This window comes from Schistocerca nitens, chromosome 6 (genome assembly GCF_023898315.1).
Source record: "Schistocerca nitens isolate TAMUIC-IGC-003100 chromosome 6, iqSchNite1.1, whole genome shotgun sequence".
NCBI lineage: Eukaryota > Metazoa > Arthropoda > Insecta > Orthoptera > Acrididae > Schistocerca > Schistocerca nitens.
The window spans coordinates 545,862,441-545,934,529 of record NC_064619.1 but is presented as its reverse complement, the minus strand read 5'-3'; positions in this window follow the sequence as shown (position 1 = coordinate 545,934,529).

Genomic DNA, 72,089 nt, shown 5'->3' with positions numbered 1-72,089 from the left:
CACAATAGCCATACATCAACAGGATATCGACCTTTTCCACATTTGGTAAACGGTCCATTTTAACAAGGGTAATGTATCAGGAAGCAAATACCTTCCGCACTGGCGGAATGTTACGCGATATCACGTACTTATACGGTTGTAACTATTACAGCGGCATCTATCAGAAAGCGAAAAAAAGTGGTCCAACCAAAACATTCATATTTCTGTACGTACTACACGAATATGTAATAAAAATGGGGGTTCCTATTTAAAAAAAACGCAGTTGATTTCCGTTTGACCTATGGCAACGCCATCTAGCGGGCCAACCATAGCGCCACCTGGTTTACCCTTCAAGCTAGACAAGTTCCGTTTTTTTGTAGTTTTTTTGTTTGATGATTATTTTATGAGATATTTGGCCCGGTCACGTTTAATGGACCACCCTGTATATACGGTTAGCGTCAAGTTGCTTGAATCTTATGGACAAAGGAATTACTGTTTACATAGATGTCATCATAATTCTAGCATTATCAAGTGTCATGGTATGTGGATTACTTCGCACCTTCGTACTCGATTACAGTGTCGTGCCACTTACACTCCTGGAAATTGAAATAAGAACACCGTGAATTCATTGTCCCAGGAAGGGGAAACTTTATTGACACATTCCTGGGGTCAGATACATCACATGATCACACTGACAGAACCACAGGCACATAGACACAGGCAACAGAGCATGCACAATGTCGGCACTAGTACAGTGTATATCCACCTTTCGCAGCAATGCAGGCTGCTATTCTCCCATGGAGACGATCGTAGAGATGCTGGATGTAGTCCTGTGGAACGGCTTGCCATGCCATTTCCACCTGGCGCCTCAGTTGGACCAGCGTTCGTGCTGGACGTGCAGACCGCGTGAGACGACGCTTCATCCAGTCGCAAACATGCTCAATGGGGGACAGATCCGGAGATCTTGCTGGCCAGGGTAGTTGACTTACACCTTCTAGAGCACGTTGGGTGGCACGGGATACATGCGGACGTGCATTGTCCTGTTGGAACAGCAAGTTCCCTTTCCGGTCTAGGAATGGTAGAACGATGGGTTCGATGACGGTTTGGATGTACCGTGCACTATTCAGTGTCCCCTCGACGATCACCAGTGGTGTACGGCCAGTGTAGGAGATCGCTCCCCACACCATGATGCCGGGTGTTGGCCCTGTGTGCCTCGGTCGTATGCAGTCCTGATTGTGGCGCTCACCTGCACGGCGCCAAACACGCATACGACCATCATTGGCACCAAGGCAGAAGCGACTCTCATCGCTGAAGACGACACGTCTCCATTCGTCCCTCCATTCACGCCTGTCGCGACACCACTGGAGGCGGGCTGCACGATGTTGGGGCGTGAGCGGAAGACGGCCTAACGGTGTGCGGGACCGTAGCCCAGCTTCATGGAGACGGCTGCGAATGGTCCTCGCCGATACCCCAGGAGCAACAGTGTCCCTAATTTGCTGGGAAGTGGCGGTGCGGTCCCCTACGGCACTGCGTAGGATCCTACGGTCTTGGCGTGCATCCGTGCGTCGCTGCGGTCCGGTCCCAGGTCGACGGGCACGTGCACCTTCCGCCGACCACTGGCGACAACATCGATGTACTGTGGAGACCTCACGCCCCACGTGTTGAGCAATTCGGCGGTACGTCCACCCGGCCTCCCGCATGCCCACTATACGCCCTCGCTCAAAGTCCGTCAACTGCACATACGGTTCACGTCCACGCTGTCGCGGCATGCTACCAGTGTTACAGACTGCGATGGAGCTCCGTATGCCACGGCAAACTGGGTGACACTGACGGCGGCGGTGCACAAATGCTGCGCAGCTAGCGCCATTCGACGGCCAACACCGCGGGTCCTGGTGTGTCCGCTGTGCCGTGCGTGTGATCATTGCTTGTACAGCCCTCTCGCAGTGTCCGGAGCAAGTATGGTGGGTCTGACACACCGGTGTCAATGTGTTCTTTTTTCCATTTCCAGGAGTGTATTTAAGTAGCATCCCTGTTCAGCGTAGTGTGCTACTCTGTAACTGAGGGTGGACAAACCTTGTGCTCGCCGTGAGCACGTTAAAGAGGGCTGTTCAGCACCGCAGTTACTGTCGCTGTTGTCTGTAGCCGACTACCTGCAGGGCGGCTACTTCAGCCGCTCGGTGTCAGCGGCGACTGCCCGGCGGCGCTGCAAACGTCAAACGCCTCGGCCACGCCCACTGCCGCTAAAGCCTTACAACTGAGCGCTATCGCCTCCGGCAGCACCGCGATCTCGACTGAAGTCTGTGGCGGTCTGGCGGCGTTCTCGCTGGCACAGTGGCTCACTGAGCAGCTGGCCTGCAATTTGCTCGTAGCCAAAGGGCACGCTGATGGGTTAGGGCGGTGTACCACTCACTTCAGTCATTATTCAGACCGCCCTACGCAAATCACCTGCACTTATGCTTTCGTGCGGATGTCTCTTTCACATTTCCAGTTAGCGAGTTCGTAATTTTTGGCTGAAATAAGTCAATGTATTGGCACTTCAAATTTGTGTCTCCGATAAATAGGGTTCCCCAGAACCACGAAATAGTCCTCGCGTTACAGATGAACGAAAACAATAAAACTAGAAACTTAACAATACATAAAAAAATAAATTTGTGTAATTGTGTACTCCTAAATTAGTTATAAAACGCTTTATATTCCTAGTATACAGCTATGGAAGTATATTTTGATAAATGAAGAATTAGGAATGGGAAAAGCAACCGGTTAAAACCGATACAGATGTTTTAGTTCTGAATAACCGATATTTTTCGATATTTCTTTGCGCTCTGTTATAGAATGTGTCTTTTATTTTTCCCTAATAATCGTGTAAAAAACTGAATTATCAATTAGCCGTAGCAGCAGTGCCAAAATTTTTCCTTTTTAAATAAATCTTTTTTTAAAAAAAGTACGAGCAATCGTCGTTCGTAAAATTTCCATTTGCTTTGAAATATTGCGTTATAGTTGAAAATGTGAAAAGTGATCAGTGCTATTTTAATAACAATGCCATAACATATATGGCATAAGAACTGGTACAGGGTTAGTGGTATTACCACCCGGCGTGGCCTGTTAGATGCTAAGCCTGTACAAATAGCGTGCAGGACTTACCTCCATCTCGTTGTCGTCGTCGATCATGTGTTATAGAGTGGCACTATCCCTAGTCTGGAAGTATTTTACGAATTGCGGTTTCAGTGAATACTCAATTGCTTTAAAAGATTAAAGTGTGAAGGAGCCACAACAAACTTGCGATATCGTAAGAGTACAAAACATAACAATCAATTCATAGTTTACGACAAACTATCTGGTCTGCTGCCTGTGTCTATATAATATGCACTTATCTACTTGTAGACGTTCAAAATAGACAAATTAACACAAAAATATAGTTCTGCAGCCTCACGTTTCACCAATTCACACTGACAATCGATAACGTACAAATAATGGTATCATACTCGATTACAACAGTTTTTTTGAGCAAAGTTACAACAAATTGCAATCCGTAACAGAATAGAGGCAATTTGTTGTTGTATTGAACCACTTACAGCTTTTCGAGAAAACAGGGAACGGTGGACGGACAGTTTCGTTTTATTTGCCTATTTCATTTAATATTTTGATTCTGTGTATCTTGAGGCTGAGGAAGAAGTATTTCAATCTTTCTTCGATTTTTGCGTCTAGTACATGAAGTAAGAGGAATAGAAAAACCAAAACTGGTTTCTAATTGGAAATTTGGAGGTTTCTGGTAAGTTCCTATGGGACCAAACTGCTGAGGTCATCGGTCCTTAGTCTTACACATTACTTAATGTAACTTGAGCTAACTTACGCTAAGGACAGCACACAAACCTATGCCCGAGGGAGGACTCGAACCTTCGACGATGGGAGCCGCGCGAACCGTGGCAAGGCTCATGAAACCTCGCTCCTGCCCTTCGCAACTGGGTTATAATAATCATGTCATTATCAGGAACATAGGTTACACCATAAACCTTTATTTTTAGCGGCTTTAACAGTGTGGTTATAATGACTTTGAAAAACCGGTTTTTCAGCGAGAATCGCCATCCCTACGAAGAACCACAACAGCTGTTAAATGAACCCCTCTTGAAACGAACAGCTATGCGGATTACAGATGCATCCTCTGGTATAAATAATCAGTTTAGATAAAACCGAGACTGGAGTTAAATGGACAAATCAAAAAAAAAATATCCGTCTGGGTCGGTTCCTTGCTCCGCGCGCTCAATGTGCCGCCGGATTACACAATCCTCAGTTTTCGATTTTTATTCTTCCACCAACATACCAAGAATGTTTTGCTACAGTGGAAGAATAAAAATCGAAATTCGAGGATTATGTAAAGTGTATCTTGCAAATATTGTGAACAGCCGTCTGATGATGAACTTGTCAGTTCGAAACCGGTTACGGCGCTATTTATCTAAATAAGTAGCAGTATTAATAGTGGCTAGTTGGTATCTTCTTCTTTGTAAGAATCATCCTACATGCCTTGCGTTATGTTGGAGAAGGAGAAGTCCGTTTGCAATTTCCTGAAGTCGTATATTGAATTTCCTAAGGGTAACACAACATTCTTTCGACTCGACCGTTGCACTGTGATAGACGAAATCAAACAGAATAGGTCTTAGAGACTAGAAGACTGTCGCCATGACTTTACCGGCTGAGGGTACGGCTTTGAACATTGTTTTCAGAGGAGACATGATGTGGCGCCATATCATGAACTGCCATTATGATTACGGTTCAACGTGAAGAATCCGTGTCCCATCGCCTGTGACGATCGTCTACAAAAAATTGGCGCGATCGGCGTAGAAACGCACTGTCGAATCCGCACAGATGGTTCCTCGTTGCTCTTTATGATCTTCTGATAGGCGGCGAGGAACCCAGCCTGCACATACCTTTGAGTACCGCAAGTGGTGGATGAGTGTGTTAGACTACCAACAAAGACGTCCAGTTCTGCAGCGAGGTATTTGATTGTGATCTTCCGATCACCTAGAATGAGAGTGTCCGCACGTTCCTATATTGCAGGAGTCACAGCTGTGTACGGCAGGCCAGCATTGAAGATAACAGAAAGCTTTGCACAACCTTGTTGCGATGATGACAGACACCTGTTCCAAAGATTCACGGCGCTGTTGTTCACTGACAGGTCTTCGTAGACGTCCTGCAAGCGCCTGTTAGTATCTGTGAAGCTCCAGCTTTCCACTAAAAGATGCTGAGTGACAGATCGCTGCTGGGAACGGATCTCCGTTACCGCAGCTATTTTCGAGCCTATGTGTAGCGCCTCGACCTCTCGGAACTTCATGAAACTATAGGGGCTCAGGCAGGAATATTCCACCAAATCTCAGAAACAAATTTCGCATTTTTTCCAACCAAAATTGTTCTAGAAAATAGTGTTGACTTACTTATTTTACACCACTTGTATAAAGTAATGAAGCCTACTTCTACAGGGTGTTTCAAAAATGACCGGTATATTTGAAACGGCAATAAAAACTAAACGAGCAGCGATAGAAATACACCGTTTGTTGCAATATGCTTGGGACAACAGTACATTTTCAGGCGGACAAACTTTCGAAATTACAGTAGTTACAATTTTCAACAACAGATGGCGCTGCAAGTGATGTGAAAGATATAGAAGACAATGCAGTCTGTCGGTGCGCCATTCTGTACGTCGTCTTTCTGCTGTAAGCGTGTGCTGTTCACAACGTGCAAGTGTGCTGTAGACAACATGGTTTATTCAGAATGAGATTTTCACTCTGCAGCGGAGTGTGCGCTGATATGAAACTTCCTGGCAGATTAAAACTGTGTGCCCGACCGAGACTCGAACTCGGGACCTTTGCCTTTCGCGGGCAAGTGCTCTACCAACTGAGCTACCGAAGCACGACTCACGTCCGGTACTCACAGCTTTACTTCTGCCAGTAAAAGGTCCCGAGTTCGAGTTTCGGTCGGGCACACAGTTTTAATCTGCCAGGAAGTTTCAACATGGTTTATTCCTTAGAACAGAGGATTTTTCTGGTGTTGGAATTCCACCGCCTAGAACACAGTGTTGTTGCAACAAGACGAAGTTTTCAACGGAGGTTTAATGTAACCAAAGGACCGAAAAGCGATACAATAAAGGATCTGTTTGAAAAATTTCAATGGACTGGGAACGTGACGGATGAACGTGCTGGAAAGGTAGGGCGACCGCGTACGGCAACCACAGAGGGCAACGCGCAGCTAGTGCAGCAGGTGATCCAACAGCGGCCTCGGGTTTCCGTTCGCCGTGTTGCAGCTGCGGTCCAAATGACGCCAACGTCCACGTATCGTCTCATGCGCCAGAGTTTACACCTCTATCCATACAAAATTCAAACGCGGCAACCCCTCAGCGCCGCTACCATTGCTGCACGAAAGACATTCGCTAACGATATAGTGCACAGGATTGATGACGGTGATATGCATGTGGGCAGCATTTGGTTTACTGACGAAGCTTATTTTTACCTGGACGGCTTCGTCAATAAACAGAACTGGCGCATATGGGGAACCGAAAAGCCCCATGTTGCAGTCCCATCGTCCCTGCATCCTCAAGAAGTACTGGTCTGGGCCGCCATTTCTTCCAAAGGAATCATTGGCCCGGTTTTCGGATCCGAAACGATTACTGCATCACGCTATCTGGACATTCTTCGTGAATTTGTGGCGGTACAAACTGCCTTAGACGACACTGCGAACACCTCGTGGTTTATGCAAGATGGTGCCCGGCCACATCGCACGGCCGACGTCTTTAATTTCCTGAATGAATATTTCGATGATCGTGTGATTGCTTTGGGCTATCCGAAACATACAGGAGGCGGCGTGGATTGGCCTCCCTATTCGCCAGACATGAACCCCTGTGACTTCTTTCTGTGGGGACACTTGAAAGACCAGGTGTACCGCCAAAATCCAGAAACAATTGAACAGCTGAAGCAGTACATCTCATCTGCATGTGAAGCCATTCCGCCAGACACGTTGTCAAAGGTTTCGGGTAATTTCATTCAGAGACTACGCCATATTATTGCTACGCATGGTGGATATGTGGAAAATATCGTACTATAGAGTTTCCCAGACCGCAGCGCCATCTGTTGTTGAAAATTGTAACTACTGTTATTTCGAAAGTTTGTCTGCCTGAAAATGTACTGTTGTCCCAAGCATATTGCAACAAACGGTGTATTTCTATCGCTGCTCGTTTAGTTTTTATTGCCGTTTCAAATATACCGGTCATTTTTGAGACACCCTGTATATACAGAATGGCGATAGCAGAAGTGAATGAAGCGATAGGGGTTCCCCACGTAGGAGTATTAGGGTCATTAATGTTCTCAATACGAAAAAAAATTACTTTACAAGTTCAGTAGCACTTACGGATCGTCGTTTACTATGCAGTTATCAGGAGGAAAATGTCTTCCATGGACGATCGCAAACAACTGCAAGAAGATTTGGAAAGAATTGGCATTTTGTTTATCAAACGGCAGCTCTCGTAAGACATCGATTAATGTCAGATGATGACCAACATGGGACGAAGCAGTGTTTGTTATTTCACTAGGGGTGAACGCCTGGAGCACGCCGCATCCTTTAAACATTCTGGGGTAATTCTACAATGCGGAATGAAATCGAATGAACGCCCAAAACCAGTAGTAGGAAAGGTCGTTGCTGGTGAACTGCATCAGTAACGGAAATTGCATGCAGTGTACTATCATTTATAATTATTTCAACGTTGGATTCCTTTATCAAGTGAGCATAACAGTAGGCATGGAACGAATATAGTGACATCCTGCTTCAGTCGGAACAGAGCCATCTAGCCAGTACGAACATGTAGGATATACTAGCGGAAATTAGATGGGAATCTTTGCAAGAAATGTGTGTGAAATTTAGAGAAATAATTTTTGAAGAACATGTGCAACACTTCTGCCGTCAACATCGTATTTCTCGCGCGGGGATCTTGACAGCGAGACGACAGAGATTAGGGATCATACAGAGGCAGTGCCGAAGTATCAGCGGAGAGAAGTGAATCTCATATAAGACTCAGAAGTGTGAAGATGGACGGATGTGGCTTGTCGGATTATTACCAGGAAATAAGTTCCGCTTTATAAGAAGAAGTTGTATTCTTAGTATTAAACATAGGACGGTGCAATATGTACAACAGAATTCGAAGTATTGATTTGCCGTCATTCTTGGCCAGGTCTCAGATGTACTTAGATGGACAGTCACAACTGCAGAATTAATTAGAGGAAAGTTAATTGTTTTTCAGGAGGCAGAAAGCTTTACTTGTGACTAAAAGCGGGGATGTTTAGGATCACAGAGACATTTTATTTAGAATGAGAAAGTAATAGTAATGTGGTGAGACGAGAAGAACGCAGAACATTATAGAAAATGATTGCATCGCTGTTGTAGAAATAGCATACCGCAGTTTTGAGAAGAAAAACTAATCCTGAAACTTGGCTCAGAGATGGATATCGAAAAGCGTGAGATTTTGAAGGAAAGAAAAAAAAGAAACAAATACCAAGACCTGCAAGAGAGAAGATTTTTGAAGATCCAAGACTGAAGACATTAGGACGAATAATCCGATGATACATCATCAAGAGAATGTTACATATATTTAGGTTTCTCCTGCAAGTACATCAAAATATTTTCCATTTAGTTTGGAAAGAAGAGAGGCAGCGAATTTTACCTGTTGTGTTGACTGTGTTATGAGTGGATACTGATAGCTATTGTTTGTGTGCTGAAGTGTGATCGACTTTAGAAAATTTGTTTAATAAATCTGTGAATTAGCATGCGTTATTTAAATAGTGTGTACTAGTTAAAGAGACGTCTTGTCATTGAGTCATATAGTTATACAGTCTCCAATTGTTAAGGTACAAAATTGTGTCTACGTACTTTAACCCAGCATAATCGAATGCCGCATTTGTTCGGGAACGGTTTTTAAAAATTTAGCCGCGCCGGAGTGGCACCGGAATTTTATTTTCCATTTTGATTACTAATTTTCTTTTTGAGAAAATGAAAACCTCAAAATTCTCTAGTGAGACATAATAAAAATCGATATCTCGCCTTGGTAAAGCTATCTTAACAGCTGCAACACGTGAACAACAGAGACTGTCCAACTGAGAAACAACGGCACCATCTGAGAGAAATGAAACTTCCAACGATTTATGCACCAAGCCAAGCTGTGTTTTGCATCGTATGGAGGCTACTCCACAACTACGACAAAGACGCTTATAAAATTCCAAGAACTTTTAATTTACATTTATTAAGAAAATAAATGAACACAGTTTTCATTGCATACAATTTTTATTGAGATCAGTATTATATAGCATTTAGCTGCATTCTTCCGGCATGACAGAAACTATGGAAGCGTTAGACCTGAAACGTAAAATAACATCGTAGTGTACAGCAAGGCCTTGTCACTACTGAAGGGATTATTTTCTGAATACGTTTACGTGTAGCACTGGAAAGTACCGAAGTACTTTTGTCAGCAAGGATTAGAGATAAAGCGTAACACGACATATACTGCAAAATTACTGTATATATTAACGGTTAACCAAAAATAGTTCAGCTGTATTATAAATCATTTATTGTGTTACGACAGGTTTCGTTCGATGAACATCTTGTCGAGTTGCGCTGAAGTCGCGATACAAAATATAGCCTGAAGGTGTTCAGCGAACGAAACCGGTCGGAGCACTATAAATGTGTAATAATACTCTGAGATGGTTTTCATTAAGCATTAACATTAGTGTCAGCTGCATTACTTAAAATAACCAAGATGATGTACATAAGAAAACGGTTACCTTACAGTTAATTTTTGAGTCACGAATTTAAAACACAAGTTATTCCATCAATTCTTAGCCGCCATTTTATGCTATGCAATTTAGTTCAACTTGAGGGGGGTAGGACACCAAACGGGCCTGCTTGGAGCAGGAGAGGCACCACAGGACATTTTAATTTCTACTGTCTATACTTTTACAAATCAATTCATGTAACTTTGTCAGCATGACCAGGAAGAATACAAGATTCACACTCATAGCAGTGGAAGTTAAAAAACATTAGAAAATCAATTTTTTTACCTGTAAAATTCCGTCTTTTTTCGCTTACTATTGGCTGCATTTGTTGCTAGAGGCACACTCTTCTTCATAAATAAGAGAGATTCTTCGATGAATTTTGCACATCATACATATCACACTTACAGGAGTATGAAACTGTAGAAGTTACTTAATTTATGGAAAAATTAATGATCTGATACATTTTAAACTTCAGGTTTAGAAGAAACTCAAATTTTGTAGTCAATTATCTCCATTTTTACCACAGTTCTTAATAGATTTGGAAAATTATAGAGTTTTGCATTAAGGAGTTTGTGTTTAATAGGCGTACCAAGTTTGAAAGTAAAAGGACATTTAGAATGTTACATGTATCTAAGTAAAGGAATTTGTGTTTTCCAGAAAATGGCTTGTATTTGTCATTCTTTTAGAGCTGTCCAGGACCATAAGCAGGTTGCTTTTCATTTTCTAAATCAGTTTCCTTAATTTTCGCAGTCCTATGATGCACTCTTCTTGATTTTATCACCTCCAAAAATGATTTATCTGCTTTCACTTTATGTTCACTCTCTGTCATATACAAGGCTTTTATGCAGTTCACTCCGGGATTTATTTCCATTTTCCCTAAAACATATTTCCTGCACTGTACACCATCATTAAAACATGAAACTGTATCATAAACACCAATAGTAAGTGCGTTTTGAGACGTAGGACTTAGGGAAAGCAGGAAACGGTGTGGGCGGGGCCTAATCAGTTACTGTTTATTGCACAGTAAACACGTACAGTTTATTTAAAGAAATAATTTTTTAAAAAACAATCACTTTAAAAACAATTGACTGTAACACAGGCTACACCGACGGCTGAAGATCTCATTAAGAAGGAATTCAGAATTATTTGTCGGCTGAAGGCCACAAGCAAATGGAGTAATGTAAACAAAATATTACTTTTATTGATAAAATCAGACAAAATAAAACAGAGAGTAATCCACAGACAGTGCTCCAAGGACTGACCTGAGAAAAAGTCCCTACAGCTGCGTAAGCGGTGAGACAAGCAGCCAAGAGTTATGCTCACTTACCAGGAAGGCAACTCAAACTAGGTACAACTTAAACGCCGACCAGCACACTCGCAAAATCCACCTAAGGTGCGATAACCAATACCACGACAGAAGAATATTTAAGTCGTCAAATGACAAGCATTTAATTACACAAATAGGCTCCGTCAAATCTTAATATGCAGGCAGGGTTAAGACCGAACTGCCTATTCAAAATCTGACTAGATGCACATGGAACAACAAAAGGCACTTCCACAAACAACTCAATGATAAAACAGTCTCTATACAGCAGCAAGACAAGTTGCACGTAGATATGAACGTTAAGAACACAGAAACATTTGAAAGACCAGATACACGTCGTCCACTGAGACGACCGACCATACGATCATCCATCTGTCGTTGCCTATCAAGTCAGGCAAGGGAAACGTCGCGGTATAAAACCGCCGACTGACAGTTTGATGGCATGAGGACACTTCGACGGATGGACACACACACACAAGTGAAAGTCGCGCTACTGGAATATAACGATCGATTGAACTTAAACTCGCTGAATCCTGACCTCTACCTGGTCGTGCAGTCTCGCGACCACATCCTTCCATCAGGCAGAGCATATATCGCCAGCTTCCTCGGCGAGAACTGGCGCTGTCGGACCTCACTACTGCTCCCGTCCCAACTCAACTCATCACACACCCCACCCGGGAAAGCACCTCACGTCCTTCCAAATAAAGTGCGGGTACTAGATATCGTCATCCACACAATTCCGAAGACAGCAAGAGCTGACAAGTGCGAGAATTATCGCACAATCAGCTTAACAGCTCATGCATCGAAGCTGCTTACAAGAATAATATACAGAAGAATGGAAAAGAAATTTGAGAATGCGCTAGGTGACGATCAGTTTGGCTTTAGGAAAAGTAAAGGGACGAGAGAGGCAATTTTGACGTTACGGCTAATAATGGAAGCAAAGCTAAAGAAAAATCAAGACCCTTTCATAGGATTTGTCGACCTGGAAAAAGCGTTCGACAATATAAAATGGTGCAAGCTGTTCGAGATTCTGAAAAAAGTAGGGGTAAGCTATAGGGAGAGAAGGGTCATATACAATATGTACAACAACCAAGAGGGAATAATAAGAGTGGACGATCAAGAACGAAGTGCTCGTATTAAGAAGGGTGTAAGACAAGGCTGTAGCCTTTCGCCCCTACTCTTCAATCTGTACATCCAGGAAGCAATGATGGAAATAAAAGAAAGGTTCAAGAGTGGAATTAAAATGCAAGGTGAAAGGATATCAATAATACGATTCGCTGATGACATTGCTATCCAGAGTGAAAGTGAAGAAGAATTAAATGATCTGCTGAACGGAATGAAGTCTAATGAGTACACAATATGGTTTGAGAGTAAATCGGAGAAAGACGAAGGTAATGAGAAGTAGTAGAAATGAGAACAGCGAGAAACTTAACATCAGGATTGATGGTCACGAAGTCAATGAAGTTAAGGAATTCTGCTACCTAGGCAGTAAAATAACCAATGACGGACGGAGCAAGGAGGACGTCAAAAGCAGACTCGCTATGGCAAAAAAGGCATTTCTGGCCACGAGAAGTCTACTAATATCAAATACCGGCCGTAATTTGAGGAAGAAATTTCTGAGGATGTACGTCTGGAGTACAGCATTGTATGGTAGTGAAACATGGACTGTGGGAAAACCGGAACAGAAGAGAATCGAAGCATTTGAGATGTGGTGCTATAGACGAATGTTGAAAATTAGGTGGACTGATAAGGTAAGGAATGAGGAGGTTCTATGCAGAATCGGAGAGGAAAGGAATATGTGGAAAACACTGATAAGGAGAAGGGACAGGATGATAGGACATCTGCTAATACATAAGGGAATGACTTCCATGGTACTAGAGGGAGCTGTAGAGGGCAAAAACTGTAGAGGAAGACAGAGATAGGAATACGTCAAGCAAATAATTGAGGACGTAGGTTGCAAGTGCTACTCTGAGATGAAGAGGTTAGCACTGGGAAGGAATTCGTGACGGGCCGCATCAAACCAGTCAGTAGACTGATGACCAAAAAAAAAAAAACTATATATCGATAAACACTGCTGCTGCCACTCGGGGACCGACAACGCTAGCAAACGTTGTGGCGCAGTGAACAGGCTAAGAAAACGAGAGGTGACTATCCCAATACACAACGCCAACCTGTCAATGGCACGAAGGCGAGCCCGAGAAAGGCTCACTTTTCTTCCCACAAAAATGGCTTTTGGCAATCTTTGCCATACACATTAGTAAAACTTTCGATCCACAGAAATCGAGTTCATGAAATAAAGCGCTTATCCGCTTGGCTGCGAGATCTTCAGCTAACAGCGACCACAAGATGAATGTCAGCATGCGTAAATGTCGAATCTTCTTTTTCTCTCCTCGTGTTCTGAACAGCGTCTCAAATCGGTGGGAGGAAGTTCGTTCGGTCCCCTAGTGTGCCTCTAGACTGGCTGCCAGCGGGCGGTTCGCTAGCTCAGGAATCTTTGTCACTCGCCGCAAGACTGATGCATGGCACTACATTGGCAAACAGAGACCACCGCTAAGGGACACTTGTTCAGTTAGCTAATAGTATACATCTGCCAGCTCCTCCTTAAAAGTCGGGGCACGCGGACAACACGGGGAGAAGACTCGACGCCGTTGAAAGACTGCCATCGCAGCTCCATCAAGATATCGACTCCGTACCTTGGCCGTAATCATAAGTATAGATTAAGTACGAAACACTAAACCAAGGCTTGTACTCAGGTGATCCATTAAAAACGGCTGGTGACAACTTGCGACTGTAAAAACAATGAGGTTTCTTATGACATACTCTCTGCTTCCAGTAGTCACGATTTCTTTTTTATATTTTACACGACGTGTTTAAGGAAATGATTCCCTATGCTATTTTTTATGATGTTTTCGAAGTGTTATGTTCTGCATTGTTCTGTTGTCTTTCATATATAAAGACAAGTGCAGTTTTTTATTGATGATCGATAAAAATAAACAGTTCTATAAATACAAACAAGAAAATAGTGATCCAATAAAATTACATTCTTCTAGAAACCGTTTTTCAAGTATCAAACAGGTATGATGTGTATATGCAGACTGCGAAGAATGAAAATTTATACTAAGTCTAGGATTCGCACTCGTGTTTTTTGATCATTAGGCAGATCCGCTCACTGCTAAGCGAGCCTCACACAGTGGCTTTGCACAACTGCATGAACTGCCCGACCAAGCCTCCCTCCGCGGTCCAAGTTCTCACTGACGCCACAGTCTAATTCGTATTCTCCATAAACAACATTGCAGAGGCTCTTCAACTGTTCTGTAATAGCACCTCGGCATCGAACTAACTGGAAGAACCAGCCTGAGACCCAGGGTTGAGTTGCTATAGACCTCTTTTCAAGTCACAAAGATCTATGATGTGTATATGCAGACTGAAGTGATGAATGACAGTTTGTGCGAAGGCCGGGATTCAAACGCAGATCCCTGTTCACTAGGCAGATGCACTAAACACTAGGCCACCCTGGCCCAGCGGCTTTCCATAACTGCACGGAAAGCTCCAGCAAAAATTCGGCGCTTCAGTCTGCGTACACACATCACAGATGTTAGAGACTTTAAAAAAGGTCTCTGGAACATACAGTTTCTTTTGATTATAGTAGATGTGCTTTGGTTTCAAGCAGGATCCCCCGTCTCGCTCGATGCTCAGGTGCTACTTCAGTACTGTTGGAGAGCCCCTGCAATGCTGTTGGAGATTAACCAAGATTTCTGTGGCGTGGGTGGACGTTTATATTGATGATGGAGGCATGCTATACAATTGTCCAAAGCCACTGTGCCTAGGTCGCGTAGTGGTTATCACTTCTACCTAGTAAGCAGGAGACCCGAGTGCGAAATCCAGCCTTGGTACAATTTTCATTTGTGGCTTCAGTCTGTCCTTGCACATCAAATAATGATCCGGATTATTGGGATAAAGATACTCTGTACTAAAGTGTATTTAATCTGCGTATTTTCATTTTCATTGTCTACTGTGTACAAAAATTGTGTGTGATTTTTCATATGTATGAGTTTTTCAACAAGAGGACCACAAGAAAACTGTAAGTACAATTTCTTTCCAAATTCCACAACTAACTCTCTATAGTAATCAGTCATTAATCACAATTTGTGTGTGCTTTTATATATTACGGTCGAGGCCACAGAACAATGCTGCACCTCACGCATAGAAAACATCACGAATAAGCATCATAGCACAGGAGAAACGTACTTGACAATAAGATTCATTTTCCGAAACGCACTGTGGAAACCATGAATTTAAAAACAAAATCGTGACCGGTCGCAGAAAATTTATTAGAAAAAGCATGTTCGGTAATTGCCTTTTCCGGTTTGCCTTCCTGTAATGTTGTAAAGAAACGTGTTTCAATTTTATCCATTTACAGCTGCAGAAGCGAAACTAAAAATACACTCCTGGAAATGGAAAAAAGAACACATTTCACCGGTGTGTCAGACCCACCATACTTGCTCCGGACACTGCGAGAGGCCTGTACAAGCAATGATCACACGCACGGCACAGCGGACACACCAGGAACCGCTGTGTTGGCCGTCGAATGGCGCTAGCTGCGCAGCATTTGTGCACCGCCGCCGTCAGTGTCAGCCAGTTTGCCGTGGCATACGGAGCTCCATCGCAGTCTTTAACACTGGTAGTATGCCGCGACAGCGTGGACTGAACCGTATGTGCAGTTGACGGACTTTGAGCGAGGGCGTATAGTGGGCATGCGGGAGGCCGGGTGGACGTACCGCCGAATTGCTCAACACGTGGGGCGTGAGGTCTCCACAGTACATCGATGTTGTCGCCAGTGGTCGGCGGAAGGTGCACGTGCCCGTCGACCTGGGACCGGACCGCAGCGACGCACGGATGCACGCCAAGACCGTAGGGTCCTACGCAGTGCCGTAGGGGACCGCACCGCCACTTCACAGCAAATTAGGGACACTGTTGCTCCTGGGGTATCGGCGAGGACCATTCGCAACCGTCTCCATGAAGCTGGGCTACGGTCCCGCACACCGTTAGGCCGTCTTCCGCTCACGCCCCAACATCTTGCAGCCCGCCTCCAGTGGTGTCGCGACAGGCGTGAATGGAGGGACGAATGGAGACGTGTCGTCTTCAGCGATGAGAGTCGCTTCTGCCTTGGTGCCAATGATGGTCGTATGCGTGTTTGGCGCCGTGCAGGTGAGCGCCACAATCAGGACTGCATACGACCGAGGCACACAGGGCCAACACCCGGCATCATGGTGTGGGGAGCGATCTCCTACACTGGCCGTACACCACTGGTGATCGTCGAGGGGACACTGAATAGTGCACGGTACATCCAAACCGTCATCGAACCCATCGTTCTACCATTCCTGGACCGGAAAGGGAACTTGCTGTTCCAACAGGACAATGCACGTCCGCATGTATCCCGTGCCACCCAACGTGCTCTAGAAGGTGTAAGTCAACTACCCTGGCCAGCAAGATCTCCGGATCTGTCCCCCATTGAGCATGTTTGGGACTGGATGAAGCGTCGTCTCACGCGGTCTGCACGTCCAGCACGAACGCTGGTCCAACTGAGGCGCCAGGTGGAAATGGCATGGCAAGCCGTTCCACAGGACTACATCCAGCATCTCTACGATCGTCTCCATGGGAGAATAGCGGCCTGCATTGCTGCGAAAGGTGGATGTACACTGTACTAGTGCCGACATTGTGCATGCTCTGTTGCCTGTGTCTATGTGCTTGTGGTTCTGTCAGTGTGATCATGTGATGTATCTGACCCCAGGAATGTGTCAATAAAGTTTCCCCTTCCTGGGACAATGAATTCACGGTGTTCTTATTTCAATTTCCAGGAGTGTATATTGATATCCTGTAAATTGTTTCGTTCCACACAAATTCAATAAAAACAGCTTAGTACGCTGCTCCACAGCCTACAGACTTTTTTAAAAAAGGAAGAAGAAATGAAAGAAAAACAGGCGATAAAACGGTGACTTAAACTGTAAAATTGCGGAAAATTGTGGAAAGTTAAAACAGAAAGCAAAGAGGTTGGCAATGTTTATAAAATACACAGGAATCAGACAAGTAACATAGTGGACACACAATGAAAAAAACATTGCGACAGTCTGGTTTCTGTTCGCAAGAGATTAAAAAATCACACCCATTGACAGTATGATGGCCGTTCGTAATACTTCCCAAAAGATACACAACACGGTACACTCACTGTAAAACACTCACTGTAAAACACTGCACGAAAATGTCGGTACAAAGATGACACTCCCTAGCCAAGGGCGCTGGCAATACTCTCTGGCAATACTCTCTGGGGGGCGTCGCTATTGGCCGCTGGAACCACGTATTCCACTATGGCGCCCTCACACTACATGCGGGCCAGTATGCGCGCGCCGCCACAGCTTACGGAGCGATGATGCAGAGACCTCTAGGGGTCATCGACGTCCATTACGTCTGGCAGGGATTCAAATTCCGCGGCGCATGGTACCAGACAGGGAGAGGCTGTGATGGTGTTACATCATTTCAGAGACGAGGGAGAGGGGTAAATGTTTCCATTTTAGGTAAATGAACCTGGTCCTGAAACGACGGAGTCGGAGGTTGTATGTGAATATCGTTCTGATAACGCTATCAGTGTAATAAGCTTTGTCTACCGTTACCGTTGTTGCTAAGATTGTAGGTAACGTACAAGGGTGGTATTATGGAGCAAAACCAGAAACAAGTCTTGTAAACATTGGCTCTCAAAATCAGACCTTAGGAGCTACGAGCACTTGTTCACCTTGGATACCCTTATACACTTCTCATCTAATGAACAATGTTCATAGCACTTTCGGCACGTGTTTACCAGATAATTTTTCGTTCTTTTGGTTCATACTATCACCTCTTAAGATGTAAAGCCAAGTGATTTCAGTAGAAGAGATGTGTTTCACAGTAGCGAAAATGAGTAAGTGCTGATAACTCTTTAAGAACTGCATTTTCGAGCTATCGCTTATGGAAGGTTTTTCCTCGTGGAGAAAAATTCGCGCACAATCTGCAGCTCTATCCCTCACATACTGGCAATACAAAAATGTCTGTCACAAAATTTTGTCCTGTGCATATTTCTGGCATCAATTAGCAGCAACTATTAGTCTTGCCACGTTCAGGTCAATTACAATCAGTTAGGGATTTACGTCACCAGTAGCAGTAACAACATGCTTTTCAAATGATTTATGTGGGACCATTGGGGGAATTTACGGGAACAGATTTGGAATCCAGTAGATTCAATTCGCGTTCGCGACATGTAAAGGGCTGCTTTAAAAGCTGAGCATTGCATACGATTGTAACTTCGATTCCTGTGTTTGTAACAGGTAACTGCAAATGTTTTGTAGAAGACCGAGTGCAATCGCTGTGTGACGATTAAGATGCCAGATACCGTAACAAGCAGACAACTTTTAGGAAATAAGACGAATATTCCAGAAACGAGAATTGAACGCCCGACATCCTGCATGGCAACCCAAAACACCAACCACTGCACCAACATCACAGCACTCCCCTATTTGGTGACGGAGTCAGTTATCGTATATGTAATATCAGTGTGCCATATTGCCTAACCTTAACGTCCTGTTACTGTCCGAAATGTGCACAGGATGAAATTTTGTGAGAGACATTATCGTATTCCCAGTATATGAGCAGTATATGAGGAATCGCGCTGCGAAATCTAAGTGCGAGATTTTTTTTTTTCACGCTCAATTATGTATATAGCCAGCCCGGTTGGCCGTGTGGTCTAACGCACGGCTTTCCGGGCGGGAAGGAGCGCCTGGTCGCCGGCACGAATCCGCCCGGCGGATTTGTGTCGAGGTCCGGTGAACCGGCCAGTCCGTTGAGGGTTTTTAGGCGGTTTTCCATCTGCCTCGGCGAATGCGGGCTGGTTCCCCTTATTCCGCCTCAGTTACACTATGTCGGCGATAGCTGCGCAAACAAGTTCTCCATGGACGCGTACACCACCATTACCACGCAAACATAGTAGGGGTTACACTCGTCTAGTGTGAGACGTTCCCTGGGGGGCGGGGGCTGGGAGGGAGGGGTCCCATCGGGGCCGAACCGCACCATAGCCCTGGGTTCGGTGTGGGGCGGCGGAGGGATGAAGTGGACTGCGGTAGTCGTTGTGGGGTTGTGGACCACTGCGGCTGCGGCGGGGATTGAGCCTCTCCGTCGTTTCTAGGTCTCCGGTTAACAAACAGTACACTACAATATGTATATATACACTGGTGTCGTTTAGGAAAATTGGTGAAAGAATTATAGAACTTTTCTCTGGTCAAATTCTCTCTACTGTACTGAAAATTATCTTGACAGAAAGGCATAAAACCAATGTTTCAGGTTATTTTATAATTCATATTGGCACTGTAATATAATAATATGACGATCTTTTAAGTCATTTCATTGTTATATAGTTACATAAAAAGTTGTTTTTTTCCACATGCCAGTGATCCATGTTCAAGGAATCCGTGGAATACAACTAATACTGTATATCTACAACAGTGAACTTCCGATACGCTGAACTTGTGACCAAGACAGCAACGCAAAGGCGCAGAACTTGCCCCATTACTGCTCCCAATTTTGTAAACTTGCTTGTTAGTTATTCGTTTTATAATCTTTTATACCTTATTTGGGTACATACCGGGTGATCAAAAAGTCAGTATAAGTTTGAAAACTTAATAAACCACGAAATAATGTAGGTAGAGAGGTAAAAACTTACACACATACTTGGAAAAAAAAAAAGTATTGCTACTCGCGTGAAAGATCCCTTGCGCGTGTCGTTTGGTGATGATCGTGTGCTCAACCGCCACTTTCGTCATGCTTGGCCTCACAGGTCCCCAGACCTCAGCCCGTGCGATTATTGGCTTTGGGGTTACCTGAAGTCGCAAGTGTATCGTGAGCGACCGACATCTCTAGGGATGCTGAAAGACAACATCCGACGCCAATGCCTCACCATAACTCCGGACATACTTTACAGTGCTGTTCACAACATTATTCCTCGACTACAGTTATTGTTGAGGAATGATGATGGACGTATTGAGTATTTCCTGTAAGGAACATCATCGTTGCTTTGTCTTACTTTGTTATGCTAATTATTGCTATTGTGATCAGATGAAGCGCCATCTGTCGGACATTTTTTGAACGTTTGTATTTTTTTGGTTCTAATAAAACCCCATGCCATTCCAAGCATGTGTGTCAATTTGTACCTCTCTATCTACATTATTCCGTGATTTATTCATTTTTCAAATTTATACTGACTTTTTGATCACCCGGTACATTAGTATACATATTGTGCTGTTGTGTGTTCCTGATTCGACCTAAGTAAATAAGCATGTAAACTGTGGGAAACTTTATGAGCCACAGGTAGTCTCTTGTCCATGACTAAAGAGAATAGCGAAGCGATATAGCGCAAGTTAAAACCAATGAGACATAAGCTAAATGCTTTGTAATCAGCGAAGGATACATTATGATTTTTTGTAACGTGAGTTGATACGTTGTGCAGACGGCTAAGCTCCCTTCCACACGAATTTAATAATGCCACAACAAAATCAAAAAATAAACCCATTTACAGTATGTATTATACAGCATGAACAATAGATCTGTCGTGCGTCACATTCAGAACGCTGTACGGTGTTCGCTATTTCCCCGCGCGCTATTTCCCCGCGAATGATGTTCCCAGAATGTCTTGGTGTCAGATTTCTGACGTATACGTGACAGAAATTGCCCCCGGCCCGCGGATCGTCTGTCACTGTTTCGGCGTGGCAGGTTGACAAATTATAAAAGGGTTGCGAATGCTGCGCGCCCGCGTAGGTCAGCGGCCGACAAAAGCCTGTCCGTCGAAACTAAGCTTGTCAGCGGGAGTGGGGCGGCCAGATGGACAGGCGCGGCTGGCGGCTTGCGGCTGCGGCCGCTTTGATATGCGCGCGCTGCGGCCGCCCCTGAGGTTTCCACTTTCACGGCTCGCACTCCACTGATTAGATCGCAGAGGACACAATGCCTGTGCTGTCATTGCCCATATTATTGATGTGGTTCGAGCTTTGCCATGTGAAATAAGCGCCTACTTCTATGAAAATAATACTTTTTTTTATACATCTACATCTACATCTACATCTATACTCCGCGAGCCACCTTACGGTGTGTGGCGGTGGGTACTTATTGTACCACTATCTGATCCCCCCTTCCCTGTTCCATTCACGAATTGTGCGTGGGAAGAACGACTGCTTGTAAGTCTCCGTATTTGCTCTAATTTCTCGGATCTTTTCGTTGTGATCATTACGCGAGATATATGTGGGCGGTAGTAATATGTTGCCCATCTCTTCCCGGAATGTGCTCTCTCGTAATTTCGATAATAAACCTCTCCGTATTGCGTAACGCCTTTCTTGAAGTGTCTGCCACTGGAGCTTGTTCAGCATCTCCGTAACGCTCTCGCGCTGACTAAATGTCCCCATGACGAATCGCGCTGCTTTTCGCTGGATCATGTCTATCTCTTCTATTAATCCAACCTGGTAAGGGTCCCATACTGATGAGCAATACTCAAGAATCGGACGAACAAGCGTTTTGTAAGCTACTTCTTTCGTCGATGAGTCACATTTTCTTAGAATTCTTCCTATGAATCTCAACCTGGCGCCTGCTTTTCCCACTATTTGTTTTATGTGATCATTCCACTTCAGATCGCTCCGGATAGTAACTCCTAAGTATTTTACGGTCGTTACCGCTTCCAATGATTTACCACCTATGGCATAATCGTACTGGAATGGATTTCTGCCCCTATGTATGCGCATTATATTACATTTATCTACATTTAGGGAAAGCTGCCAGCTGTCGCACCATTCATTAATCCTCTGCAGGTCTTCCTGGAGTACGTACGAGTCTTCTGATGTTGCTACTTTCTTGTAGACAACCGTGTCATCTGCAAATAGCCTCACGGAGCTACCGATGTTGTCAACTAAGTCATTTATGTATATTGTAAACAATAAAGGTCCTATCACGCTTCCTTGCGGTACTCCCGAAATTACCTCTACATCTGCAGATTTTGAACCGTTAAGAATGACATGTTGTGTTCTTTCTTCTAGGAAATCCTGAATCCAATCACAAACCTGGTCCGATATTCCGTAAGCACGTATTTTTTTCACTAAACGTAAGTGCGGAACCGTATCAAATGCCTTCCTGAAGTCCAGGAATACGGCATCAATCTGCTCGCCAGTGTCTACGGCACTGTGAATTTCTTGGGCAAATAGGGCGAGCTGGGTTTCACATGATCTCTGTTTGCGGAATCCATGTTGGTTATGATGAAGGAGATTTGTATTATCTAAGAACGTCATAATACGAGAACACAAAACATGTTCCATTATTCTACAACAGATTGACGTAAGTGAAATAGGCCTATAATTATTCGCATCTGATTTATGACCCTTCTTGAAAATGGGAACGACCTGTGCTTTCTTCCAGTCGCTAGGTACTTTACGTTCTTCCAGAGATCTACGATAAATTGCTGATAGAAAGGGGGCAAGTTCTTTAGCATAATCACTGTAGAATCTTAAGGGTATCTCGTCTGGTCCGGATGCTTTTCCGCTACTAAGTGATAGCAGTTGTTTTTCAATTCCGATATCGTTTATTTCAATATTTTCCATTTTGGCGTCCGTGCGACGGCTGAAGTCAGGGACCGTGTTACGATTTTCCGCAGTGAAACAGTTTCGGAACACTGAATTCAGTATTTCTGCCTTTCTTCGGTCGTCCTCTGTTTCGGTGCCATCGTGGTCAACGAGTGACTGAATAGGGGATTTAGATCCGCTTACCGATTTTACATATGACCAAAACTTTTTAGGGTTCTTGTTTAGATTGTTTGCCAATGTTTTATGTTCGAATTGTCAATTTGTTCCATTAATGGCGTATTTCATAGTTTGCTCTGCTAGAAATACACTCGCCAAAAATTACTGCCGAATTAGTCATCCAACGTACATTTCAAATGTAGTAACCAACGCGTTGTACCACATGCCAGTTCATAACAATGAAATCGTTTGTTTTCATAGTATTCAGTTTTGTTTACGTCCTGCCTGCCGCTGTGGCCGAGCAGTTCTAAGCGTTTCAGTCCGGGACCGCGTGACTGCTACGGTCGCAGGTTCGAATCCTACCTCGGGCATGGATGTGTCTGATATCCTTAGGTTGGTTAGGCTTAAGTTGTTCTAAGTTCTAGGGCACAGATGACCTCAGATGTTAAGTCCCATAGTGTCGAGAGCCATTTGAACCATTTTTTTAAACTTCCTGACAGATTAAAACTGTGTGCCGGACCGAGACTCGAACTCGGGACTTGGCCTTTCGCGGGCAAGTGCTCTACCAATTGAGCTTCCCGAGCACGACTCACGCCCCGTCCTGACAGCTTTACTTCTGCCAGTACCTCATCTCTTACCTTCCAAACTTTAGACAAGCTCTCCTGCGAGAACTAGCACTCCTGAAAGAAAGGATATTGCGGAGACATGGCTTAGCCACAGCCTGGGGGATGTTTCCAGAATGAAAGTACGAGTCTCGGTCCGGCACACAGTTTTAATGTGCCAGGAAGTTTCATATCAGCGCACACTCCACTGCAGGGTGAAAATCTCATTCAGTTTTTCTTTGATTTTTTTTTTGTTTGTTTACCTCGTCCAGTCAAATATATTGAGTCCCGGCACAAGATCCTCAAATTCTACTGCCGGTTCAGTTCACCTACCGTTTGTTTTGTTTCTGTTATTTTCATTAGGTAGGTATTTCATCTGTTCGTAGCTTCGTGTGGATCCGAAACTTTTGTTTCGTTATCTTCACTGATTCATAGTATCAGAAACTTCTACCAAAAATTACTAAATATTACATAGAAACAAACTGAAAAGACGTAGGTAGAGAAAAATGCGGAATCCGAGTGAGGTGGCGCAGTAGTCAAAACAATAGACTCGCATTCGGGAAGACGACGGTTCCACACCGCGTCCGGCAATCCTAATATAGATTTTCCGAGAAGTTCGTAAATCGCTTCAGGCAAATTCCGAGATGGTTCTCTTTCAAGGGCAAGGCCAACTTCCTTCCTCATTCTTCCCTAATTCAACGGGACCGATGGCATCGTTGTTTGGTCCCCGCCCCCCAAATCAACCAACCTACCAACCAAAATTTCAGAAAGCTTACAATGTAAAAGGTGAAGCATTTACACAAATTCATTTTTTATAGATTATTGTATTTGCTGTGTCTGCGTATTGATTGGATGCTATTTCATTGTACACCACTATTTAGTGCTCTAATACACGGTGTTCCAGTAATACAGGGGTAAACGACAGGGACGAACAGGGTGCAATGACGTAAGCAAATTTATCCCAAAAAACATAGGCTCAGAAGCCAGTAGGTTCCCCAATACGATGTATTACAACTGACTACATAACACCTTAAACAGAGTCCCAGAGGTTCCGAACTTGTTGATATGCGCTGGCGCACAAGCGCATTACCAAAAATGTTCCACCTGGCCACGATCCATGTGAAGGCAGGCTTCAGCACGTCTGCTCACCGATGGCTGTACACGACAAACCTCGCTGACATGTTCCGAATATATTGATAGCCATCCACAATGCGATCCCGCAGTTAATCGAAGCTATCAACAGGGCTGGAATACACGAAATCTTTTGAATATATCCACACAAAAATTCGTATTGTTTCTAGTCGGGAGAACTGGGAGGTCACGATATTGAAGACCCACGGAAGAGACACTTATTGTCGAAACTTTCTGCTACGTATTGCCGAACAGCCACACAAAGACGTGCCTGTGCACCATCGTCCATCTACCACACACGCATCCTCTTACCTTAAGGATCATCATTCAAATAGTCGATTTAACAGGGTTCTAACATTGGCATGACCGGACTTTTACGAACGTCGTAACGGATAAACCACTGATTGCCGATCGCATGTATTTTAGGATTATTTGCGTCTTTCATTGTCCTCATTTCGCCCCTTTCGTTGGTACTTACACTGAGCTGACGTAAGTCAAGGGAAACCTCCTAATATTGTGTCTGACCTCCTTTTACCCGGCGTAGTGCAGTAACTTGATGTGACACGGATTCCACAAACTGTTGGAAGTCCCCTGCAGAAATATCGAGCCATGCTGCCTCTATAGCAGTACGTGATTGAGAAAGTGATGCCGGTGCAAGAGTTTGTGCACGAACTGACCTCTCGATTATGTCTGATGTCGGACGATCATGGTGACCAAATCTTTCGCTCGAATTGTCAAGAATGTTCTTCAAACCAGTCACGAACAGCTGAGGCCTTGTGACATGGCGTATTGTCATCCATAAAAATACCATTTTGTTTGTGAATATGAACTCCATGAATGGCTGCAAATGGTCTCAAAGTAAGCGAACATAAGCATTCCCAGTGAATGACCGGTTAAGTTGGGCCAGAGGACCCGTCCATTCCATTTAAACACAGCCCACACCATTGTGCTGTCACCATCAGCTTTCAGAGTGTCTTGTTGACAGGCCCATGACTACGTGGTGGTTAGGGCAAACTCGCACCCTACCATCAGATCTTACCTACTGAAATCGAGACTCACCTGACCAGGCCACAGTTTTCCAGTAGCCTAGTGTCCAACCAGTATGGTCACGGTCCCAGAACAGACGCTGCAGTTGATTTCGTGCTGTTAGCAAAGACACTTGCGTCGGTCTGCTTCCATGGCCCGTTAACGCCAAATTTCACCTCACTGTCCTAACGGATACGTTCCTCTTACGTCTCACATTGATTTCTGCGGTTATTTCACGCAGTGCTGCTTGTCTGTTATAACTGACAACTGCAAGCTAACGCAGCTGCTCTTGGTTGTGAAGTGAAGCTCATAGGCCACTGCGTTGCCCGTGGTGTGAGATATTACCCAAAATTTGTTACTTTCTCATGAACCACAAAAAAAAAAAAATGGTTCAAATGGCTCTGAGCACTATGGGACTCAACTGCTGTGGTCATAAGTCCCCTAGAACTTAGAACTACTTAAACCTAACTAACCTAAGGACAGCACACAACACCCAGCCATCACGAGGCAGAGAAAATCCCTGACCCCGCCGGGAATCGAACCCGGGAACCCGGGCGTGGGAAGCGAGAACGCTACCGCACGACCACGAGATGCGGGCCCACAAAAAAATTTCACTTGTTAAAAGTTCGAAAGTTCCTCAAGTCACCACGTGTGTCATGTGCAACATTCTGTCCAGTCATCTGGTGGAGTGTCAGTGTATGTATCACTAGTATGACACTGCACTGTGCTTTCCTTGAAGGCTTAATAGTTCTTGTGCGTCTTAGTGTGTTTAGTTATCAACCATAGTCCACTCCACAAGTGAAACTATTCAAACTCTCTCACTTTGTGTGTTATTGCGTTCCCCTTTTTTTCATATTCGTATATGGTCCTTCTGCCGGCAGTGGTTTGAAATGAAAAATGCTTCGGCCTTGTTTCGGTGTAATAGGATCACCAGTTATTATTATCATTTTGACCTACTTGATGTTAAGCAGGAGATTTATTAGGATTTGCTGTGGGTTGAGCTTTAGGTGCTGCTGACAGTACAGGAGCATTTCCAGTTTGTGTGGAGTCCACAGCAAGAAAAATCATGGTCGATAAACACAAGAAAAACCACAAGCCTCGATCGCACATAATTAATTGCATTACTGAGTGTAAGAGCTTTGTAATAACCAGTGCTCAATAGATGGTCAGTAGATGAAGTCGTCAAGTGGCACCATTAACGTTGCTTTAAAACTCTTTAATAAGGACATGAGTGGTTGTGAAATGCATACTGTAGCAGTTTGTCACGAACAGCATAGAGTAATAAATTGTGTTTACACGTGAAGTGGAGACAAACAGATCCGTTAATAAAATAGTTCAAATGGCTCTGAGGACTATGGGACTTAACATCTATGGTCATCAGTCCCCTAGAACTTAGAACTACTTAAACCTAACCAACCTAAGGACATAACACAACACCCAGTCATCACGACGCAGAGAAAATCCCTGACCCCGCCGGGAATCGAACCCGGGAACCCGCGCGCGGATAGCGAGAACGCTACCGCACGACCACGAGCTGCGGACGATCCGTTAATATTCTGGACTTAACCGTCAGCATTTCTTGTGATAAATATTCCTTTGCTTAGAAAAAATAAAAGTACTGATACCATTATCAACAACATGTCTGTCCATTCAAGCCTATATAAGAAACCATTTTCCACTTCTGATTTTAACCGGTTAATTGAAACTGCGCTTTCTAATTTATTTTTACCAATACCATGATATCAGCAACATTTAGAATAACTCAGTAAATAAAAAATAGAAGAAAGTATTTCTAACGCTGATGACAGCAGTGCCAATAAATTTGTCTACCCTGTTATGGGAAAAATATTGACTAAATCGCTTCAGTTTTTTAATAGAATAACGACGTGACGTTTCCAACCCCAGATAATCTGGGCTTAATCTTGAGAAGCAGTGTTGAAAAAAGGAATGTCTACTGTCCAGACATTGACGTGTGTTGCATGGGGCAGACTAGTAGATGATTAAAGGCAGATTTGGCGAGCATGTTGGTGTAGAGCGGGGGAGTGCTGCTGCGAAGACAAAGTTCGTCGTCTGTCTGATTTCAAGTGGCCACGGTGTTCCCACGATGTCCTTACACATAAAGGTATGTCATTCATTTGAGAAGGATAGTTGTATGGATTTGCTAAAGGCTGTTGAGATTTTTCGTCATTGAGCGTCTCTTAGTGGGACGCTGCTCATTTAGGAGGAGACTACATCTTTGTTTTTGAGGGGCATTTGAATATCTGTGGCGGTCGACCAAAAGCGGTGAATGCCTGAGACTTACGGATTTTATTTTTTTAATAGAGGTGGAGCCCCTCCACGCCCACACCGGCATGATGGCCAACACAAAAGGTCTACTGCCATCTCTGCATAAGGGTTAGTATTCACTAAAGTGAGGTGTCGCAGGATGTGGGTACTGCGATGTTTGCGTACGTCTGGTTAGGATTAACCATTAATACGCGCTCATCTGGAGATAGATTGGTCGAAATCTGACGAAGGGTAGCGGTTTGAAGGGCAGAGGAAAAAAAGTGCCAAGGCAAGAGCCAAGGGAAAAAAACCTCTGCGAAAGTTAGGTCGGGCGGCAAGAGCAGTAGCGGTTGTCTTGCTGCCTGCGATAGGTTGTACAAGGATAGGCTTTGTTAGTAGTGGGTATCATGCATGTCGATACCTTGATGTCGTGCGTTTGTGCTGCTCGGCGGCTGGCGCTGGTACAGAGTCCTCGTTCAGCGTCCTGCAACCTGCAACAGTTAGTTTTGTTATCGGTCTTGTGTCCGATGGTCGTATACCGGAGGCACAGTGTGAGGGAGTGTTGGGAGATTGTTCGTGCGTCTGTGGGCGAGCTTGTCGGTGTCCCTGCTGTGGCCTGTTGGTCGGCTCTAATAGCAGCTGGTAGTTGCCAGTCAGTGTTGCTGATATGCAGGGGCTTACCGACGTTTGTCGCTGTTTGCGTATGTTAGTTTACCATAGGTGGTTATGCCCTAGCAAGCAGTGTCTTTGGCCGCTTGTGTTTCCACCTGTGGTTGTGATCGTAGTTTCCCAGAGTGAGGATGAACGGATTGTTCGAGTGTCTCGAGTTCCTGTATAGTCGTGTGGCGTGTTTCTTGAATACTTCCTTGAGGGTATCAAGGCGGTATTCACGGTGAAGATCCACGGTGCGTGTGTAGCGTGGAGCATTGCTAATGATTCGTAGCACCTTGTTCTGTATGATCTGCAGGCGGCGCAGTCGTGTGGGAGCTGCATATCCCCAGACGGGAGCTGCGTACGTCATCAGAGGTCTAATCAGTGTCGTGTATAAGGACCTCGACACCCTCCTATTCAGTGTGCTTTCCCTGTTGAGCATTGGGTAGAGGTGTTTGAGCCTCGCGTGCGCTCTGTTGGCAACGTATTCAATGTGGTCCCCCCATGTAAGTTTCCGGTCCAGCCAGACACCAAGGTATCTGACTTTCTCTCGGAAACGTATTGGGCGTGTATGTAGTGTTATCGGTCTACAGTGTTGGTGTTTGCGCAGTAGTTTCGGTCTGCGTGTGAACAGAACTGCTTCGCACTTGTCGACGTTTACTTTAATACGCCATCGCTCCAGCCAAGGCTCAGCTGTTCTGAGTGCTGTCTGTATTCGTGAGTTGATGTTCGACGGTTTCCAGTCTTGCGCGAGGATGGCTGTGTCATCCGCGTAGACGGCTAACGTCGTGTTTCGTGTCGCTGGGAAGTCATTAATGTACAGGTTAAACAAGATGGGCCCTAGGATGCTTCCTTGGGGTACTCCAGCTTGGATACCGTGTTGTGTTGATTGTTTATCCTGCACGTTAGTGTTGAAACATCTGTTCGTGAGATATGAGTGTATGAGACGTACGAGTCCGTCCGGGAAACCAGCTTCGCTTAGTTTGCGTATGAGTCCGTTGTGCCAGAGACGATCGAAAGCCTTTTCGATGTCTAGGAACACGGCCCCTGTGGCTTTGTTCATGTTGTAGCCGTGTGTTATATGTTCGACTACGCGGAGGAGTTGTTGTGTTGACGAGTGGTGATTCCTAAAGCCGAATTGCTCCGGTCTTAGGGTGTCGTTGGCGATGCAATGCCTAGTGATACGTTTTAGTATTACCTTCTCAACAATCTTGCTGAGCGAGCACAGCAGACTGATGGGTCGGTAATTTTGTGGGAGGGAGTGGTCTTTCCCTGGCTTCCTGAACATCAGGACCTTGGCCGCCTTCCAAAAGTCAGGGAAGTGTTGATGTGTCAGGATGGCATTCGTTAAGTGTGCGAGGTACTCTACGGCTTTATCCGTGAACTCCTGGAGGACACGGTTTTGAATGCCATCAGGCCCAGGGGCTTTTCTAGCGGTGGTGTGCTTGATAGCCCATGTAACTTCATTTGTGCTAGTACGTCTTATTTCGTTGCGCGAGGGCTGGGCTACAAGTCGTGTAACCTCCTGGTCCGTTTCAAGTGTGAATGCTGGGTCTGAAGGAACCAGATTCGGCATGAAAGACGCTGCAAGTGTTGAGGCCATAAGCTCTGACTTCTCCGTCGCGGAGTAGGCTGGGCCGTCTGGTCCTTGTAACGTGGGAATGTAATGTTTCTCCCTGGTGAAGTGTCTGGCCAGCTGCCACACGCCAGGACGTGTGGTATCCAGCCCAGCGAGTTTCTGTCCCCATTGTTCGTTTCTGAATGTTTGAATTTTATTTCGTATTATGCCCTGGAGTCTGTTGACGTGCAGTTTATAGAACGGGCGCCTGGTACGCTGCCAGTATCTCCTGAGGCGGTTCCTCATTGAGATAAGGCCCAGGATTTCCTGGGGCAGGGCCGTCGAGTGTTGTCTTGGTGTTGTAAATGGAATTGTGTTGGTCCCTGCGTTATTGTTGTCTGTTCTCGATGTAGATGGTGTTGGCAGCAGCGCTCGGCCGTTGCCTCGTGAGTTTGTGGGCTCACTTGTCTGCGTATTTGGCTGCTGTTTGCGCCTTGGGCCGACCTGCTGCCACGGCCCGTCTTCATCTGTATTTGTTGTGTCCTCTGTCGGCTCTGGCTCCGGTTCCGTCGGTGCCTGGGCCGCCAGAGGTGAAGTAGGGGGCATATCCTTCTGTTGTTCAGCAGGTGCCTGTGTGTGTGGTGTGGGTGTTTCTGTTTGTGTGTTTACACTGCCCATCAGCTCTGCGATCAGCTCCTGCTGTTCCGCGATCTGTCTGTCCTTCAAGGCTACCTGCTCTTGGAAGGTTTCGTATGATCCACGCATTTATAGCTATCCATCTACCACATTATTTATTAGCTGGAGTGCTCTACGAGCTTCTGTAACTGAATTTGCATGCATTGAAGCGTTTTACAAAGTATTTGACTATCATTGATATCTATTAGTACCATATCAACATTTACCCTTGTAATCGTTCGATGTGAGAGCCCCTTATCCCATAAAACCATCTGAGTTTCTCAGAAAGTAGTTGGCACTATGCTCACTACTCAGCTCTTGTGGAATTTTGTTCCATTATTTATTAAACGGGAAAGAATGTAGTTTAATTGAAAACCTATTTGTACCTTATGTTTGTTTAGTACTGGTAGCGATGCATAATTATGAAAATAATAGTAACTAAATGGGTGACTAATTCACATAAGAACTAGTAGGTGCACACAGTGATGCATCTAAGACTACAGTTTCATTATAATCCTCTTTTAACTACTGTTGTAAAATTTTGTAGAGACCAATGGATATAATATAATGTTTCTAGGTACTTTTATAGACGATGTACTTCTCTGCTACAATATGAATAGCAGTTGTGTTCATATCAAGAGCCACCTACACGAAGTCTTTCGTTGAGTTGCGAGCCAGGAATACACCGCTTCTTTCACTGCTTCGTCCGAGGCAAATCGACGGCCCCTTACTGCCTGTTTGAGTGGACCAAACACGTGACAGTCAGAAGGGGCAAGATCGGACTACATGGAGGATGATCAAGTACATCAAAATTTGAGTTTCTGGAGCGTTTCAGCAGTGTGGGCAGCAGTATCCGGACGGGAATTGTCCTGCAGAAACATAACACCTTTTGACAGCAATCCTCGGCGTTCGTTTCAAATTGCAGGCCTTAGCCTCGCAGTAAGCATCTCACTGTAACGTACACTGTTAATTGTTGTGCCCCTTTCCCTATAATGCTCCAGTACTGGACCCTGTGCGCCCCAAAAAACCGTAAGCATCAGTTTTCCTGCCGACGGTTGGGTCTTGAACTTTTTCTTGCATGGCGAATTTGGATGTTTCTATTTCATACTCTGCCGTCTACTCTCCGGCTCGTAATGATGCATCCATGTTTCGTCACCACTAATGATCCTAAGAAGCTGTCCCCTTCGTTACCGTAGCGATTCAAATGTTTTTTTTTGCAATGTCCAAGCGCGTTTCTTTATGCTACTGCGTGAGTTGTTTTGGGACTCATGTTGCACAAACTGTTGTGGATGATTTCGTAGGCAGAACCGTGACTAATTTGCAGACGATGTGCCACTTCATCAATAGTTAATCGTCTGTCTAAGAGAATCGTTTCACGTGAACGCTGAATGGTTTCTTCATTTGTGGCGGTAAACGCTCGTCCGGCTCCTTCATCGTGTGTAACACTTGTGCGATCATTTTGGAGTTTTTCACTGCATTCGTGGACACTCTGTTGTGGCAAAAATACCGTTCTCGTACTGTACTGAAAGGCTTCGATGAATTTCGGCCCCTGATACGCCTTCCGAATACAAAAAAAAAAAAAACGTATCAATGAACGTTGCTCTTCCTTGGTGCAAGTAGACAGCGGAGCAGCCACGATTAACAGCACGGCAGCGATAACGAAACTAACCCACAGCTTAAAAATAGTGAAGAACAAAGCATGCGTCATCAAAGCAAAACGACAGTACTACAAAAATATAGAAAAATATAACTAAATTGTTAATAATAATTGAGTTACCCTCGTATAATAGTTCATTTTCCCTAAAACTGACTGCAATTCTGGGATATTGCGAGGAACTGGCAAGTCTCTTATGACTAATAAATGCGACTGCAGAGCATGTACACCTTGACTGTTTGTGACTTGACCAAGGTACTGCCACTCAGGTTTTAAATGGTTCAAATGGCTCTGAGCACTATGGGAATTAACATTTGAGGTCATCAGTACCATAGAGCTTAGAACAACTTAAACCTAACTAACCTAAGGACATCACACACATCCATGCCCATGGCAAGATTCGAACCTGCGACCGTAGCGGTTGCGCGGTTCCGGACTGAAGCGCCTAGAACCGCTCGGCCACACAGGCCTGCCAGGTTTTAGAAAATCACACTTGACCAGTCTACATTTTAGTCCTGCATCAGGTAACACACGAAACAAAGCAAGTAGATTTGCAAGATGTTCTTCATTTGTACGACCTGCAACGAAAATGTCGACCAAATAGTTTGAACAGCTTGGCACTTGTGCAATCAGCTGTTCCAAGTACCGTTGAAAAATGGCGGGTGCGGAAGCATTGCCAAAAGACAAATGCAAATATTTAAACAAGCCCCAGTGAGTGTTCATTACACACATTTGAGATTCTTAATCGAGTGGTTTTTGAAGATACGCATCGCGCACAGCAGTTTTTGAAAAATAGCGTCCAGCGCCTAATTTGTCAATGAGACCCCCTGGGCGTGACAATGGATAAGTATCAGTGACAGTTTGTTGGTTGACTGTTTACTTAAAGTCAACATAGAGGCGAATGCGACCTGAAGGTTTGGGGAGTAAAACCAGTGGACCTGCCCATTGACTAGCTGATATGGGTGCAATAAATTGATTATCGTGCAATTCTTTCCGTTCAGCAGCGACTTTGTCCCGTAATGCTATGGCAACAGTTCTGAACCCGCAAAATTTCAGCTGAGCATTATCTTCCACCGTAAAAAGTGCAACAAAATTGTTAGCTTTTCCTAAACTTTCAGAAAAGACTTCCGGGAATTCTTTTAGCAAGCTATCTACACTGTCTTTTTCATTGAATGCGGACACAGACAACACATTGTCCTGAATGTTAAAACCAAACAAGTCAAAAGAATCATGACCAAATATGTTCTCACACTCTTAAAGTCACTGTTAGCGTACGCGAGCGATACGTGGAAGGCAAAGTACATATTCCCAGAATGGGAATGTCTTGCCCATTATAAGCCGTCAGTTGCGAGCTAGTTTTAGACAAGCGTGGGGAGACTAACAGTTCATATGTGTGACGAGCAATGTGACAGAGGCATCCATATCCAACTGAAATTTCACACGTTTCCCACAAATAAGTAAATAAAGAAAAAGTTTGTTGGACTAACGTGTCACTGACGAAACTGCGCGCTTGCTACTTTCAGACTTCAAACACACGGCATTAATGACATGAGTCTTGTTACGAGATTTTTTTTAGTGGCCCGAATTCTTATGTTTGTTCCATTGCAAACATATGGACCGCCAATGTTCTTTCCTACCACAAGCGTTACTTTGAGCTTGTCAGGAGGGGCAGTCTTCGCTTTGGGCCGTGAATAACACGTAGGGAAAGACTTTGTTCTGTTCGCCTGTGGAGCTGCCTGTTCAGGGATCTGCTTACACGCCGTGGAAAGCTGTTTACTCGTTTTGGCTAGCGCAAGCCGCTGGTGCAGAATGGGGCGATAGCAAGCAATGGACTCCACCCCGCAAATAGCTGACTGCTCTGATGTATGAGCCGACAAGGCACCGGAATCATAGTGATCTAGTATTAGCACTACCTGCTCAAATCATGGATTCGACTGTTTCAAAATTTGTTCCCTTACTTTGAAATCAGGTACATTGTACACGATCGCATTACGCAACGTTGTAAGAGGTCCATGACTAAGGAATTTATAGCTAGCGCACTGGAGCAGATGTAATTTCGATGGATTGCTGACGCGCTGCCTGCGACATGTAAGCTATAATACAGGGTGTTACAAAAAAGGTACGCCAAACTTTCAGGAAACATTCCTCACACACAAAGAAAGAAAATATGTTACGTGAACATGTGTCCGGAAGCGCTTACTTACCATGTTAGAGCTCATTTTATTACTTCTCTTCAAATCACATTAATCACAGAATGTACTAGCGTGACTTCAAACACTTTGTCACAGGAAATGTTGAAAATGTCCTCCGTTAGCGAGGATACATGCATCCACCCTCCGTCGCATTGAATCCCTGATGCGGTGATGCAGCCCTGGAGAATGGCGTATTGTATCACAGCCGTCCACAATACGAGCACGATTAGTCTGTACATTTGGTACCGGGGTTGCGTAGACAAGAGCTTTCAAATGTCCCCATAATTGAAAGTCAAGAGGGTTGAGGTCAGGTGAGCTTGGAGGCCATGGAATTGGTCCGACTCTACCAATCCATCGGCCACCGAATCTGTTGTTGAGAAGCGTACGAACACTTCGACTGAAATGTGCAGGAACTCCATCGTGCATGAAGCTCATGTTGTGTCGTATGTGTAAAGGCACATGTTCAAGACTTTTTTTTTTTTTTGTCATCAGTCTACTGACTGGTTTGATGCGGCCCGCCACGAATTCCTTTCCTGTGCTAACCTCTTCATCTCAGAGTAGCACTTGCAACCTACGTCCTCAATTATTTGCTTGACGTATTCCAATCTCTGTCTTCCTCTACAGTTTTTGTCCTCTACAGCTCCCTCTAGTACCATGGAAGTCATTCCCTTATGTCTTAGCACATGCCCTACCATCCTGTCCCTTCTCCTTATCAGTGTTTTCCACATATTCCTTTCCTCTCCGATTCTGCATAAAACCTCCTCATTCCTTACCTTATCAGTCCACCTAATTTTCAACATTCGTCTATAGCACCAAATCTCAAATGCTTCGTTTCTCTTCTGTTCCGGTTTTCCCAGAGTCCATGTTTCACTATCACACAATGCTGTACTCCAGACGTACATCCTCAGAAATTTCTTCCTCAAATTAAGGCCGGTATTTGACATTAGTAGACTTCTCTTGGCCAGAAACGCCTTTTTGCCATAGCGAGTCTGCTTTTGATGTCCTCCTTGCTCCGTCCGTCATTGGTTATTTTACTACCTAGGTAGCAGAATTCCTTAACTTCATTGACTTCGTGACCATCAATCCTGATGTTAAGTTTCTCGCTGTTCTCATTTCTACTACTTCTCATTACCTTCGTCTTTCTCCGTTTTACTCTCAAACCATACTGTGTACTCATTAGACTGTTCATTCCGTTCAGCAGATCATTTAATTCTTCTTCAATTTCACTCAGGATAGCAATGTCATCAGCGAATCGTATCATTGATATCCTTTCACCTTGTATTTTAATTCCACTCCTGAACCTTTCTTTTATTTCCATCATTGCTTCCTCGATATACAGATTGAAGAGTAGAGGTGAAAGGCTACAGCCTTGTCTTACACCCTTCTTAATACGAGCACTTCGTTCTTGATCGTCCACTCTTATTATTCCCTCTTGGTTGTTGTACATACTCTATATGAACCGTCTCTCCCTATAGCTTAACCCTACTTTTTTCAGAATCTCGAACAGCTTGCACCATTTTATATTGTCGAACGCTTTTTCCAGGTCGACAAATCATATGAAAGTGTCTTGATTTTTCTTAAGCCTTGCTTCCATTATTAGCCGTAACGTCAGAATTGCCTCTCTCGTCCCTTTACTTTTCCTAAAGCCAAACTGATCGTCACCTAGCGCATTCTCAATTTTCTTCTGTATATTATTCTTGTAAGCAGCTTCGATGCATGAGCTGTTAAGCTGATTGTGCGATAATTCTCGCACTTGTCAGCTCTTGAAGTCTACGGAATTGTGTGGATGATGCTTTTCCGAAAGTCAGATGGTATGTCGCCAGACTCATATATTCTGCACACCAACGTGAATTGTCGTTTTGTTGCCACTTCCCCCAATGATTTTAGAAATTCTGATGGAATGTTATCTGCCCCTTCTGCCTTATTTGACCGCAAGTCCTCCAAAGCCCTTTTAAATTCCGATTCCAATACTGGATCCCCTATCTCTTCTAAATCGACTCCTGTTTCTTCTTCTATCACATCAGATAAATCTTCACCCTCATAGAGGCTTTCAATGTATTCTTTCCACCTATCTGCTCTTTCCTCTGCATTTAACAGTGTAATTCCCGTTCAACATTACCTGCCTTCAATTGGGCCAACTGGCGGTGAATCGAGGAAGTACAGTACATACTGACCAAACCAAAAAAGAGCTCTAACATGGAAATTAAGCGTTTCCGGACACATGTCCACATAACATCTTTTCTTTATTTGTGTGTGAGGAATGTTTCCTGAAAGTTTGGCCGTACCTTTTTGTAACACCCTGTAGAATCGCAGACCAGGGAGCAGTGCCGTCAGCAGTAGTAGTGGTAGCTCCGGCAGTAGAAGTAAGCAGTTGCTAGCAGTCTGGAGTATCGAGTAGGCCGGGTCGGTCGTTGGGAGCGATGGCGATGCCTGATCGGTGTAGTATAAGGTAAAAGCAGCCGCGCACATATGTAGTTCGTTACAACTAAATATGTACAATTGTTATATCATGTCCCATGTAAATGTTTTTAAAAACTCTTTTAATAATAATATTTGTTATAAAAATTTACTTTTGACAATCATTCATCTGAATTTAAAGAATTTACTAATTTCTCCAATCCATGGTCATCCTGACTATCGTAGAGAAAAATCAGTTGTTTCTTTTTATACATGACAAATCTAACGGCCAGCATTGCAGTGGGCTGTGCCAGAAAAATTTCTTATAGGAGCAGATATATACGCGTTATCTGGCGGCTTCATTGAGGTAAGAATTTTCAATTTATTCAGAATGATCTTTCAGGGCCAGGACCAGTGTAACCTCCCAACAGAAAAAAAAATATGTATAACATTCACATTTAGTGTAACCTCGCAACATAAAAAAGTAATTATATAACATTCACATTTAGTGTAACCACCCAACAGAAAAATAAGTATAACATTCCGTAACCTCGCAATAGTTTATTATTCCGTAACCTCGCAATAATAACGTGACTAATGACCCAATACGAGATGTGGCTAGAAAAAAACCGGACTAGTACTGGTGAAACAATAAAACGAATGCAATAAGGCTGAAAGTCGCGTGGCCTGTGACGTGACTCTCGCTTCGCCTACTGCTCGAGTTTCATCTGCCTCCTGCACTCAGTCTGCCCGTGGCGTCTGTTTTAAGTAGTTGACGTTTTGTCTGTGCGTCGGAAAATGTTGACTGTACAGAAAGAACAGCATGTTAACATCAAATTTTGTTTCAAACTAGGAAAATCTGCAAGTGAAACGTTTGTAATGTTACAACAAGTGTACGGCGATGATTGTTTATCGCGAACACAAGTGTTTGAGTGGTTTAAACGATTTAAAGATGGCCGCGAAGACACCAGTGATGACACTCGCACTGGCAGACCATTGTCAGCAAAAACTGATGCAAACATTGAAAAAATCGGTAAACTTGTTCGACAAGATCGCCGTTTAACAATCAGAGCAGTGTCTGAGTTAACAGGAGTTGACAAGGAAAGTGTTAGGCAGATTCTTCATGAAAGAACTAGATTTGAGACTGTTGAAGCAGTAAAAGAAAAAGTGACGGAAGTAATGTATGGACTTACCGAAAATGATCTGCAGCATTGCTATGAACAGTGGAAAATTCGTATGGAGCGGTGTAGAGACCTAGGAGGAGAGTACATTGAAGGAGATAACATGAAATTGTAAATAATTGTAAATAAATGTTTTTTCCAGCATCAGTCCGGTTTTTTTCTAGCCGCACCTCGTAAAATGTGACTCATATATAACATTTCAATAATTAACTGACTGTGAATCTAAACTGGTAAATTTGGACGTCAGCAGTACAGCATCCTGGCCTTGAAAGATCATTCTGAATAATTGCCAATTCTTATCTCAATGAAGCCGCCGGATAACGCGTATATATCTGCTCCTATAAGACATTTTTCTGGCACCGCCCAGTGCAATGCTGGCCGTTAAATTTGTCATGTATAAGAAAAAACAACTGATTTTTCTTTACGGCAATTAGGATGACCATGGAGTGGAGAAAGGGACAATGGAAAATGAATCAGTGCGTGAAAAATAGAGAACAGAAGAAAGTGGTGAGGATACGGGATTGGAAACTGAAGGAGAGTGAATGTGCTGAGCAGTACAGAGAATTAATCACACAAAAATTTGCAAAAGAAGTTTTCTGCGATGTAGAAAAAGAATGGATTTTATTCAAAGACACTTTAGTCGAAGCAGCATAAAAAGTATGTGGCAGAACATCTGGAAAGGCAAAAATAAGACAGACAAGTTGGTGGGATGATACCACAATCCAAGCAGTTAGAAGAAAAAATGGAGCAAGGAGAAAGTGGTGGAAAACTAAAAATGACGAAGACCATAAAATATATATATAGAGGTGCAAAGAAATAGTGGAAACGGCAAAGAAAAAGGCATGGGAAGAGTTTACAAAAAAACTTGAAGAAGATGTGAAGAGCATTAAGAAAATGTTCTAGAAACATGACAAACTGCCTATTGGCTTCTGTCTCGGGTTCTTCGGCCGACGTTCATCTAATGATTTTTCTGACGTTTCGCCAGTACGAGTTGCTGGTATCGTCAAAGCTTCACCCTCCATTGCCGGTGGTGAACTGGAGCCGAGCTCGCGGCCGCAGACTATATGTACCTGGCGCGCCAACATCCGAGGGCTTCTCCGCGGTCATTTCCGGTGCGGTTCTCCTCTTGCTACCTACGACGGTCGTTCGCTGCAGTACGGGAAGCCAGGATCCGTTTACCTTAAGGCTTTCCTCTTTCTTGTTCAAACTGTTCGCGTGTTTTTGTATTTCTACAGCTTCTCTAAACAAGCGCGTGTGATAGCGCTTCTCTACAGCCAGAACTTCCGTGTCGGCGAATTTTATTACGTGGTCGGTCTCATTCAGTGCGTGCTCTGCCACGGCCGATTTCTCCACCTGCCCCAACCTGCAATGTCGCTTATGCTCTTTGATCCTGGTGTTAATTGATCGTCCAGTCATTCCGACATAAACTTTTCCGCATGTGCATGGTATACGGTATATTCCCGACATTTCAAGTGGGTCCCTTTTCTCCTTCGCCGATCTAAGACACTCTTTGATCTTCCTTGTCGGTTTGAAAATCGTCTTTACGCCATGTTTGTGCAATATACCGTATACTTATTAAATAACTGACTTTCATGATGTTTCGTTGTGTTGTACTTTTCCATTCAATGCCTGTTATAATTTTGAGCGTGAACCGTGCGTGTGTTTTCAGCTAGGTGGAAATGCATGAATACAGGGGACAATGATCTGAATTTAATATCGTCTTGCCACTGCTATACTCAACAAAGAGTTTAACTCGATTGGTCCTGCCGAGGTTATCCGCTACATACATTGAAATTTCTGTTATAAGGCCATCACAGTACAGTACGGAACCATGGATCTACGGAAACTGAATTGGATAACTGAAAAAAACTGGTAACTATTCTCAAAAATCATTAATTTTCTAACTACACTAGGTGTTCATTTTTAAATTATTCATGTATAAAAATAACAGTGTTGCCGACCTTCATGCTTGTCTATAAGAAACTATAGATGTTGAGATAATTTTGAAAATCGATTTCTCATAACTGAATCTTTCGAATATTCTTTGTCTTCATCCGCTTTTCATTAAAGGGTTTCAAAGGAATTTTAAGTGTGAATGAGTGAGTCAATCAGTTCAATATTTGAAGGCGCAGGAAATATGTAGACAATTGGTTGATAAGAGTTTCTCAGATAATATTTCAAAAAAACCTGTTGGCGCTGATGTTATAAGTTTCACGAAGGTGCGTGTCGACACAACGATAATGAGTGGGAATTTAAAATAAATGTTTTGAGAAATGACTCTACCTTGTATGTTTTACATCTGTTTCATGTTTTTATCCCAGCGCTGGTTATGAAATCAGGGTTATGGACAGGGCTCCACAATTAGTGCGTTCCGGCGTTTAATTTTCTCCCGTTTTCATATCTCCGCAAGACGGTGTTATACGTTGAAGGGTGAAAGCTAAATTAAGTTTTTGTACTATATTTTCATTTCAGCCCCGCTGAATCAGCATAACATTACACAAGCGAAAGCAGAAAATTATGTAGCAAATAAAGTTTAAACTTACCTCAGGATTTTTTAAAACTATATCGCGAAATGTCTCTGTAGAAATGTACTAAAAGCCCTCATGGCAAATCTCTCAAATTACAGGCGAAAGTGTTTCACGTGCGAGATTATCAGTGAAGGTAAACATTACAGAGCACTGCTGTGATGTTACAACGCAGTTGTCACATCAAAACTGTGCAGTATTGTACTGTGGTACTGTACAACAACTTTAGATTAATTCAACTTCTGTGAGTTTATCAGTGTTAGTAAACACATTTGTTAGCGTCTCTGGGCAGCGTTCTTTGTCGACTATATTCTCTTCCCAACTCCATTCGCTTCCAGTAAAGAATGTGGGCAGCGTGATGTAAGGCCAGTAACTAGTTCCTTGTGGAGCACGTGTTGGTCTCACCGCGGACTTCTAGTAATCAGCCACAGACAATTGATATCATGAAAGTGTACGGGCCTGAAGATGGCGTTGACGCAACATGGAAACTAGTAGCCAAATAAATATGGAATCTATAGGACAACTGGAGGAATTTCATTTTTAATAAAAAGAAACTTCTGCTATCGCTTCAAAGGACATAACATTACCTGTGACAACTTTGTCACCACGAACTAGGACAAATGGTGATAAAGATAAATATCACATTGATTGAAACCGTGCGAGAAAACAAGCCTTCCATACCACTGAAACTATTCCAGACGAGGGAGATTCCTAATTACAAATCAACATTTGCTTTCACAAAGGACACAACGCTTGTATCACACATGTCGTAGCAACACAAGTGTGTTATTGTGCAAAGCACTCTGCAACACGATGTAAGATTCATTGATTGCACCAACAGAAAACCTCAATTTATTTTAGACTACAACACTACGAAAGGAGCTATGTACACGCAGGACAAAATGGTGATGGATTGTACAGTAAAGAGGAGGACAAACAGATGGCCTATTGTTGTGTTCTCAGATACGATACATCTGCATATAACTCTTATGTACTACACATGGCAACTTACATCAGTGGAAAGCAAACGCCCCACAGCGAACAGGTGTGTTGGGGACATTTCACAAATGGAGATCCTCTAAGTGAAGCTGTAGAGGGAATATCGTTTAAATCTGCACCCTCCACTTTGGAAGAAAATGATCCTAGGAGAAGAACAGAATCAGATATCGTCTACATGGAGAAATTGATCAAACGAGTTCAGTGAAATTTGTTTAGAGTAAAAAATTCAAAAGGTACAAACATCTTACATACACATTAGCATCTTACGTACACATGTACAAACTGTTAGTAACAATTAAACATCGTATAGTAAAATCTACACACAGAAAATTATATATTCTGTTGTATTGCTATACTGCTCTATTAAGAAGTTCGAATCGTTAATACATTACACTATATAAATTATAGCTTTATTTACGATTTCAATAGGCAAATGTGTGTATACTTTCACTAAACAGAAAAATAACAATGTGTTTTTTTTGACTAGAACGTCTTAAGTATGTGCTCAAAATAAACACTACAGTGGGGTTAAAGTTGTTGGTCGACGAGTTCGTCACGAATTATAAGCCTATTCCATTTACGCTGATCAGCTAGAACATAATGACCACCTACATAATAGCCGGTGTGTCCACCTTTGACACGCAAATGATTGGCGAGGCGTCGTGGAATGGAAGCAATAAGGACCTGGTAGGTCACTGGATGGAGCTGGCACCAAGTCTGCACACACTAGTCATTTAATTTCGTTAAATTCCGGAATGGGCACGATGAGCTCTGACGTCACGTTCAAGTAAATCCCAGATGTTTTACATGGTCTGCAGATCTGGTGAGTTTGGGGGCCAGCACTTCAATTGGAACTAGCCATTGTGTTCCTTGAACCACTCATACACTCCTGGCATTGTGAAAGGCCGCATTACCTTGTTGAAAAATGCCAGTGTCGTTGTGAAACATTCTCCCAGACAGTTATGGTGCGTTGCAGGAGCTCCACTGGACTCATTGATGCCCACGTGAACGTTCCGCAGAGCATAATGGAGCCGCCGCCAGCTTGTCTCCGTCCCGCAGTGCTAGTATCAAGACGCTGTTGCCCTGAAAAACGGCGAATTCTCGCCCTTCCGTCGGCATGATAAAGAACGCTCTGACATTGTGCAAACGTCCAGTGCCGACTGTAACGTGTCCATTTCAGTCGTAGTTGCCGATGTCGTGGCGTTAACATTGGATATGCAAGGTCGTTACTGCAGAGGCCCATCGTTAGGACTGTTCAGACACACTTGTAATCTGCCCAGCATTAAAGTCTGATGTTAGTTTCGCCACAGTTGGCTGCCTATCCTGTTTTGTCAGTCGGCCCAGTCTCCGACATCTGTAATGAGACGTGGCCCCCCAATACCATGATGTCTGAACGTGGTTTCACCCTGGTTTCGTCACGTGCTGAAGACACTAATCGCAGCACCACTTTAAAACCAGAGAAGTCGTGCGGTTTCCGAAATGCTCGTGCCGAACTCAGGCCACCACATCCTGCCCTTGGTCAAACTCAGGTCGCGCGCCTTCCCCGTTGTATACACGCACAGTAAGTTCAATGATACTACGTGCAGCGTGAATGTGTCTGAGTGGCAGTCATTCCTTCGTTCCTCGTCAGGTGACGCTGCTGTTACCTGGGAATATATCGATAGCAGGTCGGTGGAGATAATGTGATTGATCAGTGTTCAAAAGATACACTACATATTGCGAAGTATGGGGGTGTCTACCGTTCGCCTTTGTGACTGCTTCAGCTCTGTTGGTGTTTCAGTGGTGGTCGGGAAATGGCAGTGCATTCTTCAATAAAAGCCAAAACTAGAGAAGGAATTGTTGTAGGACACACGGATTGGAGCGAAGTTGACGTTTTAATTCATAGCAAAGGTTTTTCATTTGCTTCATTGGGTTTCAGGAACGTTTTTGTCCACAAACCGTTGCGTCACATATGCTGCTTTAGGATATGGTACATTGTCACGCAGATATAATCACTGACTTCGAACTGATCTTCTATTGCATGCAGGTCCGCAGCTCGTGGTCTCGCGGTCGCGTTCTCGCTTTCCGAGCCCGGGGTCCCGGGTTCGACTCCCGGTGGGGTCAGGGATTTTCACCTGCCCCGAGGTGACTGGGTGTTTTTTGTTGTCGTCATCATTTCATCATCATTCATGAAAGTGGCGAGATTGGAATGAGCAAAGGTTAGGAATTTGTACGGGCGCTGATAACCGTTCAGTTGAGCGCTCCACAAACTAAACATTATCATCATCATCTATTGCTTGCGGTACACAATGCCATAAAAGTTGCTCATAAATTTCCGCATTTAGCAATAAGGAGACCACACCCTAACGACGAAAAACACTCAGTCGCCAGTCCCTTTTATCGTGTTACGATTGGTCTTATTCGTTGAACGTCTTAAGTTGCCAGCTGTACAAAAAAAAAAAAAAAAAAAAATGGCAAGCCGGCCGGGGTGGCCGAGTGGTTCTAGGCGCTACAGTTTGGAACCGCGCGACCGCTACGGTCACAGGTTCGAATCCTGCCTCGGGCGTGGATGTCTTTAGGTTAATTAGGTTTAAGTAGTTCTAAGTTATAGGGGACTGATGACCTTAGAAGTTAAGTCCCGTAGTGCTCAGAGCCTTTTGAACCATTTTTTGAAATTAGGCAAAAGCGATAGCCTTGTACTAAATCCTCACGGAGTTGTGCTTAAGTACTGACATAAAGGGTTTAGTTGTTGTAGGTAATGTCAAAGACCATATCCAAAAACACTGACTTTAAACATTCTGTATAGTTAGCCGACAGGCATGTTGCGCACAGTTACGTGCTCACACAGCGCTGGTACAGGACTGAGGTAAAAATGTAAACACTATATGGTATCCCTCGAGAGCGATAGTGACTATGCGGGCAGAAATGTTACATGCAGTGTCGGAATCTAAAGTACAAAACTGATACTAAAGAGTGTAGAACTAATCCAAACCCTTTAAAAGCCAAACCGAACAAAAGTTAACAACATAATAACGTATAATAATAGGAAACAGTTAACAGTGCATACACCTAAATAAATCGTCATTTGACAGCTATGACAGTAAGTGAACAATTATAAAGCACTCTTGCAAAATAATTATGTGAAACACACCAGGAGCCACAATTAGGACCTCGAATATCGATCATAAGTCATTAAAAACGTAGTTGAAAGGAGGCACTGTCTCTGGGAAGGTAAGAAGGTAAAGCACCATAAAATGGTTCAAATGGCTCTGAGCACTATGGGACTTAACTTCTGAGGTCTGACCACTATGCGACTTAACCTCTGAGGTCATCAGTCGCCTAGAACTTAGAACTACTTAATCCTAACTAGCCTAAGGACATCACACACATCCATGCCCGAGGCAGGATTCGAACCTGCGACTGTAGCGGTCGCTCGGTTCCAGACTGTAGCGCCTAGAAAGGCACGGCCACTCCGGCCGGCTGCTTTTTTAGTTATTATCTTTTTATAAACGTAGCAATAATGGTATTTCGATTGATGTTACAAAGCCACCGTCAACCTATGAAAATTTACCATAGGATGGACATGCATTTATTTAACTTTCTGTTGGTGTATGAATATGTCACAAGTCCGGTTTGGGGCTCTTCTCTGCCCAGGGACTGGGTGTTTGTGTTGTTCTCATCATTTCATCATCATCCTCATCGTTCGTGACAGTGGCTAGATTGCATTGGGAAAAAATATTGGACAAGGAAAAAATTGGCTCTTCGTACGAGCGCTGATGACCGCGAAGTTGAGTTCCCCTCAAACCAAACATCATCATCAAGTCACAACTAGTGTCCTACTGAACAAACTATTTGAGAAGTTACATTATGATTGTCGCAGATCTATAACGTGATAAATGTGAATCTCTAAATAAAAGTCCTGTTGAATTGGCGACGATAATCAAGCCAAGCCAAATGGCGTCCGACAATTGGACAGCATCTGGACGGTTTGGTCGCTGTAATCGACGGACTATTGGCATCTTTCGTGTATCGATAGTCTTCCTCTGCGACGTTCTCTTCTCTGTAGATTGCCGTCTCGCTCAGTTTGTTGAATTCGACGACTGCGTGAGAGGCTGAAATGTCTACATGGTGAAGGGGAACGACCGTGGCGCTTTGGGAACAACACTAACCCTGACTAGGCGAATGGGCATGTAGTGGATGAGGCACAACTCCTTCGTTTATATTGAACCATGCTGCTACGCGGTTTGGGTGTAAGTGCTACGGTCGCAGGTTCGAATCCTGCCTCGGGCATGGATGTGTGTGATGTCCTTAGATTAGTTAGGTTTAAGTAGTTCTAAGTTCTAGGGGACTGATGGCCACAGATGTTAAGTCCCATAGTGCTCAGAGCCATTTCAACCATTTTTTTGTAAGTGCTAGTGACGACACCTCAGCTACACTACGTCGGCGATTAGTGAGCAAACATAATCTTCAAATCTTCACGTACGTGTACACCACCATTATTCTACCACGCAAACATAGGGTTACACTCGCCTGGTGTGAGGCGTTCACTGGAGGTGGGGGGGGGGGGGGGGGGGGTCCACCGGGAGCCGAACCTCATAATGAGCCTGAAAGAGTGGTTCGGTGTGGGGCAGCAGAGGAGTCGTGGACCACTACGGCTGCGGCGGGGACGGAGCCTTTCCGTCGTTTCTAGACCCCCCGGTTAACATACTGTACAATACATGTACAATACAATACAATGTGTGTGTGTGTGGGGGGGGGGGGGGTGGGTGTGAGGGAGAGAGAGAGAGAGAGGTAAGAGAGAGAGAGGGGACAGCCCGTTCCACCACTCCAATCATTTAAAGTAATTTTTTATCGTTCTATTAAAATTACAAATGAATGAATGTTCGAAGGAACGTTACGTCTACGTTTGAACAACACTGAAAGTGCATTATCGTATTTACCTGCCGACACAACTTTCATTAAAGTGCATTATCCATATAAGAGAGCAAGCGTAGACACAAGGTTGACGATATGTGGAAGTGGGACTGTGGCCGTGAAAGGGGCACAGATAGCCTGCTAGCAGCACCGTGCATTCTGTCACCTTGGGACCATTTTTGGGAATAATTATGTGCAAGACTTGATGAAGTATAGTTCATTTTTATGATAGGGTAAAAGTAGCGGTGAAAAGTAGGGATAGCTTTGATTTTTGTTTAATTTTTTTAAAATTGTACTCAGATAAACATGTACATGATTCATTTTTAGTCATCAGTCTTCTGACTGCTTTGGTGAGGCCCGCCTCAAATTCCCCTCCTGCTCTAGCCTTTCCATCCCAGAGTAGCACTTTCAACCTACTCCATCTGTAACTCTTCCGATGTCTTAACATGTGTCCTATCATCTTGTCCTTCTTCTTGTCAATTTTTTTTTCCATGTACTCTTATCATCGCCGATTCTGTGGAGATCCTTCTCATTCCTTACCTTATGAATCATCTAATTTCCACATTCATCTGTAACAATACATCTTAAATGCTTCTGGCCTCTTCTGTTCCAGTTTTCCCATAGACCATGTTTTACTATAGTACAACGCTGCGCTCCATCGCATCTTCCTCAACTTAAGACCTATGTCTTGGGCAGGAATGCCCCTTTTGTCTTTGCTTGTCTGCATTTTATGGCCTTCCTCCGTCCGTCATGGGTTATTTTACTGTCTAGGTATCATAATTCTTTAACTTGGTCTACTCCGCGATCACCAACTGTGATGATTCTTCGACGTACAGATTGAACAGCGTGGGTGAGAGACTGCTTCCCTGTCTTGTACCCCTTTTAACCCGTCCACCTCATTCTTGGTGTTCCACTGTCATTGTTCCCTTCTAGTTCCTCTACATATTGTACATTATACGTCTTTCCCCGTAGCTTACCCATATTTCTCTCAGAATTTCATGTACTATTTTACACTGTCGCATGCTTTTCCCAGTTTGACAGGTCTTATGAACGGGCCTTGATCATTCTTCAGACTTCCTTCGATCACCAACCACAACACTGGAGGAGCATTTCCGATGTCTTTACCTTTCCTAAAGCCGAAGTGATCGTCATGTAACACATCCTTGGTTTCTTTTCCATTCTTCTGTATGTTATTCTTGTCAGCAACTTAAATGATGAGCTGTTAAACTGATTGTGCGATAATGCTTGCAGTTGTCAGTTCTTGGAGTCTTCGGAACTGACTGGATGATATTTTACTGAAAGTCAGCTGGTATATCGCCAGACTCATACCTTCTACATACCAACGCGAACAATTGTTCTGTGGCCTCTTCCCCCAACCATTTTAGAAATTCTGATGGAATGTTATCTATCCCTTCTGCCTTATTCCATCGTAGATCTTCCAAAGCTCCTTTAAATTCCGATTCTAATTCTGAATTCTCTTCCTCTTCTACATCGACTGCGGTCTCCTATTCTGTCACGTCTTCTGACAAGTCTTTTCCCCCATAGATGCCTATATGTACTCTTTTCACATAATTGCTCTTGCCTCTCCATTTAACAGTGGAATTCCCATTGCACTTTTAATGTTACCACCCTTGCTTCTAATTTCAATAAAAGTCGATTTGACCTTTCTGCAGTCAGTCTTTCGACAATCGCTTCTTTTTCGATTTCTTCAAATTTTTCATATAGCCATTTCGCCTTACACTTCACAGCAACTCTCTGCCCTACTTTCGTGTTCATAACGAATACTACTGCCGTTATACCACTTTCTGCTGCTGTTGAAAGTACCATATACTCGCCTGGTACTCGTATGACGAGAAATCCTTTTCTACTTTCCCTTTCACTTCACTTCACTGAGGCTCGCTGTATAGAGACTGAGACTTACTATTTCTCTTTGCCGATTTTCTAGCTTCCCTACGTCCAAACTTCTGACATTCCACTCCTGACTTTGGTTATTGAATTTTTCGCATGATCACCTCGTCCTCGTCAGTTCCCTCCCGGAAATGCGGATGGGGGAGTAGTCCGAAATATTTTCCGAATGGAGAGATCAGATCGTCATGACTCTTTTCATTTAAAGGGCACATGTCCTATGGATACAGGTTATGTCTCTTATGTAGTGGTATTCATTACCATTTGCATCTTCATGCCGTCGATTAGTTCTCATTCTTCTGCCTTTTAGGGACAGTTTCCCACCCCAAGGGCAAGAGAGTGCCTTGAAACTCTGTCCGCTCCTCAGTTGACAGACTGACATCTTATGTTGGAAGTCTTCAGCGGTCATTGCTGATTACTTCTTATTCCGTTTGTAAGCACTGGTGGAGTTCGAACCCGGGAAAGAAGGCAGCAGCACACGATAACCAGGATGACTGGGTTCGAGTCCCGGCCCAGAAAAAATGTTTTACTGTCATCAGTCTGTTATACAGCTGATGGTTGTTCTTATTCGCAGCTGTGAATAAATTTCATCTATTACATAACGGCTGTAGTCATCGCTGTGCCTGTTCCTTCGGACATGTAGACGGTTATTTTGATCGTGAAAGATACTACAAAAATACGTCTAAAGTATGTTATTGCTTAACCGTAACTGACTGTCAATTCTTGAGCATTCTCACCGTTAGTGGAGTGAAACTTATCATAGAAAAAGGCAAAACGTAAATATTTCTCGCTTCATGAGCCACACACGAAAAAACCTCGCTGCATTGACATTGTTTCTAGTACGTTGTTCATGGAAAACATCTGATTAATGTTGCTAAAACCGATCGGATATCAATTTGGACGTGAGACAAGCTCTTTAAAGTATGTCTTGAAATACAGGTCTGGGCAACCGATTGTGAACCAATGCATGAATTTTAATAGCATTCGCCTACTCTTCTAATACTCTGCCCTGCTTTGACGACACTTCACTTTGAAGTCGTACAATGGAATTCTTTACCTGTCGGAAAAATGAAACATCACTCGGTTGACGAAGAGAGGTATTTTTCGGTGGCATCACATTCTCGATGCAGGTCGGGTGAGTATTGCCGCTGCGCTGTTCCTTTTCTCCATTTACCTGTGAACTTTTTGCAGCAGATCGCCGGTAGGAAAGTAGAGCAGAAACCTACCGTACTGCAACTCGCACCAGGCTGCATACAACGTATCTAAGAATCGGGAGAATGTCTTAATTCTGAATGAAAGGTGAAAATACTGGCAAAACTTCGGTACATTCTGATGTAGAGAATTATACGTTCATTGCAAAGCCCGTGCTAATCCTAACACAGCCATGCACAAACCCTTTCATTCACGTTAGCAAGTTTATGGTAACGTATTGCCCGAAATCTGAACAGTTACTAAGCACGAATTATTCTTAAATGAAAATGTTCGCCATGCTATTCAGTTTATCAATGTGTAATGCACTCAGGTTTTTACTCAGCGATCTCCTCAACATGCCACGCGGAATTACTGTCTTTTCCCATATACAAAATTACTTAAAAATCCCTACTTTCTAAAAATCACACCGTTTTAATATGTCTTCACCTTCAAACACTTTTGGAACATGTAGCACAACTAAAACCAGCAAGCTATAACTCCCTTCAGAACTCATACTACACACGCACGACCGTACCATTGAAAGGCTGTGCTCCGACTCTTAGACTGCTATAAGCATTCTGTATCCGCAAGAGAAAAGACGCGCGAAGAACACTCCGTTCTGATTGGCCACTTCTCTTTAAGACCAATAGAAAAACATGATTCTCCGCCGGCCACGGTGGCCGAGCGGTTCTAGGCACTTCAGTCTGGAACTGCGCGACTGCTACGGGCGCAGGTTCGAATCCTGCCTCGGGCATGGATGTTTGTGATGTCCTTACGTTAGTTAGGTTTAAGTAGTTCTAAGTTCTAGGTGACTGATGACCTCACATGTTAAGTCCCATAGTGCTCAGAACCATTTGTACCATGATTCTCCTGCAAATCTTCTAGAAATAAAAAGAACAACTCACAAAACCTTTTTCGTGTCCCGTTTCTTGAATGTCTCTGTGCACTACTGGACTATGGAGGATGAAAATTAGAACTACTGAATCCACAGAACCCACTTCAGACCGTCTGTCACTGTGCATGCACGAGTCATTCTCCCGATACAAAGGCTCTAGACAGGAGCGATATAAGGCGCCACGCCTCAGTATTATCACCTACGAAATTCCTATCGGAGAGTGTCACGTTTCACACTAATAGCGAATATCAATACCATACGTATACACGTACAATAAGCCAAAACTTATGACCACTGCCCATCGCTACGCTGGATGTCGCATGGTGGCATTTAAGGCACGTGACGTGCTAACAAAAGTGCGTAAGCTGAGCAGACACGGACGGGGAATGCCTTGGCGAACTTACGGGCAGCAAGTGGAGAAATCCATTGAGGTAAGTAACTCTGACAAAGGGTGGAATATTATGATGCAAAACTTTTGAACGAATATCTCGAAAACGGCGAAGCTGGTCTAATGTAGAAGGACAGTAAAACTACCTCTAGTCTCTAAATAGTTGAACGTCCACGACTTCACAGAACATGGTGTTCGGTGGCTACTCCACTCTGAGATGTCGTATAGATCGTGATCTGTGTCATCAATGCCGAAAGAACATACTTCTGGTGCACGCACAAGCGTTTCGGAGCACACCTTCCATCGTATATTGTTGAAATGGAGCTTCGCAGCAGATCGCCCATACATGTTCACAAATTGACCCAAGGACATCGTAAGTTACGATTTAAATGGTATGGGACCATAGAAATTCGACTGTCGATCAGTGGAAACGTGTCGGCTTCTCGCATGAGTCATTTTTGCTACACTAAGTCATCGAGATGAATGGCAGCTGAAAATGTGCAGCGCGCTACGGACGCACGCTGTTGCGAGCAGTGTTATGCTATGGGAGACATTCTTCTGCGCTTTCATGACACCTGTGGTAGTAATCGAAGACACGCTAACAGCGACGAACCGCATGCATCCCTTCATGCGTTTCCTCGACCGCAATGACATCTTTCAGCGGTACAATTGTCCGTGTCTCGAAGCCACAACCGTGCTACAGTAGTCTAAGGGGCATTCTAGTGAACTCACTTTGATGTCTCAGTAATCAAATTCGCCTGATGTAAATCCTATGCAATGCACCTGTGTTGCTATCGGGCGCCATCACCGCCTACTCAAACCAACGGCCCGTTATTTACGCGAATTACATGACCTCTGCGTAGACATCTGACGCCACCTACTTCCACAAAGTTAACAACAAACTGTTGGATCACAGATACGCAGAATCCGTGATGTATTTCTTTCCACAGATGTGCAAACAAGCTATTAAAATGGTGGTCATAACATTTTGGCTCCTAAGTGTATATGCGTAGTAGATAATTGATGATACCTGCCGATGTTTTAATTAAAAGAAAAGGAAAATAAAGGTATTCCATTATTTTGAATGTTATCACGTACACAGAAGGAAATGTCTAAGGAAACAAAGAGCCGCAAACACAAATCGAATGCGGAGCAACAGTTTGGCAATCTAATGCCTTTGCCACTCAACCGCTGATCTTGTGCTGCTAGAGATACTGAATGAGGGGGACCCCAGGTGCAGGAATAAAACACAAAAAGATTACTAACTTGAACGTTATTAACTTCGAGTCACATAGCACATTAATAAATAATATTTGTTTTCAGATGATACCACAATGTGTAGCACAGAAAATACGATTTTGCGGCATCAACATTGACATAGATTTTTTTCAAAAATTAAATGAGTGTCTAGCAAAAAGCCGAAACACGTCCCTTTCTTTTCAGTAAAGAATGTCCTTCCAAAGCTTGATCAGAAGTGGTGAACCACGTGTCTGACCCTTGCTTTGACAGATCAGCAACACAGCACCTGTCTAGAAGAGCTGCAAAATGCATTGCAGTTGACGGTGGATTTTTTGAACATCTTTTGCGAGGAAATGTACACAATTAAACAAATCATTAAGTCACCATTGTGTTCATTAGTTTCTCGGAAACTGTTAATAACATGACATAGGTTCATATGACATCTTCTGCTCAGAATCACTAACACTATAACCACTAATACTATCACCACTCAAGGTAAGTACCTTTCCTCTGGACTCACCTTGTATAGCGCACTGTGGGTATCCTGCGCTTGCGTCAAGTTTATATTGATAGGGTGACCAGAATACCCGGTGCCAGCGCCCTCACTGGTGAATTGCGGGACTTAGCAGTCCTCAGCGTTGCTGCTTCCCGCTGTCATCGGCATGCTCTGTCGTCTTCGATTAGAACAAATCGTGGAGATGAGTTTCCCACGCCTTATCCAACTGGTAGCCGTTGTCTCGATACTCGTTAGTGATTATGATAGGCACAGTGACATCCGAAGGCCAGATAATTTGGAATAATCATCAGACAACGGAATCTTGACGGTCGGTGTGAATAATGTTCGTATTTTTGAGGCAGAGCACGGTAGAATGAAGTTAGTGTTAAATGAGCCAATGGTAGTCATCGATGGGGGTGACCTTGCGGCCAAAGTGAATCTTGAATACGCCTAGGCTCCATTAACACCAAGTTACAGTAAAGCGTATCTGGTGTGCCGTGTCAATGGCCACCAAAATGTGATTTTTAAATCAAACCTAAGGATTCCTGAAATAAGGTCGCTGGAGGCAATCTACTGTCCCCAGGTTTTTCATAAGAATACTCAATGAAGCGAGAGTTTGTCACCAGCTGTTGTTTTCAATCTATTTCTATTGTGTGTTTTTTAGTGTTCTGCTGTTACCTTGACTCGGCGTGTTCGTTACGGAGGCTAAATCATCCTTTCACCCAGGAAGCCAATTCTGATGGTCTTACTACTGTGGGGAAAGAATGTTTATTCAGTACACGCACACATGTACAGCATCCATCCTTTTCTCGGACACAGGTACTATACTCAATGGGAGCGATAGAGAGACAGGTGCATTCTTTGCTGTCATCTTAACATTCAGATGTTCAACACTCTAGACCGTTTCACGCTACCACAAGGACCTCTGGCGCGCTCAAAATATTGATTATCAGTGACAATTGGCTTTATTAAGTTTGATTACCGTTGGTGGTCGAGTCAATAAATGCTCTTCATTGTACCTTGCAACACACATTTAGCCATTTAGATAACTTGGAACATTAGACCTTAAACACACCTGAGGATGTACCAAGTTTTGTATCCCGTTTGAAAGGCGGCGCCCGGGTCTGCTCCTGAGATCTGAAAAATAGGCCGAATGAAGGAAGCGAGTAGGAGCAGGTGAGGTAAAGCACTTCGGTATTGCGAGTAAAGTTAAAGCACCTTTATAGGTGTATAGAAACAGAAAATTTAACTTTTGGTACAGATGAGCACATAGGTGCGAAGCCGTTCATGTATCAAAGCTAACATTTACCAGAAGGTACAAAGGCAAAGTTTATAGTGGCTAGCCCCCCTACAAGTAGAAGCTAAGTTGCTAGGCTGGCTGTTCTTTATCGACTGGGGCGAAAGTAGAGCGGAGCTCGTTGAGCTCCACAGTGTCTGCTAGAGGGCGCTGTGGTCGGCGTAGTTCGTCCGCCCTCGTAGTGCCAACCTATGAGCGCACCTACGCTGTAGCATCGGAACTATCGATACCTCACCAAGTTGTAGGCAATCGGTTGTACTAGTGTCTGAGCGACGACACTAAATTAGCTAAGGCGGCAAATTAGACATTCAAACAGTTTTACGAGTATTTCAATACATCAATATGTTTTATTTGTATGAGGGAAGCTTCCTAGATGTGTTTTGTTGTTTATATTTTTGATGATTTTGGTACTGTAGTAAATTTTTAGAGGTAGTTTTGGAAAAGTTTTGGAAAATAGTTTAAGCAGCAGCAAATGTTTTTAATATTTTCAGTTTTTAGTATTTTTTCCAGCAATTTTTGGGAAATTCTGCGAATGTCAAATATTTTTATGTTTATGAATTCTGTATATTTCGTTCCGGCTGGGTTTCGAAAATTTTTCATTATTACTAATATTTTTACTAATGCTACTTTTAGCAGTAAAATTTCTGTGTAATGTGGGACTATCCAAACACTTTTATAAAGAATAAAGAATAGTTCGGAAATTGTGCTGCTGTGCTAAATACAGTGACGATACTGATCGGCGTATCATTATAGAAATGAAATTTTTAATAATATTTGATATTTGTATGAAATAGTATTTATTTGTAAAGCAAGTGGAAACGCAAGTTGTTACTGAAGAGAACAAAGGTGCAGGTAAGTGCCAGACCTGCAGTCATGTGAGCCAGACAAGGGGAGCCCCCTCACTTCCGGCAGGACGCGGACAAAGGCACGCACCGGCGCCCGGGCAGCCACCGCCGCTCTGCAGATACGCGATGCCGGGAGACGAAGCGCCGTGACGCCCTCGCCGCCGCCCCAGCCGCTCATCTGCAGTAACGAATGCGCAAGCAGCGGCGCTTCCGGCCCTGTGTACAGACAACGGCGGCCCGCGCTGGCGGAAGCACGTGCAGAAACACCGCTGCGCGCTCCCCAATTTATGCTGCGTCGGCGCCTCCGTCGCAGCTGAGACAATTCCACCGACCTGTGGCCGTGCAAGGGTGTGTGCACACAACAGGCGGCAGAGTACCTGAGGATGCTACAGCAGCAGGTACCTGCGACACACCAGCACTGCTGCGAGGAGGGGGGGGGAGGGGGAGGCAGATTAGTGTTCAATGCCCCGTCCTCATGCTGCGTCCATAGTTACGAACGTGTTACCGGTGTAGCATTTTGTGCACAGCTGACCTCAAGATTATGTCCCATTAATGTTCAATGAGATTCATTTTGGGCGATCTGAGTGGCTTAACCACTCGTCCGAACTGTCCGCTATGTTCGTCAAATCAATCACCAACAGTAGTTGCCCAGTGACATGGCTTATTGTGATCCATAAAAATTACGTTGCTCTTTGTGACATGCAGTCCATGAACGGTAGCAAATGATCTCCCAGTAGCTGAACAGAAACATTTCCAGTCAATTATCGATTCAGGTGGATCAGTCCATTCTATGTAAGAGCAGCTCATACCAATATGTAGCCACCACCAGCTTGCACATCGACTTGTTGGGAGTTTGGTTCAATGGCTTCGCGGGGTCTGTGCCAGACAGACTAGCATGAACTCTTATCAACCGAAATATGGACTCATATCACCAAGCAACGGTTTTCTAGTCGTCCAGGGTTCAAATGGTACAAATGGCACTGAGCACTATGGGACTTAACATCTGAGGTCATCAGTCCCCTAGACTTAGAACTACTTAAACCTAAATAACCTAAGGCCATCACACACATCCATTCCCGAGGCAGCATTCGCACCCGCGACCATAGCAGCAGCACCGTTCCGGACTGAAGCGCCCAGAACCGCTCAGCCACAAAGGCACGCGTCGTCTAGGGTTTAACAGATATGGTCACCGCCCAAGGAGAACCGCTGCAGGCATTGGCTTCCATAGTCCATTAAAGTCAAATTTTGCCGCACCGTCCTAGCGCATACGTTCATCGTACGCCCCTCATTCACTTCTGCGGTTGTGATAGTCTGTTAGCACTGAGAACACTACTGAAATGCCGCTGCTCTCGGTGGTTAAGTGAAAGTCATCGGGCTCTGCGTTGTCCATGGTGAGAGATAATTCCTGAAACTTGGCACGCTCGGCACAATTTTGACACTGCGGATCTCTGAATACTGAATTTTCAACGATTTGCGAAATGGAATGTTCGATGCGCCTAGCCCCAACCACAACTCCGCGTTCAAAGTCTGATAATCATCGTCGTGCAGCCATAATCACGCAGACACCTTTTCACTTGATTCACCCGAGTACAAATTACAGCCCTGCCAATGTAGTGCCTATTATACTTCGTATGGGTGATACTATCACCACTTGTAAATGTGCGTGCCGGTTTCCCATGACTTTTGTCACCTCAGCGTCTAATCTAATGTAACCTTTACTTTTAGAGAGGTAATTGAACCAAATGTTCCAAATGTTGTCATTATGCTTTTGGACATAATCCGGATCTTTTTTTTTTACATTTTTTGTCATATAATTTTATCACGAAGTTGCTGGATACTTTTAGAACCCATAGTATTACGTGAGAAATATTTTCACAAACTCAACTTTACTTACCACGTTCAAAATGTGGTGGGTAATTACCAGTAGTTAGACAAACAAATCTGTCTACCTGTATTTTAATATCATTCTGAGAACTCTCGGAATAGTTTTTTTGATTCATCATTCCACATACATTGAAATAAATCTGACAGTAATGCACTTTCAAATATTTTGTGCTACGAGATGTTGTGTTATAGTACGAACGAAGAGCAAAGTAAATATCACCTTTTTATAGGCAGTGGTTCAGCAGAAAATGATCTTATGCACTCAAAAGTGATAGTCGCAGGAAACGAAGTAAAAAATTTTATAAGGATCTATACCATGAACAAGTACCTTACCCTTACAACTAGTCTTTTTGGTCTTCATGTAGCTCTTTTCTTCTAGTCTAATCCGTACCCTTTTGGCCGTAACTTCCACTGACATTCAGAGTTAGCAATACGCATATCATCAGTCTTCTTCATTAGGTTTTCACTGACGCAACCTGCATAAAATCCTATTTCACATGGGTTGTGATTCTTCTAGTATTAGCATCATTGGACACAAGACAAGGATCATATAATGAAATTTTGCCAATAGTAGATGAACAAAGTGATATATTTGGGCGTCTGCTCTCAGTGAAGTTATTAAAATTTTTGCTCGGTTTGTGTGCTGCAACATGTGTGCATTTCTGTAATAAATAGTAGTTAATCGCGACGTAAATGGGCTCACAGCCTTCTAGTCTCTGAAGATGTCTCGGAATAGTAAAATATAGCAAACATGGGCAGAATCGTGTGGAAAAGTGGTGAGACACTGTGCATTGATTGAAACAAAATGGTTTTTTTCTCATTCGTAGCACGAATTAAACTCTGAAAATTGCAAACAATGTTTATAACATGCTACAGAACAGTCGGGCGGCAAGGTAAAGTTTCAACGTTTTTGACGAATATTATATACACCCCATGTTATGAAATTTAGGGAAATTACGAAATCATAAATCATGGTGACTGTACGGGGATTTGAACTGTCATCCCCCAAAATAATGTCTAGTTTGCCATTTACTGTTCTGTCTCGCTGTGTCCCTGTCGCTTGCCTAGTTTTCACTATATTTCGTAGCCGTAATGGAAGTAAAGGACTGTTACCATGTGACCATATTCATAGACAGAAATTCTGTAAAATACGTTATTCTATTAACATCGCCGTAGTAGCTGAAAGGGAACGGTAATAGAATGTGCTGAAAGGTACAGGACGTGTACTGGCAGGTTCACTTAATGCAAAACAAAATTAATGTGATTTTGAGCAAGCGGTAGACACAGTGGTTTGCTAGGGGTTCAACGTGAAATGTATCGATTATGGCATTCTGGATCTGTAAAAGGAAAGATTCAAGAAGACTTAAGAACACCTACCAAATCAGTAACTTCGAACCATACTTTCTCTATGCAGCGAAGTAGATTAAACCAATTACTAAAAGCAAGGTCTAAGGACCAGACTATATACCAGTAAGATTCCTTTCAGAGTATGCTGATACAATAGCTCGATACTTCTCAATCGTATACAGCCGCTCGCTAGAAAGATCCGTACCTTAAGACTGGAAAGTTGCACATGTCTTACCAGTACTCAAGAACGGAACTAGGAGAGTTCGATTAATTACAGACCCATATCACTGTCGTAAATCTGTAGTACGATTTTTTGGGAACATGTACTTGTGTTACAGCGTTATGAATTATCTCAAAGGTCAGCACTAATTTAGGGAATATTGTAATTTTAAAACACCAGTAGCTCTTTTTTCACACGAAATAAAGTGTGCCATGGACAGGGGATCTCAAATTCGTTCCTTGTTTCTAGATTTCCAGAAGAGCCTTCACATCGTCCCTCACAAGAGACTTCTGATCATTCTGCATGCCTATGGAGTATCGTTTCAGTTGTGCGATGGGTTTCATCATTTCCGTTAGAAAGGTCACAGAACGTAATAATCGAAGGATAGTGACCAAGCAAGGCAGAAAGGATATTAAGCGTTCCCCAAGAAAATGTTATAGGCCCTCTGCTGCTCCTGATCTCTATAAACGATATAGGAGGCACTCTGAACAACCGTCTTAGACAGTTTACAGTGCTGCAATGTCATCAGAAGATCAAGACCAATTGCAAAATGATTTAGACATGATATCTGTATGATGCGAAAAGATTGACTCAGAATAAGGAAAAGTGTGAGGTCATCCATAAGTCTACCAAAATAAATCCGTTAAATTCATGTTACACCGTGAATCATGGAAATTTACAGGATGTCAGTTCAACTACGAACAAGTTAAAATTTAACGATCACATATATTATGTTGTGGGGAAGGCAAAACACAGACTGCGTTTTATTGACAGAACACTTGGAAGATACAACAGATCAACTAAAGAGACTGCATACACTACGCTTGGCCGTCCTCTTTTAGAGTATTGCTGCGCGGTCTGAGACCCTTACAAGAAAGGATTAACGGAGTACATAGACTAAGTTCAAAGAAGAACAGCCCGCTTTGTACCATCGCGAAATAGATCACAGATATGATAAGCGAGTTTGGACGTAGATCATTTAAACAAAGGTGTTTTTCGTTGCGACATATGTTTTCGTGATATTTCAGTCACCAACTTTCTCCACTGGATGTGAAAATGTTTTACTGTCGACAATCTATAAAGGTAAAAATGACCATCGTAATAAGATAAGGGAAATCACAGCTCCTACGGAAAGATTTAAATGTTAATTTTTTCCTACGCGTTTTGATTGGAACGATAGGGAAATAGTCTGAAGGTGGTCCGAAGAAACCTCTGGCAGACACTTAAATGTGAACTGCAGGGTAGTCATGTAGCTGTAGGTGAAGATGTAAATGTAGATTCAAGAAAGACTTAGTAGAAAAGGCTGCACAAACTTAAAGGACTTCCTATAAAAAGAGACAGCTAATACCATCGAAAAATATAAGGAGCTATATAAGGAAAACACGACTGAAAGCTGCATTTGGAGCACAGCTCTGTATGTGTGTGGAACAGGGACAGTGGGAACACAAAAAAGAAATAACTGGCCACTCTTTCAAATTGTATGTTACAGGAAATTGTTTATCAATTGAACTGTTACGCCAAGGCATGAAGAAGACACGCAGCGAATCAACGGAAAAAATTGCCAATGAATAACATAGTGAACGAAACGATAAAATCATCAGGAGCATATAAAGGTACGAAAATTTGCTAGAAATTGTAGTCAAAGGGACGATGGAAGGAAACAATCACAGAATTATGCCTAGATATCAGTATACGAGTTAAACCTTGACACCATCGCCATCGAAGGTTTTTAGGGATATTTTCTGTTTTGGAGCAAGGGATCCGCGATCTACGTCTACACTACAGCTGCGTGTCTACTCCACCAAGTCACATTCATGTGTATGGCCGAGGGTGCCCTGTACAGCTGCTAGACATTCACTTTCCAGTTCCACTCGAAAATGGAACGAGGGAAAAATGACTATCTATGGGCTTCAATTCTAGATTTCTTTCTTTGTTATATTGTATTCACCGTGCTCAAGCGAGATATACATCGGTGGCATTTGGATCGCTCTGCAGTTTGTTGCTAATGCCGTTTATCTAAACTCCCTCAACAGTGTTTCGCGGAAGGAGGTCGTTTTCGCTCCAAGGATTTCCATTTAGGTACACTTAGCAATTCCGTAGTGCTACCGTCTTTATCGACCTACAGCTAACTAATCTAGCACTGTGCCTCTGTACTGCTTCAAAGTCTTCGTTTAATGCGATCTGTTAAACTACACTTTCCTAAAATTTTACCAATATTTCAAAAATCGACCATACCTTCCCAATATCCCACAGTACGGTCTCGCTGTATAGTGTCCATAAATAACTGGTAATTACAGTTTTTAGTGGTGGACGTAGGAGTTCCACCTGAGATTTCCTTGATTAAATATGCTCTCTTTATAAAGTGAAGGAAGACCCAACAGAGCAATTTTATGGCGCAATGTGACTATCCTGTGGTATAATTCGTCAAAGACGCGTACACTTCCGCAACGGATATTACTTGGCATGTGAAATGATTTACCATTGAGCACTGTTTTTCTCATTAGCGAATCTACCCTTTGATTCCATCAGTAACCTATAAATTGTAGGCGCTACATAAGTATCAAATCGTGAATCCAACCATAAATTTATGTCTTAGTTATTGTGAGCTGGTAACTTAACGTTATCACTTGTGATTTTACAGAAGCCATTAGTGGAAGGCCTTATAGTTAGTTAATATTGCCATCTTGAAAAATAATACTCTATTTAATAAATTGGCGAAAGTAACGAAACAGGAATAAAGCTAAGAGATTGTGCTCTACCGTGCGATTATTATTGGATTCCAAGAAAACGACTGTTTTATAATGAACGATAACATTAATGCTGCATGACGTACGTGATGCCATAGACACACAAAGACCTGCTGGGAACCACGTAAGTACAGAAATCTTTTGGTGAATGAAATACTGATATCCTAAACAATACCACAAATCATACACAGAATATAAACAAAACGGAATCTGTTCCAAATTAATCTTAAGCACAAACACCGTCTCGCAGTTCATTCCACCTCGGTCTGATGGTTCAGACGGCTCTAGGCACTTTTGGACTTAACATCTGTCATCAGCCACTAGACTTAGAACTACTTAAACCTAACTAACCTAAGGACATCAAACACATCCACGCCGGAGGCAGTATTCGAACCTGCAACCGTAGCAGCAGCGCGGTTCCGGACTAAAGAGCCTAGAACTGCTCGGCCACAGCGGCCGGCGGTGTATAAGAAATTCCACTGTTTCAGCATGGTTCATCAAACGTACAGGTGTAGAAAAATATTGCCTTATGTCCCGCAGTACACAAATGGAGATGTATGTAATTCTTACGATAAATTCATCAACAGAAACCGTTAGTTGCTTTCATACAGTGCTCCTTTTGAGGATAACTCAGTGCAATCACTCTCATTATAACACCGTATCACGGACAGCCAAAAGCACTCCAAGCTGAAGAAGAATTGTATTTGCTATTTCATATTTCGCAAGACATGTATGGCGCCTCAGCTCCCACATTTAACATTGGTTGAGAGCGCACATGTCTCAAAGATCGTAGGGAGACGAACTAGCGTAGCAGACGCAGCATTGGATATACCGAAGTCGATAACCAAGAGCAGATGTCACAGCAAATATAAATCGCCAGTAGTAGACAGCTACGTAATAGACAAGTTAAATGAAAGTTGCAAACGTAACACTCAATTTACCGATTCATATTGGATTATAACGTACCACCTAAATAGTTAACAGACATGACCATGTCAAGTAGCACAGGAGTAACTGGTTAAACACGGATTCCACTGCACTCCATTTCTTACACATGTTTCTATTTGTACCTTTAATGCACTGAAAATAATTGCACAATAAATGTCGACGGTATGCGATGTGTCCCGTTTGGAAACAAATCTCTACCATTCACCTACTGTACTTGCTTTAGACAACAGTTGATATACAGTGTCGACTACAATGGATTGGTTACGGAAGTCTTGTTTCTTGGCCAACTCGGCCACCAGACATGACACGAGTAGACCTTTCTTCTCGCTACACCCAAAGAGCCTAGTGAGTCGGCGATACTCACATAGAAGTGACTGCAAGGTCCGTCGCACCCACGCGAGTCTTTCGCTGAGCTCTCAAGACTCTTGAGCATGTAAGACAATGAAGTGTTGCTATCCACTCTGCCGTGACCTTTGAACTCGATACTTCGAGCAATATCTAAAACGGAACATTACTGCATTTCATTTGTACTGCTTTGAATACTTGCATCAAAGACTGAACACAATGTGATAAAAGTGTACGTGTTTCGTTGGAGGGTCGTTTCTTGGTCTGTGTTTTGTTTGTACGTTTCGGTGATTGTGTATAGCACCCATTTCCCTGTTGTGAAGATATTTTCGCAGAAACAGTAGTAATTGAGGTAAGAAATGGAATGACTCGTAGTTAAATTGTTGCTCTGTAATGAGCCAACGTAGACTACAGATACCTTACATCAAGATACATGGGAATATCCCTGAACGACTACCGAAATCCTATATCTGTGGTGACAATGAGCAGCTCTGTCTTACACTCTCTAAGCCTCTTCTAACATTACATTAGTGTGACTACGTCAGTTTTGTTCATATAAAGAAAGTGAATTATCGTTCTCTCTATGTAGCTGGCAATAAACCGCTTAAGCACAGAAAAATTTTGTCCCAGAGAATCAAAAGTCTTTTCCAAATCTGTAAATGCAATAATGGTTTCCAAATTCATTTTTTATTTATTTATTTATTTACTTACATTTTTGTAAATAACCCCCATTCTGCCATCTGCAGTATACATCAGCTTCTTGTGTACATCCACTATTCCTGTGATTGACCTGGGTGCCAGTATTGTGATTTGCAATTACTTTTCCATTCTTTGATACTGAATACTACTTATCCACAATATACTCTTACAAAAGACAAAACCGACGAGTGAAACAGAAGAAAGAAAAGCAGCTAAAATGGAATATAACGAAAATAAATGGTGACAGTTATATAGTAATACTGAGCATTACATTCACGTTGCATGTGACTGTGAATGGAACATACCTTCTAAGAGTCAATTACATGAAAATCATATCAGCCTTACGTTATCTTTGAGATATTTTGGCACATAGATATGGTAATACGTTAATACACATATTAATCGTAATATTGAGTTTCAATTATCATTGAACAGGGTAATCACATAAAAAGCACACTTTTTAAAAGACTTGTTGATGATATCTTCCCACAACACAAAGTGAACAAAGGAATTAACAGAAGCTCAGGCACTAGCTGACATACACACCATATTACGGTTCATTGTTAAATACAAAAGTAAAGGTACTTATTTAATTTTTTAGATTCGAAAACAATTAGCAATTACAGAAAACATTCAATACGCTCATGTGGAGAAACAATTCGTAAATAGATGATAATAGATACCTAATTAACTTAGATACACCACTGTGACATATTTTCCTTTTTGTCAATTATTAGCAATAAATAGAAACAGAAATTAGGTACAATCGAAATAAATAACGAAACAAGGAAAATTCAGTATCGAATAGGTACAAAACAAAATCTGTGGAATTTTTACTGGAGATGAAAGCAAAGGAAATGTCTATATAGTGTACAAAACCACTGACAAAAATGTCTTGCAGTCTGACTTGTGCTGATTTTGTACCTGACAAAATTGCTGGCTCTATTCGTAGAAGTAAAATTTATGCAAGTTTTAATGTGAACAATTTGCTATGTAAGACAAAAAAAGTGTGCATGTGTACACAAAAACGCATTCCAAATCAGGAGTGAAGTGTAATGAGCCTCATCTTCAATACACTGAACAAACAAATAGAAACATCAAAAAGTTTCAAACAACATATATCAATGACTACAAATAATAAATCTAATATTAGAACATGTTTAAATTACACGTACACTGCAAAAGTAATGGATAATACTTATGAGATGTATATATAATTCCAAAACACGTTTTATTGAGTGTCCTGCCCAAGACGCAGCTGGTAAAATGATGTGGAGCAGGCTACAGAAGCCAGGAATATGAACATTGAAGAAAACCAAGTCAGAATAAGACGGCCACGGGGAGCGGAGAAGCGGCGCTAGCCGTAGATAAACAGCAAAAGAATGAGAAAGACAAGAAGAAGAAGAAGAAGAAGAAGAAGAAGAAGAAGTGAACAAACGTATCTTGTTAGTACTAAGCGAAACCTTTCGTTTTCTATTTAAGACATATACAGTCTACTAAGTCGCATGACGATGTGATTGTGACTTCACGAGCTGCAAACCGGAAGTATAGAAAAGTATACCTGTACAAATAAACACTAACATCTTTGGTTATATTAACGTATCCAAAGAAAGAACAGCAACGATAACGTAGATCCCAATTACATCAACGTTCTTAACAAAGGTGGCCAATGGATGAATGCTGGCACATTCGTGACCACGTGTTATTTTTGTTTAGTACATAACATTGTCAGTTTTTCAACTACTGCAAGCGCCTGAAAAAAATTAACTATAAAGGAACATTAAAGCAGCGTGGAGAAGATGCCAAAAAGCAAGAGTGTCCATCGTTACCTGCACACGAATCGAATATTCGATCGACCGTCAAACACACCTGTTGATTTGGCAGGTAATCACAAAGTAGCCACAAAGCCCATATCATAAAGTCAGTCAAATTATGAATTCCGATTATTATCGAAAGTGATGAACATATGAGTTATATCAAAACAAGACATGGTTGTCTCACTGGGAGGTCCGCGATCGTTCATTAAGTAAAATATGGCGTTTCAGTCTTCGATCGCTATTCTTTATTCTCAATAACCGGTTTCGGGCTAGCTGCCCATCTTCAGATCATATGTTGTAGTTACTCTGTAACTACATATGATCTGAAGATGGGCAGCTAGCCCGAAACCGGTTATTGAGAATAAAGAAGCGATCGAAGACTGAAACGCCATATTTTACTATGAGTTATACTGTGCGCACAGAATACATACTAACCCCGTAACATATCACGATGTACTTGCCAAGTACCGGGTTAAGCAATGATTCAGTTTTTGCAAGTTAATATGGCAAGAGGTCATGACAGTTACACTCTTACCCATTAAAAACGACAGGAAGTCTGCAGATTGTTCACAACAGGCTTAAGGATAATGCAATTTTAGTTATTAATTAGAACAGGACTTACCTGCCAAGTTTATGTTGCTTTTCTTTTTGTGCTTAACGAAACAATATTTTATATTGAAACTTGTGGTAAATAAACTGCAGACGGGTTGTTTGAATTTACTTTATTATAACTGCAGTCTTGGATCACATTGTTAATACTTTTCCTACAAATACAATCCACCTTAAACAAATATATGGGATCGTGTGTTGGTGCTGTGTCTCTTCTTGTGCTCCGTAGACCATATTACCGCAGACGGCCACTAGATTAGCAGCAGGACTTTGGTACGCAACTTCATCAATACACCCAGCGAAACCGCTTTCACTTTAAACACCAATTTGTGACTAACATTTGCTGTTCAAACAGTAATTAGCGACCTGGTGGCAGCATACTGCCGAATCGACTTGTACCACTAATATTTCTAGAAAATAAATGTTACTGAATGTGAGAAAGTGTTATTTTATCAAGTTTGTAATACTGTCGCAGACCGCAAGCAATTCCATGCAACTTATACAAATTTAATATAAATATCCGTTTTCGCTGAGAAACAATTCGAATGGCAGCTGCATTTCGTTTCCAATTGGCAGAGATCTGGAAGCACATTCTGGAGGACTAGGCTTCAACTATCGGCGTCGGCGAGCTGATTTTGGTTTGTCCTACATTCATCGAATGAGTAGTGGCAAATGGCGTTCTGATAACTATGAAAAAGAAACATATTTTCTTCACCACCTTATCCACCGCCAGAAAGAAAATGGTCACAGTTTCTCGACCTTAGTAGGAACCCTGTCAGTGCTGTGGATGATGAACAGCAAGTGTTTATGAGTTCACAGTGTTTTAGATACGATTTGGCTCCGACTGATAAGCAGATAACTGGTTTTCATTCAACATCTCTTGCTCTACGTTTTGCTGAAAGTCTAGGAACAGCAAATGGTATAACTGAGAGGACGACTGGGTGTAAAGTTCGATACCACTGATATCCGAATATCGCTGCCATCAGAAGGTGATAAAGGACATAAATTATCGGAAACATTGCACGCTATATTACGTTGTATCAGACCGTATTAACATTTAAAAAAGAGCTCGACACTGCTAGCCATTTGACATTCCTCAATAATTATGGTACAGTTAGTTTGCCTCAATACGTACTTTTTGTAGTTTACTTGAAACTGTAACTGAATACCAAAATGCTAAACATACACATGCATAAACATCTGTTTATAGTGTCACTCTTACTTCAACTGAAGTAAAAAAAAGAAGAAAAAAACATTATACTAAGTAGAGCTCTGCGTGTTTTCAAAAATCGAAATGTCATTTCCTTCCTCTGTTGCAAACAATGCGAGAATCCAAGAACTCGGATCCTTGGTTGCCAAATAAGGAACACTGACAAGAGGTGTATTTCCATCGTGTAAATGACCGACTTGTCCAGTGAAGCATTATATTTATATTCTTATCTATGATCATGATATGGAAGCAAGAGAGGAGGTGGAAAGAGGTACTGGTACAGAATGTACAATCGAATAACACGAAATGAGCCTCCAACCTTACTGCCGGTCGACAGACGTAATATTTTTCACCAGTTACGCAATATGCTGCGACAGCTCTAATGTTTAGGAATACTTCATGGGCACACTCGTATGTTCATCATGTTCTGCAGATTCTACTGGCAAGCAAAACTTTCAGGAATGAGCAACAAGCCGGCTGGAGTGGCCGTGCGGTTCTAGGCGCTACAGTCTGGAACCGAACGACCGCTACTGTCGCAGGTTCGAATCCTGCCCCGGGCATGGATGTGTGTGCTGCCCTTAGGTTAGTTAGGTTTAATTAGTTCTAAGTTCTAGGCGACTGATGACCTGAGAAGTTAAGTCGCATAGTGCTCAGAGCCTATGAGCAACAAGCAAAAATTTACATTAACAAAACACAAAGAAATTGAATAAAAATTATATCAGTCACGGGCGGTGATTATGTGCTAATGGACTACAGCACACTGCAGCCCATGGCTCTTTGAATGCTTTCTGGTATGGGAAAAAAAAAGAAAAAAAGGGGAGGAATAAATTTTTATTGCGCTGTTTCCTTGATAAGTAGAAATCACAGTGTGTAATCCTGAAATGATTTCAGCAGCATCACGATCGACTCAGATAATGGATACAGCTGTCAGTGATCGACTTTTCAAACTCTGATCTAACATCATCCTGCCGGCACTATTGGAGCTACAATCATGGAGCAGCACGTCATTACAGCGCAGCTGTGGAGTGGTGTTGTCCTCCCTAAAACATACATTAACAATGTACGGTGTAATTTTCTTTCAAAGTGAGCATAATGTATGGTGCAATCAACATGGTACGTTGGGTCCCAAAGAGGCCCTTTACCAGTAGATCTACGGGGGCGAAAGTGAGTGCTGAAGAGATAAGCAGACCTACTCCAAATTTAAGTCAAGTCCGAAGGCTACAGAAAGTGCTAAAAAAAGGCGAGTATAGGAGGAAATTTAGTATGCAGGTGTGATGTTCGAATCGCACTTCTTCGCTTTAATGTTTGTTATTGGGGAAAAGTGACAGAACACATTAATGCATTATTAAAAAAATATGATGGAAATCGTAAACATATAAACGAGATACTTGATCTTAGCGAATTAGGTAAAGCCAACATCGTAACAATATTATGTCGCATCATGACGACATAGTGAAACACAATATAGCTAGAATTATTGGTTGTATAAAATTCTATGGTGGTTTCGAACTAGCTTCGTGAGAACATGACTGCACAGAATCACCGGAAAAACCTGGTGTCTTTTTGGGTTTGACACACTTAACTTCTAGTATAGTCAGTGCAGTGAAAGAACACGTGTAAAGCAATCATATTTGTAAGGGGATTTCAAAATCCATCCAAAATGAGTTTCTAAACTGTGTGTTGTAAATATGTCGTGAAACTACCCGTATTTCTGAAGAAATAAGCAGACAGAGTTTGCGACTGTAATGGCACATGAAGCAACAGACGTTTCCAAAAGACACAGTGTTAATGTAACACCATAAAAAGAATAATGTGCCGAATGAAAGGTTACAGACGGTTTTCAAGTCTGAAGAGAATAATATCATCCGTAAACAACATGTGTTTTGAATGTTATAGATTTTTCATCCAAAGGTACGCCATACAAAATAATCGCATAGTAATACATAAAAGTGGTGCAAGAAAATAAGTCCTCGCTACTATAATATACATCGTCGCTGGAAAAATCACCATCCGAAAAAACTTGTTATCAAGCGATTCGACTCTGCCGCAGTCTACGAGATTAAGAAGTCATCTTTTCGCTAGCATTTGAGCAAAAAAATAATGTCTCATGCGGATATCATGTACAGTCACTTGCAGGCAAGATCTTTCGACGCAGTATATCTTTCCATAAGGGTTATTAATAAGAAAAGGGCCTCAATCGACGACAGTGATACCACAGTCACAGCAACAGTCGCCTCTCATAGCGCCAGAAGGTAAGTGTTTGCCGACATTCCGCTACAAAAGACAGATTAATACAGCTCATGATCGTTTCCAAGACCAAGACCATCCACACACAGCAGTGCTGTTGGATTCATCAAAGTTTGAATAATACTCAGGAAGTGATTCTCGAGTTTCTCCCGGCGTATTTGATAAAATATCCACGGGTGTACTGCCGGTCTACAGTGTCCAACGGGCACAATATTTCGGCGATCATACATGTCGCCATCATCAGGTGAACTGACGGACTGAGCTCCTGTGAACGTGCCGGTACGGAGGTCCGTACGCTATGGCTGCTCAGGGAGAACTGGGTTCGGTCGCGGCGGCGGCCGATTTAAATACCCTCCGCCCGCGGCGCACTCCCTCCGCCGTCCGCGCCCCGCGCCACTGTCTGAGATGACGTCAGTGTGATGACTCTGTCCGCCGTGGTCGTCACAACTATACGTTTGCTCGATTTTCTCTTGATTAACCCAATTGCTGGTTCCCAAGCCTTGCTAAGATTATAGCCACAGTCATAGTTTATGAGGTCGTCATTGGTGCGAATTTCGATGGCCTCTCTAACAACGCTGTCCCAGTATCTCGACATCTGTACCAGAATCCTCGTGCGTTCATACTCCATAGCGTGATTTTCCGACAAACAATGTTCAGCGACCGCCGACTTGCTCGGATACATCAGTCGAGTGTGCCTCTGGTGTTCACGGCATCGATCCTCGACGGTACGCATCGTCTGACCAATATACGACTTGCCACATTGACACGAAATCTGGTACACGCCGGCCTTCCTCAAACCGAGGTCATCTTTGATGCTGGTTAACAGGTTGCAGCTCGACTTCCGCCTGAATCAGCTGAGGAAATACGTCGTGAAACTTGTCGTGCGTTGACGAAATCCAAGCCGATGAAGTCAAATATCACCAGTAAACAGTGGGCGACCATTCGTGATCTGAGGGAGCGCTCTGAAATAGTAGTCTTACCGGCTGACAAAGGCAATTCGACAGTTGTTGTCTCCCATAAGGACTACACTGATAAGATGCAGAGCCTGCTAAATGACGATTCCTACCGGAAGATCAGCGTTGACCCTACAAAGAAGGTGGAGAACAAGGCGAGGCCGCTTCTCAAGGACGCAGATTTACCGGAGGGTGACGCGAAGAAATTGTTACCCCAAGGTCCGGTACCGCCTAGACTATATGGACCCCCGAAGGTTCACAAAGAGGGGGTACCATTACGCCCCATTGTCAGCAACATCAGGGCACCTACATATTTGTTGGCCAAATACCTGACGGGAATATTAAGTCCTTATGTGGGTAAATGCCCTCATCACATCCGTAATTCCGTGGATTTTGTTAAACGCGTTGATAGCTTCAGGTTGGATGAGTCAGATATCGTGGTGAGTTTTGACGTCGTTTCCTTGTTTACGCGGGTACCCCTGCGAGAGTCACTAGAATTGATTAGTCAGAAGTTTGACGAGAAGACCACTGAACTTTTTAGGCATGTCTTGACTTCCACGTATTTTCTTTTTAATGGAGAATACTACGAACAAACGGAGGGAGTCGCCATGGGTAGCCCACTCTCACCGGTGGTAGCGAATTTGTACATGGAGAACTTCGAGGAGGAAGCCCTGTAGTCATCGGAATGGAAACCTACTTGCTTTTTCCATTACGCGGACGACACGTTGGTCATCTGGCCACATGGTATGGATAAACTACTTGACCTCCTCACACATCTAAACTCCATACATCCCAACATCAAATTCACTATGGAGACTGAAACAGAGGGTAAATTACCTTTCCTTGACGTCTTGGTCAAGAGAAGGGCTGACGGCACCCTAGGTCATGGGGTGTACCGGTAGACAACGCACACTGATCTGTATTTGCACGCAGACAGCTGCCACCACCCTTCACAGAGGAATGGGGTACTTAAAACTCTAGTACATAGGGCACGCACTATTTCTGACGCAGAGAGTCTACCCCAGGAATTGGAACATCTGAGTCTCGTATTTCGAAAAAATGGGTACTCAGAGTGGCAGATTCAACGTACTCTCCGCCCAACCACTACAGCACAACCTTTGGAGATGGATGAAATCACGAGGGAGGAGGTAGGCATTGCGTTTATTCCATATACAGGCGCACTCTCGGGGAAAATCGCCCACATTTTGAAGAAACACCGGGTCGGAACTGTGTTTTGTCCTCCGAATAAAACACGTGCACTGGTGGGAAGCGCCAAAGATGACCTCGGTTTGAGGAAGGCCGGCGTGTACCAGATTCCGTGTCAATGTGGCAAGTCGTATATTCGTCAGACGATGCGTATCGTCGAGGATCGATGCCGTGAACACCAGAGGCACACTCGACTGATGTATCCGAGCAAGTCGGCGGTCGCTGAACATTGTTTGTCGGAAAATCACGCTATGGAGTATGAACGCACGAGAATTCTGGTACAGACGTCGAGATACTGGGACAGCGTTGTTAGAGAGGCCATCGAAATTCGCACCAATGACGACCTCATAAACCGTGTCTGTGGCTATAATCTTAGCAAGGCTTGGGAACCAGCAGTTGGGTTAATCAAGAGTAAATCGAGCAAACGTATAGTTGTGACGACCACGGCGGACAGAGTCATCACACTGACGTCATCTCAGACGCCGTCGCAATCTGTTCCACCGCGCGACCGTGACGCGGGGCTCGGACGGCGGAGTGAGCGCGCCGCGGGCGGTGGGTATTTAAATCGGCCGCCGCCGCGACCGAACCCAATTCTCCCTGAGCAGCCATAGCGTACGGATCTCCGTACCGGCACATTCACAGGAGCTCAGTCCGTCAGTTCACCGGATGATGGCGACATGTATGATCGCCGAAATATTGTGCCCGTTGGACACTGTAGACCGGCAGTACACCCGTGGATATTTTGAATACTCAGGAAGTTTCCCATGACGCTATTATACCAACGTCCAGGCTTCAATAATATTGTTGGAGCTGTATCAATCCAAAAATTCATTTCGAACAGCAGTCCGCATGACACTTTCTCACAGATGTTAAACCTTCTGAAAATAGTCGTGACAATACCGATGAGAATTGTTGAACCTACATGTTTTTCATTTCTGAAGACAACCAAGACGT